Raw genomic sequence first — 72,089 nt, forward strand, 5'->3', positions numbered from 1 at the left:
AGAGAGCCCAGATTTTAGGCTAACTTCGTATGTGGATTTCTAAATTCTGTATTTGTGGCAGCGTTACACTGTTTATCATTCTTCTGAACTGTAGTCCTAAGCACCCAGTCTCAAAAAATGTTTCTTAGCACTAGTACGAAATGCTGAGCCCCTGTTGGAAAAAGAACGAGCAGAAATTCATCAGGAAGTAAGTGGACGCCATGGTAAGAGGAATGTCATCATAACAGAGAAAAATTGGAATAGACAAGTGACACTGCAGATTAATTCATAACATCATAGAATCAATCACTGAGATGTGAAAAGTACCTTGGATGGGGCAGACATCAACACCAGTAGATTAACACTTCTCTTGGTTGTTGATGATTTTCTTTCATAAAATAACATGGCGGCTAGTGCTAAAAAAAGCTTACCTTACTCAGTATCTTATCTCTTATGTATTCAGATTCTGCTTCCATTTTATAAGCATGTGTGTATGTCTTTATTTAAATTCTGTATTCTAATATATTTTTCCATTTCCTTTCATATTGATGTGTGCTTTATTAAAGATTTCTAGGAAATGTGTACATTTTTGGTACCTTATTTTCTTCCAATACACCTGTGTTTCTGCTGGAAAAATAAACAGCAAGTTTCTGGTCCAGCACAGTTTCATACCTCAGCAAATAATCTGCAATTAAATCATCTGGACAAATGAAATGAGCTCATACTCCCCATGAAAAAGGTGGCTGAACCTCTTGCTAACTTGCAGATCACTTATCATTTGCCTTTTTATTTTCAGGTTTTTTACAAGTAAAGTATTTTCTGCTTTCTGCTTCACAAATATTGTATAATTGTATTAGATATGCTCAAGATCACATACTCTTGGAGAATTAATATGAGAGCAACTACGGACACTAATTATTTTCCTTTTAAAAATTAGCTTTTCCCCCTTTTCTCTCTTCTTGTAGACAGGCAAAAATGTTGGGGATTTCAAAAAGAAAATCCCAAACTAATTTTATGATTCTGTTCTTTTTAAAAAATGTGTAGGAACCATGAACAACAGAAATCAAAACACTCCTGATATTCAAAGACAATCTGAAGATTTTGTGTGTGAGAGAGACATTTCTCAGTGAAATATAAATTTCAGCATCTCAAAATTTTTCAGTCCAACTTCTTTTTGCTATTTAGTCAAGAATGTTCTACAACCTCATGTCTTACTGTATCGATTTTTGTTATTTTCTACAAGGACGCTCTCCTTCTTTTGTTTCCGTAGTCCACAATTTCTGTAATGATGGTATTTAGGTAAGAATGTTTTTTCACACCAGTCTTCTGGTTTTATGAATTCACCATATCAAAGACAGAAAGAAAGAAGTTAAAATGTTTTTGTGCAAGGTTGAGAGAACAAACAGATTTCCAGGTATTGCTTGAATAATTTGAGGAGGACAGAAGTAAGTAATGAAAATTCAAGGAAAGTGTTGGGGATTTTAAAGAAGATTAGCATTTCTCGATTAAGACTGCTGCTGTCATAAAAGCATGTTGTATAGGTTGTATGTTTATTTTTTCCTCATATGATCTTTTTACTTGTTTTAAAATCGTAAGAGCGATTGGAACAGATATCTTTTTAAGGCATATCTCCTTGTTATAATCAGTGAGTTACAAAACTATGAGATGACTCTCTGGATGAGGACTAACCACAATTACATAACACTCTATTCAGAATAGTCTAATTTCTCTTGCTTATACTATATCGACAACAAATTATATTGCACTGGTCAAATTTGTCCTTATTGCTTGTGCAGTGCGCAGTATGAATGGGGCTTGACATAATGGCATTCTGTTGGGACAGCCTATTTCTTAAATTATTAATATGTACTACTGAGATAACAAAGGGAGTGAAGAAGGAAGACAGAATTTGTTTGGTTTTCTTTGGATACGAAAAAGAGATTTTTCTCAATACCTGTATTTGCTTATTGTCATGTTGAAAACTTTAAGGAAATCCCAACTGTCTAGAAATAACTCCTGGTTGTAGTATATCCACTTGAGGCAGGACTGGAGTGGCTAATGTTTTGTTCATCATTGTTGTGCAGTCCTTCAAATCTGAAAGAGTCAGTTCTGTAATTTCAGTATTTACTTTTGAGTCATATCTCCATGTTATCATCAGTACAGATGCTTTGCATAACAATATTGCTCCTACTGTTCTCACTACTTCTGTTTTGATTTGTTTTCCTTTGTTTCTGGTATTTTGTTCTTCAATTTTTTATTTTTTTTTAGGTAATATTTCAACAGTTCTTGTGCAATGTGTGAAATCTCTCACCTGCTTGACATCTGTGTCATTTAGTGCATTTATATAGTCCAGAAAAGTAACTGTCTGAGACTACATTCCTCTTGCTCTTGTACATACTTTGGGAAATGATGCAATGGTGATTTTAGTAGCAATTTATGAACGTTATTCTAAGTTTGCTAAAGTGGACCCAAACCTTATACACTGAATATGAAAGATACAACATTTGACCATATATTTCTTCGTAATATATACAGCCTTGAGTGCTATGTTTAGGATGTCAATGATTTTCACTTTTTAACTGGTTTTCTCGTTAACCCAATGCAAATGCAATGGGACCTTTCTGCAAATTACGCAGTATTGTCTGAGCACTCCAAACTCTGTCTTCCCCTTCTGCATTTTTACCACTTTTTCCTGCATTCAGTATACAGCTATTATGTCCAGCTCTGTCACTTTACAGGAGTAGCAGTCTTGAAAGACTCTCATGGATCCTGTGAGTTTTCCTGTGCCTTCATGGGATTAGTTTTATCCATGCTTCTATTCAAACTGTGGCTACATCTGAAATTTTAAAGCCTTTGATTTTGTTTGAAGAGATGTGAACACTGCTTTCTTTTAAATTCATACCTATGCTTTCCACCAAAGGACTAACAATGGCACATATGTCTTATGCATTTAATTGACAGTGGCAGGTCTGAGGTTTCTTCTTGCCTGCTATAAAATAATAATGCAGAAAAGCCACCCAGCCATCCATCAGGATAACATTTTTCTTAATATATTCAAGGGTCCAGAGCTATAATTTCAGAAGCCCACTGGTCATTGTAACCAAAGGTACTGTCCAAACTACTCCAAGATGGCTTTACATTTCACAGGATAACTCACCTGTAAAGTCTTGATCCTGAAATCTGAAGTAAACTCTGGTTTCATTTCCATAAAGCTAATCTCTTGAACGGCACACTGAGGCATTTTGAGCTATTACATTAAAATACTGTAATTATATTCTAACATTCAGTGTTAAAACTGAAAAAAACCCCACTTGCATAAAGTTTCCATAGAAGTTAATGTGCTAAACACATTGCTTGTAATTTCAAGGCATAACATGATAATAATAGGAGTGAAGATTAAAAATAATGGAATTTTTTTTGATTGCTGATTGCAAATTTTTTTGCTTTAATGTCTTACTTGTGAGTTCAAATGATTTTACTTTTCTGTAATTTTATCCATTTAACTAACTGCCTTACTGTGCAGGTCACCTACAGAAGAAATTGAAGATTTCTACTTGTTTTAAATAAATTCTCAGGTACCAATAGCCCTTTACTTTATCTCACTGAGTGACCCTGGAATTTTCCAGGGTTACTAAATCAATATGTATAAATCTTCAGTAGATTCTCACCGAGTTAGGAAAATATGGGAGAAATTTTAGTTGTTAAAAAATCAGAAAAGAGGAAATATTTCTCACTCAAGAAAAAAATGTAAACATTATTTACCTTAATAATACCAGGCATTTTACTAAATTATAAAAAAGGTAGGCAGTTCTTCAGATCTGCCATATTTATGTTGCATTTTACTTTCTCCATTTTTAACAGCAGCCTTTCAAGACTGAGTAGATTATTACATGCTTTAACATAGCCTCTAAGCCCACTGTTGGCTCAGCCAGTCCCTCTTGAATTCTCATAATCGTGTTCACAAAAACTTTGTCCTGACAGAGGGCAAATGTTTCAAAGAGCAGCTCAGTGAAGTACTGTGTAGTTTTTATGATAGCGCAGTTTCCTCCAGCTCTACATGTTCAGCCTGGTTAACTGGTGCAGGAGAAAAGCAAAATAATTCAGGTTTTTTCCTTTTTTATTTTATTCCATCCCATTCAACTGTAGAGACAGTTCCACACAAAGGATTCATTGTCAGACAAAGAGTGACTTTATACCTGCCTGGTTTTTTAGTGTTTGCTTTTCATCTCAAAGCCAAGCTCTTCAGAGTATGCATGAAATTCTGTCTCCCTGCAGGTCAGTGAGAAAGCTCCTACTGACTTTACTGAAGTTATAATTTCACTGAAGGTTTCAGGCTAGCACTTATCAGAAGACCTATAGTAGGCTGTAGCCCGAAATGCCTCCCTTGCTTGTGTTAGTACCCCAGAAGATCAGTCTGGCTGCCACAGGTGGAGAAAGAAAGGTGTGTATAGTCTTTTCAGTAGTAGTAGTAGTCGATGATCCCATCCCTTATCCACAACAGGAACAGCACAGCTGTCTCTTTGGAGGTCACCCCTTCTACTTCCTACATGCTCCTTTTCTGTAGCAGAAGAAAGTGACCTCTGCCCCAGTTCGCAGCTTTCCAGTGAAAAAATCCCTATGTTTGGCCTAAACGAATATTCAGGGGCACAGATCTTTCCGGAGACTAAACAAAACAAATCAACCCAGCCAAAGAACAAAAAATACCTGTTTTCACTGCAGATCTTTGCTGGAATTCAATCTGATTTTTTTTCCACCAAGGTGGGTGAAGGCAAGTGTTCTACCACTATCAGGCTTTTCCATGTATGTTTTATGGAGCGTGATGTCTTGCTGAAGGGTATTTGCAATTTGTTATCAAAATTAGACTTCGACTCTCCTCTTATTTTATTTCTTTGGATTTTAAAACATTTTAAAATAAAACAGTTATTTTATGTTTGTACAATACTGTCCTGGTTTCAGCTGGGATAGAGTTAACTGTCTTCCTAGTAGCTGGTACAGTGCTATGTTTTGAGTTCAGTATGCAAAGAATGTTGATAACACAGTGATGTTTTCAGTTGTTGCTCAGTAGTGTTTAGACTATAGTCAAGGATTTTTCAGCTTCCCATGCCCAGCCAGGGCACAAGGAGTTGGCAGAGGACACAACCAGGGCATCTGACCCAAACTGGCCAATGGTGTATTCCATACCATGGGACGTCCCATCTAGTTTAGGAACTGGGAAGTGGGGGGGGGGGGGGGCAGGGAATCGCCGCTCGGGGACTGGCGGGGTGTCGGTCGGCGGGTGGTGAGCAATTGCCCTGCGCATCATTTGTACCTTCCAATCCTTTTATTACTACTGTTGTCATTTTATTAGTGTTATCATTATCATTATTAGTTTCTTCTCTTCTGTTCTATTAAACCATTCTTATCTCAACCCAGGAGTTTTACTTCTTTTTTTCCCTGATTTTCTCCCCTATCCCACTGGATGGGGGGGAGTAAGTGAGCGGCTGCGTGGTGCTTAGTTGCTGGCTGGGGTTAAACCACAACAAATGCCTATGCATCAGGCATTGTAAATGCTAGTCCCGCTGTCAGTAAAAAGAAAGTTTTCTTGCTTAACAGATGTGTTGGTTTTTTCCGCAATTGGAATGACACTGAACAGAAACTGTACTTAGAGGAGCTTGTCTCAGTCACAGGACTCGTTTGCCACAGCCTGTATTTTAAATGATTCCTTAACCTCTAAAAATTACTGAGTTGAACCCCACACGTAAGCACATTTAAATGTCATAACCTATTCATTAGGGGGAGGAATAGAAGGAGAAGAAAAATCCAAAGAAAGCCTAAGTGCAGATTGATTTTGTATGCATTTGCTGACATGTATCTTAGTTACAATGCCACAGTTAAGAATAATTACCGAGAAGGAAAGAAAAGGACAGAGAGCTGAGCTGAACTCTGTGAAGTTCAACTGTGCAAACCCTCTCAGCTCCAGAAGTGAAGTGACATTCTCTGACTTGGGCGGGAATTTGCATAATGTGCAAAAGCCTGTTTCTTATCTTCATATAGTTGTGCTTGCTCTGGAATGATCAATTTTCAAGGAGCATTTCAAAATATATGCAAAAAAGGGCTGCCCTTGAACCTCTGTAATCCCATATGCATTCTGAACGCACATTAAGGGACTGTTAAACATCTGATTCGCCTATAACACTGCTTACATGCCAATGATCAACTTCTTTAATAGCTATCACAGACAAATAATTAAACATAAGTTTAGAAGAAACAGAAATCATTTGAGAAATCATCTCAATGTTTGAGGGCAAGTTGTGTTTTGATGCAAGGTCGTACTGTACAATTATGCATTGCCAACGTCATGTTTGTTGGAAGAACTCTTTCAGAAAGCACAGGAGTGCATCAGTCAAAGCTATTTTAACAGTGTCTATGTTTGTTTTTCTAGTACAACATATTGCTTTTTATGTGTCCATGTGGATTCTGCAAAGAACCAAGAAGATTAAGCTGAAGTTATGATCAGTAGCTGTAGGTATCTCAGAGACCTGAAAGAGTCCTATTATTTATATCCATTGTCTCACATTCTATGATAGCAATGTACATTGTGGGTTTGGAGAATGCCTGCTAATGATGAAGTTGTTTTTGTTAACATCAAAGATGAGTAGATTTTACTGAATCCCTGAAAGTTGTGGAAGTTAATACAGATGCAAAATAGCATTAAGAAAAGCGTGGTTTGGTTTTTGTGATTTGTTTTGTTTTGTTTTCTTTTTCTTTTTCTCCTTCCCCCCTTTCAAATGAAAAACTGAATATTCAAAGGGTCTAATTTTCCAAAAGGTAAGTAATCCAATTTCACTTATTCTCTGTAAGTACCACATTAAGAAAAACTTAATCTTGGGCCAAGGAGGCTCTTATGCATTAAGAGACTTTCCAATATTCTGTTCTACAATGTCTAAGTCATTGTAGGCTTAAGGCTTTGATATTTCTCTAATGCAATTTCCTAGTTGTAAACTTGGGATAATATTTTACATCTTTCAGTACAGCAACATTATGAGAACAAATACATAAGAAAGGAAAGTTATTCTAATGCTTCAGTAATCAGAAGAATTTAATGCTGTCATAGGTAAGCCTGAGCCATGAATAATTTTACTAGCGGTAAGCTAAAGGATTCAAAGTTATGTACCAAGTATTGCAAGTTGTCTGTATAATGATGCTTGAAAAAAATAGCCTCATGCAGATTCATTTATTTATGCTACGATTCAAAAGACTATAAAATAACATGCAACCATTTAACATCTACCTGAATTACTGTACACTGTGACTAATGTTATTAAATAAAACCAAAACCTTTTAATGATATTTCCTCACACTTTTCCAATTCTTACTATTTCTATAGTTAAAAAATTAACTATTATTAAGTTTTATTTTGTTCCCTGTGCATTTTTAGCTGCAGAATTTCGTGAAGAAGATTTAACTTTGAAGCCACCTGTGAAATGTAATAGACAAGAAAAGGCACAGACTGCTTTTTTTTCCCCCTGTCTTTGTACAATTGTCCTTGGCAAGATGAAATAAGTGAAATGAATCATGTGCTGTCACCATTATTGAGCAAGTCCTGATGGCTTTAGCTTGAGGTTAAGGTTAGAAAATATCTCTGAATATTACAGCTTTCTTTCTGTCTCCATATCTCAGGCTGAAATATAATTCTTTTAAAATCTGTTTCTCCCTCCCTCCAAATCGATTCAATCAGATTTTGCTGAAAAAGTGAAAAATTATTTTCTTCAGCTTTTGTGTGTTTCTCTGAAAACGGACAAAAGCTCTTGACATTTTCTTGAACTCTTGAGGTAAAATTCCATATTGTTTATCTAGGGGTTCTGTCTTCACATCTGAAAGCAGACTGTGCCTGATCTTTTCCCTGATGGTAGACTTCTTTACTGATTAATATTATTGTACTACCACCATACTAATACTACTTTTTATTTCTGCACCCAGTTTTGGTTTTTCATATACAGAAAACTGTTCTGTTAATTTTTCTTTTTTTCCAAAGTATGACTGCAGCAGCTCTACACATTTCACAAAAATGATGCTACAGAAATTCAAAGTATTCATAGTGTAACAATATTGGGATCAGATATGGTTGCCATAGGCAGTTCTCACTCCATTCGTTATAAAATGAAGCTGAAAATAAACTCACATGCTGGCAAGTGCTGTGGTAAAATCTCAGGGCAGTCCCTATTCATCAAGGTCAGGAATCTATGTGTACATGTCACACCTCTTATTCAGTTTGCTTTGACAGGCTTGCTTTATGTAGAAACCTAACTACAGGGTAGGAAGAGTGATGTGGTTTGGGAACATGATGAGAGACACATCTGGACCCGAGAACCCGTAAGCATCTCTGTGCTCAGTAATACAATAATATGCAGCCAGAAGAGATTAAAAAGTAAATCAACTGAGGATAGTTGCATAAACTTTCTTCATGAAGTTAATTGAAACGAGGCTGAAAATATCCATAATTCTGAAGGCAGGAAAGGAAAATAATCAAAGAAAGAAAGAAATTGTGAGAAAAGTGATCTGTGGAAGTCAAGTTCTCTAGCAAAGATAAGAACAGAAACATTCCTACCTTTAATTTTAAATAAGGTTCTTAGTGACCTGCATTTTGAGGAAGTGAATGATAGAAGCATGTCGATGAATTGTTTGTTTATACGTCTGTGAATAATTTAGAAGAGTATGTTAGATGAGATTAAAGATTAGGCCATTTAACTGTAATAGAAATCAGTACATGTGCATTCAGATCAGTTGCCTAAACATAGGTGTCCAGTGCCACCTTCTTTACCTTGTATATTCATCTGCCTTTCCAGAGGGGGCAGGTGTCCTGCAGTCTTGTGCCATATCTGCCAGTCTTGTGCAGATTTCAGATGTCACTAAACATACATATATGGACAAGTTAATAAAGCCCCTAATCAGTATAGGTAATGGAGCTTAAGAGCTATTCAGATGGACCAAACAATTGTGCCTAATTTAGGGTGACATGAGCAGCTTTCAAGGTAACATTGATCGTACTGACTAAAGGCTTGCTTCAGGTGCACACATATAGGTGCTTTTGTACCATCTGAGATACACAGAATCTGAGACAGATGCTTATAGCTGGCAGATGAGACCTGCAGAGAATCCATATCTTTCACGCAAGACCTAAAGACAACTCAAAATGTATTAGTTTTCTGTCTATGGGCAAGTTAGCACTGAATGCAGTGATCCTTATGGGTCCCTTCCAACTTGAGATATTCTATGAGTCTATGATTTTATGAAATGTAAGTGGCTTGTATACATATCTACATAGAGAAATGTAGGTTGTGTGTTGTTATTTGACAAACCAAATTCCAATTATTGTGACTAAAGCAAACAGTCAGTAGGAGTGTGGCAAATAGTTTTCATCTTCCATTATACAAATTTTCCATTTAGGTTTCTTTCCCCTTAAATTCTCTTGATGTACATTAGAGTTCATCTTGTTTCCTGATAGTTTTAGTTAGGGCTTGATTCAGTTGCCTACACCTAACTGTTTACAGCATGAAGATATTTGTGGATAAACTCTAGATGCTCCTCCAAAAGTCAAAGGTTCCTGTGTAGTCCTGCCTCACTGTGTGGACATTTCAGGTACCTTAAAAGATCTCAAATGGCAATGGACCCTTATTAAGGCAAGGAAATCGAACGCTTAATGTTTAACTATGGAAAAACACTTAAGGGTCTTGATGATGACCTCACCACACCAAAAATAGTGCTAATTATATGTAACACACCCACTCAAATAGAATTCCTTGCACATGTTGGATATTGCAACCTTTACAGCATCTGTTTTGTTGTCATTGCTGCTGTCTATTAAGCCACAGCAGGGATAACAAGCTTTAGCACAGTCAATAAGTTTCTTTTTCCACAAACTTTATACATTACAAATGCAAGCAATATTCTTAACTGATATTCCTGAAGTAAGAAGATACAGTGGGTTAACAAGCCAGTGACCTGATTCTCACTTACATTCAGCTGATACAGAATGCCATTGTACTTGTGTCGGATTCACCTAAAATGAAATGAAACATTTTTAGGGCTACTTCACACTGAAATAATGCAAATGAAAATAAAGCCTTGGATTTTCACCACAGTATGTTCTTGCTGAGTCCTGACTACAGTTAGATTCACAGAAATTTAGAAATTACTGAAATTCTACCCAGTGAACCTAAGGGAAGATTTCTACTCACTATTTCAAAACCTATTTTAAGATTTCTGTTTATTTCATGCTGTGTAGGCTAAAACATAGGGCACGATGCAGATTGGGTTTTCAACATACATAGTTGAATATTTGAAGTTAGTAGTATGCTTAAGAATAATTTTTTTCTTTTCTTTTACTGTTTCACACTGGAAGGGTTTCATTTCTACCTCCTGAGAAGAAAGGCAAATGGAGCTTTGTGGACACTTCAAAACAATACCCTCATAAATGGTGCAAACTGGGTATCTACAAATCCAGAAAAGAAATTAAGGATCAAGCACCATATCAGTGATGTAAGTGGTGTTTGAAAAGCATCATTCCATCTAAGCTTTTATAAAGTTGGAAGAATTATTTTGAACTGTAAGATTTTTTTTCTAGAGTTCTGCCAGTTTTTATAGCAGATTACCTTGAAATGGAAGGGAAAAATGTTCTTCTATGTAAAAAAGTTATAAAAAGAAATTGTGGAATTCTTCATTCATAGAGAATGCATTTTATCAAAACAAAACAAAACAAAACAAAACAAAACAAAACCAAAAAACCCCCACAAAACCAACCAGCAACACAAAACCAAAGACAGTCTATTGTACAGGACCAATCTGCAGTAAATTTCTGTCATGCTTCAAGTATGTTACTTGTGGACCTGTTTTTTGTATTGGTTTGAGTCCTTTCTTGTCCATAGAAATTGTACTGGGTTAAAATGCAGTTTTCCTGAAATAAAAAGAAATTATGTAAGAAATGTTTAGTGATTGTTCTGCACCAGGAAAAGGGGTGGGGAGCTGAGAGAGGTTGCAGGTTTCTTTCTGGCTTTTAGTAAGAAAGGCCCGACAACAAATGGCAAGATAAAAATGTGAGTCTAATAAGACATAATAAGAAAAGGAATATAGGTAACGAGGAAATCTCACACACCTTCCAATGCTGGGAACCCATTCGTGCAGCGTTTGTGCAGCATCAGATGGGCACTGGATGAATTTTCCCACTTCATGCTGCGCAGATCCGCAGACCCCTCAATGGAGAGAAGTTCCTCCTTTTTGGTCATTTGAGCTACTACGTGATTTTCTTGCAAGAAATCAACTCTATTAATGGAGGATGTTTTCATGAGAACTTCTTGCTGCACTTTTAGATAAAGGCAAGGCCGTGGAGGTGGCGTAATTACTAGTACCAAGTGGGAGCTGCCTGGAGGCTCCTTGTTCTAAGTTTATCCTGTGACCAAGAGATCTGTGCAGCCCAACCCAGCCTGAAGGCCATGCTGGACATGCAGCACAGCGCAGCAGAGGCTTGCACCTACTTGGGTTAACTTTATTGTGGATCGCTAATTCCTCAACGTACAGCAGCCTCCTGGTCAGGATCATTACAGTGACTTAAAGTATTTTGGAAAGTAAGATCACCTAAAAATCTCCAAGATAATTAAGTATTTATCCTCCAGGTATTTTTAACCTTTAGAGAAAAATGTGAAAAAGGTATAAACAGCAGCATGTTTTAGTCAGTGTAACCAAGCCTGAGTATCCCCCAAGGACGACTTAAGCATAAGCAAATAAAAGGACTTAGAACCTTTCTGAAATGTCCCCTGCATAAAAGCAGTTTAATTCACATGAGCTGTGAAAGGAGAACACTTTGATAAGGAAAAATATTATTATAGTCTTATAAAGTTAAATATAAAAAACTCTGTTCTCTCCACTGCCATTCACCATAATTGTATTGCTGTCTGAACAGTTTGACTGAATGCTGCAACATCAGTAAAGATGGCAGGATCTCATCCTAAATTTCAGTAAATCTCCCATAAGACAGGAGACATACATGCAAGATTTAGTTTTATAGTAAAAAAATCCAATAAATAACTTAGGCCTTCATCTACAGGATAAAAGCAATATGAAAAAGGACAGATTTTTAGCCTGGATAAAAGTATCAGTGTAACAGTCTGAATGTGTACATAACTGTCTCTATGCTCCTTGTTATTTTGCAAAAAGCCTCAGTCATACACTAGCCACACAATAGGGGTTACTGAGAAACTAGGAACCAACTCTTTGACAGTAATGGAAGCTTACTTGTAACCACCAGAAAAGAATGCTTAAGTTTTAGTAAAGAATAAGGGAAAGTAAGGAAAACTTATGGTCTATTTTTTCCTTTTTCATTAGAAAAATACGCTTATTTTACATCTCATACTTAGACCTTGCCTTTTAAGTTAATCCTTGTTTTATTTTTTTCCATTGCTAAAATGAGATTTTTTTTATTAAGTGCTGACAAACATGGTGTTGTTGCCATATACTTTTCTCTATTAAAGGCTATTTATTTAAAAGGAGTATTTCTATCCTGTACATACAGATAGCCACCAAAGAATCTATTTAAGAAGTGAAGGCTTATTTTGCATTACATGTCTCTGGATCAAACCTTTTTAGTGTTAGGCTTTTCAGAGACAGAGAAAATCACTGATCAAGCAGGTGTTTTATTACTTTGTGAGGTACACATATGCTTCACAGAAAGTAACTACTTGAACTAACTCCTCTAATCAGAATGATGAAGAGTTGTGTTTAAATTATCAGTTTTCTGATAGGAAGGGGATTTTGGTTATAGAGTTGATGTTCATTGCTACAATTACACCAGTCTAATGTGTAATGTTAAGATTCAGATATGACTTACTAAGCCACAGTTAAGCTGGAATAACAGATCTCAGACAATATGTACTAGTTCTTAAAGGAGTACATAGTCTAAAGAGGTAGAAAAATTAAATATAAATCAGTTGATGTCATGCATTCTCCTTCACTGAAACTTTTTAATGGAATTTAATAGGCATAAAATCATTAGGGAACAGTTGAATATAGGGTTTTAATGAGATTACTTTGCAACACAGAGAACTATATTAAGAATTATGTGCTTTAAACCCTTTTCTGTATTTTATGATATGGAATTTTTATCTCTTTTATCTGTTTGTTATAGTATTCATTTAACTTTGGGTCTAAAAATTTTATAGAAGTATGGAGATAAAAATAGGTTTTGATTAAGGTATCCCAGCACATCTATACACATCTCTGCATCCAACAAAAATAATAATAATAATTTTTTTTTAACTTTGGTTCTAATGGAACTAAAATATGACAATTATACGTGACTAGCAATGCATTGTGGTTTTATTCCTTAAAGAAAGCATAAGCAATTTTTTTTAAAAAGAAAAAATCTTAAGTTTATATATTTGCTTATATGCAGTTCTTTGTTTTTGTCTACAGGGTTGGATAACATTTCTGTTGTACATACACACAAGTATGGCAGCTATGTTGTGATGTATTGATAGACATGTCATCCACATACTTCATTGCAGGATGGAGCCCTAAGGAGCTATTAAAGCACTGTGCTGTTTGCTCAGTGGGCTGAAAAAATATACTTGACTCATTTCCCCTTATTTTGATATCTTTGTAAACTTCTGGTTACTAGGCTGAGAAGCTCTACAAAGGAAAAGAAAAAAGAATACAAAATAAAAAAAGGAAATTAATGAAGAGTTTTCTATTAGGAGATGTAGAACCCTGAATTTCAACATATATAATGGAACAGTTACAGAATCTTAACATCAGAATGATAAATGTTTCTTTTTCTTTTTTCTTTTCTTAATTTTTCTACCAGCTACAAGAGCTCTATACTCACAGGCTGGTATAACATCATCCATTCATAGAGAGATTTTGGGTTTATGGATTTGAGGGGGGCAGGACGCCAGAAACACCTGTGTTCTTATCTGCCTTTGCCAATGACTTGTTGTGTGGCCCTCAGCCAGTTTACTACTTCATATCTCAATTTCAGCATCTGAAAAATGTGATTAATAATAGCTACCTACTTGACAAGGCTACAGTGGCCTTCATTAGCCTATCTTTAAACATTTCTTTGAACATTAGGTTTAGGAGATGGAGCTGTGTAGTTTCATTTCATGCAAATTCCAGAAGGGCCTTTGTAGAAGGCTGATGTATTTGTAAGCAGAATACCATCCCTGAAAGGCTGTGAATGCTGACTCTGTTGGCAGGGTAACCTACTCACTCTGATGTCATGGGGGAATTTTGGTGGGAGATGCAAAAAAAGAACTGTAACACTCGATGACATATAATTTTAAATTTATTTATTAAGCAGGATGGGTAAAGATTTCTATTCCATGGCACACATATTTCACATTCCCACACATCAAGGTCCAGCCCCTCCAGTCTACCCTAGGTCCACAGAGTACTTGCACCAACTGCTTGACCTGTCGAAGTATTGCCTGATGGCCTGGCCCCTGCACAGAAGGAGTCAGTCTTTGACATGAATCAGATGTCAGTGGATGGGTTCCCTCCAGGAGGCTTTCTCTATTAGATTGCAGAATACACTGCCAATGGCCACACTAATGTAGCACTGAAAAGAATTAGAATAGAATAGAATAGAATAGAATAGAATAGAACACAATACAATACAGTATTTTCAGTTGAAAGTGACATACAATGATCACCTAGTCCAACTGCCTGACCAGTTGAGGGCTGACCAAAAGATAAAGCGTATTATTAAGGGCTTTCACCCAGCTTTGTTGCCCTCCTCTGGATGCATTCAAGTACCTTAACCTCCTTCTTAAATTGTGGGGCCAATTTTTTTTTTTTTTTCCCCAATGTTCTTTTACTTTCTTCATCACTGATGCCACTTTAATGGTTGTCACTGTGATTTCAACAGAGGTTGTCACCCTCTGTGTTCTGTCTCAAATTTGTTATAAGAAGTTTGATGTTAGCAACAGTTGCATAACAAAGTTAAATCTTCTGCTGCTTTGTTTTTCAGCTCATATCAGCTTAATCCAGTCAGTTAGAGCTGGGCAGATGTACTCAAGGTCTCATTTATTTGAGCAGTGCTTTTAGGTAGGCTTTACCCTTGGTGAGTTGCTTGTAAGTGTAAATACATGTCCAATGCTTCTTTATTCAAATTACAGAGATGTTTACCTAATTATCTTTTGAGGACTTAAGTAGATACCTGTCTCATATCATACTTGTGCCTGAGTGCTCTTCAGCTGCAGACCACGGTCACCTAAATTTACCATTTTATAGGGAAGAAGGCAACCTGCGAGATACATGCTTAAACTCCTATTATAGGCAATGGAAATCCAGAATGGGATGCAGTTGCCTAAATATAGGCATCTCTTTCATTTTAAATCCCTAGATGTCGTCTTCTACCTGCCATCTAAACAAGTGCTTCCTTAAGGGAGTTTCCTAATGTCTTCCTTAGGTCTGTTATGGCATCTCAAATGTTAGCCTTTTTGTGAGAAAGTGATTACAGTCATAGAATCATAGAATGGTTTGGGTTAGAAGGGACCTTAAAGATCATCTGTTTCCAACCCCCTTGCTATATGGGCAGGGACACCTTCCACTAGACCAGGTTGCTCAAAGCCCCATCCAACCTGGCCTTGAACACTGCCAGGGTGGGGGCATCCACAGCCTCTCTGGGCAACTTGTTCCAGTGCCTCACCACCCTCACAGTGAAGAACTTCCTTATATCTAATCTAAATCTGCCCTTTTTCAGTTTAAAGCCATTACCCCTTGTCCTATCACTACATGCCCTTGTAAAAAGTCCCTCTCTGGCTTGCTTGCAGGCCCCTTTTAGGTACTGGAAGGCTGCTATAGGGTCTCCCCAGAGCCTTCTCTTCTCCAGGCTGAACAACCCCAACTCTCTCAGCCTCTCTTCACAGGAGGGGTGCTCCAGCCCCCTCTGACCATCTTTGTGGCCCTCCTCTGGACCAAATTCAACAGGTCCATGTCCTTCTTACCTTCTGTTGGGGTCCCCAGAGCTGAACACAGTACTCCAGGTGGGGTCTCATGAGAGCGTAGTAGAGGGGCAGATTCAACTCCATTCAGTCAGTAGACACTGAAAAGCATTTCTGCTTTGCTTAAATTTGGAATCCAGATCTGGCCAGCAGAACAGTTCTCCATACTCCACTGACTGTATTAACTCAAATAAATGAAGCAGGATAGCTTAGGGTCATCTCAAACTGTATGGCTTCTATCCTTAGAAAATTGAAATATAGCTTCCTATTTTCAGCTCAGTAAGAAAGTAAAGCCTGTATGTTGATTATTTTTCTAGTGATTATTTTTTTGTAACACGTTAAGTCGATAGTAGAGCCAAATCTCTGTACTTCCAATAAATAGTTTTCTGCTTCCAAACTGATCATGTTACACAATTAGCAATTTGGGGGGAGGGGAAGGTTCGTTTTGGGTTTGGATTTTTTTAGCAATTTGGCAATGTTGCTACCATCACTGGCCTCTCAATATTCATTTTTTTCTGTCTACTTGTTTGAGGAAATTAACAACTTTTATTTCAGAAGCAGATACACAAAATTTATACCAATCTCCTGCCATACTCCAAAAGTACTTAAATATCTGCTTTGCTGTCATGATGTGAAGGTTCTTGCTGTAGCATCTGGGATAACTCACATGCATAGTATTAGGGGTTTTTTAAGTATACTGTCTATCCAGAAACTATGTCTATTCAAGCTGATTCCAATAAAGATGATTGAGTTTATAAAAGTCAGTTTCAACTTAGCTTAGAACAGATGTTTTAGTTTTGGTAAACTGATCAAACTTTTCTCAGTTATCTTCCCACTTTCGCAGAACTCGGTTTATTTTAGCTCACCCAAAGTCATTGGCAGGACTTTTTATTGCTTAAAATAGTAGAGGGTCATCACTGTTTTCTAATAATGCAATTCACATGCAGAAAGCCAGGAGTGTCCATCCTGGATGTGAGACTTTAAATTGAACTGAGAGGGGGTTAATGTGGTACAAACACTGCTTCACAAAGAAAGAACATTGAATGGTGGAGTTTTAACTGCTGTTGAAAGCTGAAGTGAGATAAACTGTAAAGCCACAATTTACATTGCATTTGCAAGTGATTATATCGCTGGGGGGCCAGCCACTTGAGCTGTTCTTGCAAAGCTCATACAAGAATAACTTCTACTGGAATTGTAAACAATCTGTTATTTTGCTTGAGGAGAGGTAGTAACCAGCGTAAAGCCTATATCACAGTTCTAAATAATCTTGTCTAATACGGAGTTCTGATGCAGAAGCGTTTCCATCCATCTGTGCTATAGTCTTGACTTCATTTAAGATCTTTATTGCTTGGGCTAAAATTTTAATCTCAAACCCAAGAAGCTATGTACAAGAATCAGTTTATTAGTTGAAGCAAAGCATGCACTGACAAAACTATTTGGCTTTCTGCAGATAGCTTGCATGCTTTTGCACAGTATTATGCTATTTTCTCACTGCACTGAACTAAAGAAACTGAAGTTATTGTATTGAGTATTCTGTTCAGCAAACAAAGGCCTTGCCATTTCAGTAGTTAGACTACTGCAGATTATCCGAATAAGAGAACTACAGAATCATCCAGGTTGGAATGGATGTCAGGAGGTTTCTAATCCAACTTCCACTCAAAGAAAGGTCAACACTGAACTGAGACCAGGTTGCTTAGGGCTTTATCCAGCTGTGTCTTGAAAACCTCCAAGGCCAGCATTGTTACAGTTCTTCATCCACACATGGAACTTCAGATCTTCCTGTTAATTTCCCAGACTGTGTGCATTTGTGCACCTGCACTACAGGTGGGCCACCTTCTAACCTGCTTTATCCTTCACAAGACCTCACTTACACCCATCACCCTGCCGCATGTACCCTTCCCTCACTTAACTGCAAGCTCTTATCACCATCTGCTGATATGAGTAGTTTAAACCCTTCATCACCAATCTGGCAAGTCCAGTTGGCAAGAATGCTCATACCACACACTTTGACAAGTAGATCTCATGTCTCACTAGCAGTTCTTATTCCTCAGAAATCCCTGTCGCAAAAATCAAAGCACTGCTTGTGACAACAGCCACACATCTTCTTGTTATCTCTCAGGATGAATCCACTCCTACCTGAGCCTTTCCCATCATCCATAGGAAGAAGGAGAAAACCACCTTTGCCTTCACTGCTCTGCACTCTTGATTGCTCCAGGTCTCCCTTGGGAGTATTACTGATGCACACATGGATGAGCAAAAGTCTGAAGGCCACATGAGCCTTGTCAGCCTCTATGCAACATTCTGAATCCAAACTCCAGCCAAGAACAAACCTGTGGCAGCAGTTCTGGTTAGCAGGTGGGTGCTTTCATCTCCTGCAGAAGAACAGTCTCAGAACACTGTTGCCTGCTGCTTCCTCTTGGCACTAATGCTTGGTTCAGGTCCAGCTGGCTCTGAAATCTACTTAGTCTGTTCCCTTTCCTTGGCTATTAGTGCAATGTACCAATTCTGTAAATTCAGCTCTGAAGGCCGAGGAACATTTCTCTTGCTGCCAGAGAACAGAAGTTCCTGTCCATCTTGATCTTGGGAGTGTCCATCCACATTCATTCAAGTGTAGTCTTTCATTATTCCTTCTCCTTTGCATTCTGTAGCTCAGGCTCTTGTCTCTGCAGTCTCCAGGAAGATCACACAAACCTCCTACTACCTATCCTCACTGATTCTACAGTCTGATTGCCTCCCCTCACAGGTGAGGCCACGATCACTCTCACTCTGCCCTGCCCCAGGTAAAGCCACAGACATGAGCCCTGGGAGGCAGCATCCTCCCTCTGACACTCTGTCCGACCCATGGCCTCCGGTGTGCCAGGGTGCTTCCTCCAGCCAAGGCTGGGCACTGACCCTGGTGAGGACACCACCATTGCTGTGCAGTCCCACCCTGCCCGCAGCAGAGTTTGGGGATCCCCTTTGCACCCACTGCCAAGCAAAGTGCCCTGCAGATGGCCAGATCCCAAATAGCTCGCCCTGCTTGCTGGGCACTGTGGTCCCGCTCACTAGCTAGGTAAGTGTCCCCACTGCAGGGGAACAGTAGATCACTCGCTCATCAGCAGGCGGTTGTTTAGCAAACAACCACGGAGAATATGAACACCAAGGGATCAGTCTCCTGGGTTTTATGTGTTTTGTAATACAACTAATACTTGAGAAGTTTCTTGATTGCCTCTTTTTACCAGTGCCTTCTCTAACTTCGGAAATAGTTAAGTGTATTGTTATTTATAACTAAAATACTATGATCACAAAAATGTTAATAATTACTAATTAGGCAAAAAACATCATGGGTCAGATGTACACTTCCTAAAATCAGAAGTACTGAATATTTTAAAGGACATAGAAAAGAGATTTGAGGGCTTCAAGGGAGCTTTTTTCCTCCATCAGTTTTATAGGATTATTTTGGCACAGTTTCAAATGATGACTAAAATAAATCTTCCTGCCAGCAAACAATTTCCTGGCAAATTAATTATTGTTCTTGTTAATCATTGGTGAGGTAAGTAGGAAAGTATATTTTTAATTTTCCTGGAATCTCAAATTTTATGATCCTGTTTTCCACTGCTTAGAATTTTGCCAAGTCTCAAATATTTGGGATAAAATAGTCCATGTATGCTATCTCCTGCTGAATAGTTGAGACAGTTTCAATTAAACTCCTCAAACTCTTCTTCAGAATCTAGTGTGTGTGGAGGGGAAATAGTAGGTTGCCAACACAAAAGACGTGAATGTGTTCCTTTTTAATTTCCCAAGGTGGTTGTCTTGATATCCTTAACGTGTTTTTTATTGCTCAGTTAATACCATCAAAGTATAAGAACTAGGAAAATCTCTATATATATTCAGGCATTTTTTAGAATTCTACAGCTAAATTCTGAAATTGTCAACTGCATTGGACACCTGCTGTTTTTTGATAGAACTGTGTATATACCTTTCTCTGAGAGTGGCTTAGCACTTGCTGTCCCAATAATTCAAGCAGCGATGAAAATTTTCCTTAAATCATCCATTCTGACTGGACCATTTAAGTCAGGAAGTTTGGGGGTTTTTTAGTGGTCTTTCTGCTTCCCCTACTAACGACCAGCGACAAAAAAGGAGAATGGAAAAAATTCTTAAATAAATCTAAATAGTATGGAGGAAGTGAGATAGCTCTTATTTGACCGGAGGACTGAATTTTACATTCATTGAATTTTGTTTTCTACTGCATAGTTGGATTATTCTGTTTTTTAACCTTGATACAGAACAATGCTGAAACATGTTTTAAATCATAAATTTCCAGAAAAGTTGCTGAGAATACTTTATTGCTTTAAACAAAAGCAAATAAAAAAGCAAACAAAAAGTCCCTATTCGGTGTGGTTTTGGATGGGGTCTCCTATTTCCCTGGGAAGACCCTATATAACATGAAATGCCGACCTTATTTATTTATTTATTTATTAATTATTTAATTTAAAAGAATACATGCTGTATATGTTTGATTTGTCATAAACATAGGGTTTATACACTGTACACACACAAACACTTGTAACTTCTTCACAGAAGGATGTGTAAAGCACAAAATATAAGTTGTCCTTTATTTAGTGTTTCCAGCAGTGTTAAGGTTTTTTTAGATATGTCAAGTAAAGTGATGTGTAGCTTCTACAACCTTCAGCATAATCTGATCAATGTAATATTAGGAACATTAATCAAGAAGAAATCTTAAAAGAAAAATAAATTTTTTCCTCTTCTATAGTAAATAATGTATGGACTCCTCTCCACATGGTATCAAGCAAAGCACTTTTGGCAATCTTCTAAATTACATAATTCAAAACTCCTATTTTGTGCAGAGCAGGAATTCTGTCCTTGACAGACTATAACTCATGAATTCTTTGCTGTGAAGGAAAACAGAATACTGATAAGGAAACCAATATTCAGTTTGCCTAGGTTATCTCAAAGGGAACCTACAGTTTAATGAAGTTTGAAATGATTGGGCCTTGATAATGGTCATTATGAGACTCGAAGATTTGTAAGATTAAAAAATATTCTCAGCATTACAGTTTAAAACTGTTAAGACTGTATGAAAGTTCCTTTCTGAGATTATTAAAGATGGTACAATTAAAGCACTATGTAATGTTAGATGCTCGTGTAATGCCTCAAACTTATGCGTCAGTTGAACCAGAATGATTTTTTCCCTTCTTTATCACACATATCATGAAAATACACTGTCAACTGCATGTTCTTAAGTGTAGAAATGTACAAAGGATCAACAGCTGCTGAAAAGAACAAGAAGTCTGAATATGAGCATGTATAACTGCCTTTTTTCAGAGCCCTGAGCGTACTCTTGATTCATATTGTGGAAATTTAACAAGGGACAATAAATATTAAATTTTTGCTCAACAGACTGAAATTAGTTTTGTGCTTAACCTGCTGTGTTCTGTCTTTGAACAGTAAAAGCTCCTATCTTCCAGGTGAGATGTGACAGCAAAGTTCACCACGTTCAATAGAGATCAAATTGGTACACTTTCAAGAGGCAAAGTTCCAGACTGAAGGGGGTCAAAGTTTGCTGTAAGCCAGTAATATAGATTACGGTTAATATTCTTTTGTCATCTTTGAGACCCTGCTTGGCTTCAACTGAAATCAATGGAAAAATCCCGATTGACATGATGCAGCCTTAAGCTCTAAGATTCTTGCTGCATTTTTGAAATAAGCAATAGCATTATAGAAAAGGTCAATCATATACATTTTACTCATGCAGCCAGTGACTTTACAAGTGAATGTAATTATTTGCATAGCAAGGATTTCTCAGATGAGTAATGCTTTGATCCTACACTGTAAAAAGTTTCATGATTTCTAAGGATAGAAAGATAAAAAAATCCATATCAGTGTTTCCTTTTAAAAACGAATGCATTTATAATTCCTAAGTGTAAAAGAAGCCTTTGCAACAGCAACAACTGAGAGTTTGGTGTTATAATTAGTAACAAGTGCCACTCCTTATTCACAATTTTGATACGGAAAAGATGACAGATTTACCATCTTTGATTTTTAGTTCTAAAAGCCATCATTTAATTAATTATTACTCATTTCTTACAAGTTGACTAGTGAAAAAGAGACTTAAATACCACAATTCTGTATATTATACTGTAGATAAACTTATATTGGGAGAAGGTACTGTACATCTTTTTTTGCAACTTTTTAAATTTTCCTAGTGCTGAGAAAATAGGCATTTTATAGAGATAGGGCTCAAATTCCTAAATCTGAACACTCCTGTGCTTCTGGTTTGTAATATATGTTATTAAAATATTACTGTGATAACCATGACACTGGAACATAAATATAAAGAATAAGGATTTCATATTTATCCTACCTTTGCCAGATACTGAAAACTCAGAACACAAATTTAGAACTGTAATAAAGTATATGGGAAAATAAGCAGTGGTTAGTGCTTATTTCTGAAGTGCAAAAGAATTAAGAATGTACAAATAATTATGAAGAGAAACAGATATTAAAAAAGCTCTGGTTCAAATTCAATTTCTTAAACATCTTAAACGTTCCTAATAATTTTTAAACAATATAATAATCATTAATAGGAAACGTCACAGTGAAGACAGGGATGATGCCATCTTCTTGGAGAAATTATGGAGCCATTCTAGATGTTCAATGTCAATGGCATTCTTTGGATTTCTCCTCTGTAACCTAAGAAGAGAACTTCCTGTAAAATCCATATCCTGGGCTGCATCAAAAAAGTCAAGGGAGGTGATTCTCCTCTTCTACTCTCCTCTCGTGAGACCCTGCCTGGAGTACTGCGGTCAGCTCTGGGGCCCCCAACGGAAGGTAAGAAGGACATGGACCTGTTGGAGTGAGTCTAGAGGGGGGCCACAAAGATGATCAGGGCGTTGGACCACCCCTCCTGTGAAGACAGACTGAGAGAGCTGGGGTTGAGAAGAGAAGGCTCCAGGGACACCTTATAGAAGCCTTTCGGTACCTAAAGGGGGCCTATGAGAAAGCTGGAGAGGGACTTTTTACAAGGGCATGTAGTGATAGGACAAGGGGTAATGGCTTTAAACTGAGAGGGTAGGTTTAGATTAGATGTAAGGCAGAAGTTCTTTGTGAGGGTGAGGCACTGGAACAGGTTGCCCAGAGAAGTTATGGATGTCCCATCCCTGACAGTGTTCAAGGCCAGGTTGGACGGGGCTTTGAGCAACCTGGTCTAGTGGCAGGGGAGTTGGAACTAGATGATCTTTAAGGTCCCTTCCAACCCATACCATTCTATGATTCTATGATTCCATGATTGCTTTATGCTGGATGACTATATTCTATTTATTCTCCTGTCTTTCTAATATAACTTGGGGATAGCATATGGTAAAGAATGAAAACAAATAGCATACAAAGCATCCTTTAGGATACTTATAAAGATAACCTCAAACACTTTCTTTCTACCTTCACCTTTTTTTGTAGTGACAAATAAATGACAGCAGATTCTAAAAAAACCAAAAAGCCTGTTTCAGATCCTTTCAAAAGCTGAAGACAGCCAGAAATATCAGAATGATTCCTGTGACACAAAGAAAAGGGCAAAGTGCAGCTGTGCAAACAAATAATACTTTTTCCTTCAAAAGTTATTTAAATGCATCAGCTATTTGAATCACTCTAAAGACATGATCTTCAAACAATGAAAAAAGGAAGGATTTTATTTTGATGGTCATAGTTTATTTGTTGGGGTTTTTTTTCAGTATTTCCATCATTAAGCTTTTGGGTTATTTTGCACTATGGGATTTGTCAATTAATTTTTAAAATTAATTATGGACTAATCCACTTTACAGTAAATAAAGTACATACCAGAGCAATTTTTTTTTTTTTTTTTTTTCCCCAGGAAACATGACTCATTGTCTCTAGAAATGGTTGACCTTTTTAAATAAGAAAATTTCAAGATAACTAAATTAACCCTTTCAAAGGGCCTAATCATTAAAATTTAAACATATTCTGAACATCATTGTCTACTTCAGTCCAAAAGTGAAAAATATAAAATAGGTATAGTATACTGTTGACTTAACCAAAATTTTGAATTTAAGTAAGAAATTCAATAAGCACCCACAAATACTTTAAATAATTTTATTTCTAAAAAAAATTGTGAAATTATCATTCATCTCAGTTTTCAGTCCAAAATACGTGTTAACAGCACAAAGGTTGTTGTTTGTTGTTTGGGGTTTTTTTATACCTAGGTATAGAATTTGAAAGAATAAAAAGCAGGGGAAAATTATAAATTATTATATGCAAATCTGTATTTTTATTGTAATTTGGAGATCATTTATATATAATGTCTTAGTTTTACCTTTTCCTTGTTATTACACATAAATTTTTATAACGCAAGATAACAAGAACAAAGCAGACATGACATTGATCATAAAAACCTGCACATTAATGTTCAGCATTTTCAGTTACGGCTTTCAAGTCAATGAAATGTGATGGTGAATATTCTATTAAGGCCATATATCCACATATATTAAAAAACCACAACAAAGCAGTATGATTATTTACCTACTGAAAGAACAAATCACATAAAACCAGTGTAAAAAAAAAAAATTTATGCACATTTTGTAGGAAGGAAGGCCTTTAAAACTTACACATGGATATGTTACTAGGGAAAAACAATGGTCTTTAAAAATCAGAGTGGAAAATAAATTCATGATGGAGTTCCATGATAATATATGTTGGATATGTATAGTGTCAGACCACCTATCAGTATAAAATTAACACAAACCATATTTAAACATAGGATGATATTTTTTCTGAAGAAACCAAAGAAAATTATATCAGTGTTGTGTGGAAACACCACTCCTGATCTGGCATAAAATTATGGTGGTGTGGAGTGATAGTAACTGATCTGGCATCTACCAGCCCATGATGATCCCTTTGAACATGTGGTAACAAATTTGAATGATAAAGGTGAACGGGTACTTCTGTGTGTAACACAGACACAGAATTTTTGGTCATGTCCTAAGAAGGGTGTTATTGTCTCATGGAAATTTGACTTAAAAATTTAAAAGGACAGTTAAATATGAGATGGTTAGAATGGCTTAATGAGGTATAGCCTATGAGACACATATTAATGACAATATTGATGTTCCTTGCCACTCCAAAGAAAAATACATTTGCTTAAATCTCTTTTGTTTAAGTAAACTGAACTGTACACAAATTCAGATATGGAAGATTTCTGCATTTCATTAAGTAACTATATCTCTTTTTTATGACCTGACATGTCCTTATTTTTAGCTAAATCATTGGAACAGGGGGAAAAAAAAAATAATAAAAAAAAATCATGTCAAACCCTCATCTTCAGAAGAATCTTCCTCACTCCTTTTTGTGTCAAAGTGCAAAAGAGAGTTTCAGACCTGAAGCATATAGTCCCTGTTGAACTTAGTTCTTTTTATAACCGAGGGAATATTAGTCAGGATATTCTATGGTTTGTAGGTAAAGCAGAAGCCTCCTGCACTCCTAAATTAGAAGTGTACCAAGCAAAATCTAATAGAAGCTTCTTGTGATCCTCAAGATAAGCCCGCCAATATAGTATAACTCAAGTAGCATTTTTGTACCCAGTGACCCCATAAAAAATAGGATTGCCATTGCTAATAAAGGAACACAGGCCTTATACTGATTGTGCCTTAGGCTGACTGTGCAAGACCCCAGTCCTGGCCAGCTCTTTTCAATTTAATATGGGAACTGGCCGTGTGAGCTTGGTACTGGGTGTCTCTTGCTATAATGGGCAGTTTAAGAGGCAGACAATGGCAAAGACCTTGAAAATATGACTGTCCTGGTTTTGGCTGGGATAGAGTTAACTTTCTTCCTAGTAGCTAGTACAGTGCTATGTTTTGGATTCAGTATGAGAAGAATGTTGATAACACACTGATGTTTTCAGTTGTTGCCAAGTAGTGTTCAGACTAAGTCAAGGACTTTTCAGCTTCTCACACCCAGCCAGCAAGAAGGCTGGAGGGGCACAAGAAGTTGGGAGGGGACACAGCCAGGACAGCTGACCCCAACTGGCCAACAGGGTATTCCATACCATGTGATGTCATGCCCAGTATATAAACTGGGGAGAGTTGGCTGGGGGTAGGCAGATTACTTCTCGGGAACTAACTGGGCATCAGTTGGTGACTAATGAGCAATTCATTGTGCAACACTTATTTTATATATTGCAATTCTTTTATTGTTATTATTGTAATATTATTATTATTATTATTATCATGATCATTATTATTTTCTTCCTTTATGTCCTGTTAAACTGTTCTTATCTCAACCCACGAGTTTTACTTTTTTTTTCCCAATTGTCTCCCTCATCCCACTGGGTTGGGGGGATGTGAGTGAGTGGCTGCATGGTGCTTAGTTGCTGGCTGGGGTTAAACCACGACAATGACACAGGTCAAAAGCAGAGGCTCCAGAACCATAAACAGATCAGTTATGGTCAAGTGCTGGTCATTGAGGAAGCTTAATTTAAAGAGATGGGAAAAAAACAGCTTTTGCTTTAAGGAAAGGAGCAGCAGCTAGGTAAGGGAAAAAAGAAAAGAAATAAAAAAAACACAACAATTGAAGGAACAGGATAGGGCACCAGCTGGGACTGGCAAAGCAACCTCCATCTCACCCCACCAAGCATCAATGAATTACAGCAATCTCTAATTCTCTGACATACATATACACACACTCAATTGCAACAGTTATATCTATAATTGATCATGTTTCTAATTAATTTCTCTTTGATACATTTTGGGTCAACATCTAAGTCATAGTTTTGCATATTATTTTGCATTTGGGATCTTGTTACTTGTAAAAAGAGGACAGTTGTGAATTGTCTTTGCACTCTGCGATTTGTATTATCACTCTGTGTCTTACCCTACCACACCACATCTCAATCTGAGACCACAGACAGTTCATGCCACATTTGGTATTGCCATAAACTAGTGATAAGCCAAAAGAAATTTAGGATATATTCCCTTCACTGTTAGGCAATTGCTATTATTTCTAAACCAAGCCATAATTATCTCAGGCCAAGACAAGACCAGACAAGTCCTAATGCCTTTTTCAGTAAGTTAATGAAAAATGTATGGCCTTTCATTAGTAATGGCAAAATTCAAATTTATTTACCAAAATCATACTGTTCAGTTTCACCTACAGTTCCTACGCTGCATTTGACAAAACAGTTCTAGATTTAAGAATGTGCACAAAGATACATTAGTGCCAGAGGAGGGAGATATCTACCTTATGCTTAAATCCACATGGGTACCTAACCCCACTAAATCATTTTAGAATATGATTTTCCCACCATTTTCTGTAATTTGAAAGAGATGAAAAGAGTATTTATTTTTACACTTGGAAATCACTATGCATACAGGAACTTAAAATAAACTTATCAATCATCTTATTGTGGTAGAGCATATGGCAGGATCCAATGAAAAGCTGCTTGAAGTGAGTATACCCCTAGGTTGATTTTTTCCCATATTGAATTGTTTTCTGAGATTTTTTCCTCATCCTCATTCTCAAGAGTCCTTTTCTTAATTTTCTGCTCTGTATTAACATGATGTGAATTTTTCTTTATAGATAACTTCAGTTGGTTCCATAATTTCTACTTATATATATAAATATATGTGCTGAAGTAATTTTCTCTAGCATTTGCTTAAATCCTCTAAATATGTTGTCATTTTGCTTTTGTGTCATCCTCTCAATCACTAACTTGTTAAATTATGCCATGTGGGTGCTTTAACCTTAGCTCATCAATCCTTCCTTCTAGTATCTTAATAATTTTTGTTGGTTGGCAGTCTGAATTTTACTTTTCTGTAACATGGGGTGGGATTCCAGATTGCACTAATCTATATTTAATGATGGGATACAGCTCCAGATTGTAGACAACTAAATTTAGGTATTTACAATCTGGAGCTGAATCCTGTTTCAGCTTTGGGTGAGTATGCTGAAGATCAAAAAATGATCGTGTATGATTTCTGAGGCTTTGTTTAGCTTCTAAGACCTGCTTTCTTATTAGGGAAGGGAGCAGAAAGGACTACATCTAGTTTCTTGAACTATACCCTTCTCACATCAAAATCAGTAGATCCTTAAGGTATGATTACAGTTCATTTATGCCAAGTATCAATGTATCAAAGAGCTAGAGCTAATAGCAGAAACCAATTAGTTGAGTTCTGCATGGATTAATTTACTTGGTTTACCTTGTTATTTTGACTAAGATGCAATGACAGCACGTATAAATTCACACAGTATTTCTGTATTCTTCCTTGTGGTACCTATGGTACCTACGATAGGAGTGTGCTCACAGATACAGAAGACAAAATCTGGGGAGGAATTTCCTGTGTAAAATCAGTTCTCTTCCACAGACCTGCCTGTCTATCCTTCTTTTGGGGGATTTAGCCAGTGGGCTTAATGGAACAGACCTTCAGCACACATTCAGGTAGCCTTGTGCAAAGCATGAAGTGGTACAATCACAGCCATTTTCATAAAAAAGCCCAGATGCGGGAAATGAATTATCCTATTGATTGGACCTTTTACCTTCAAAGTAGAGGGCCAGGTTCAGTGATTTTTCAGCCAAAACAATCTTTTCACTTCTAGTACTATATCTGGCCTTAAAAGATTCTGGGTGGAGTCCTTTTTCTCCACTTTTACTGCTGAGTAGTCAGATGACTGGCTGCAGCTAAGAATCCTGGAGTGGCAGGAGCTGAAGTAAAACAAGTGAAAACAGCATGACTCTGCTGTCTAGTAGCTCCATCAGCTGGGAGAAGACAGAGTAAGGATCTTTTCCCTGGTTTATCCCAATTTTGCTTTTGTTTTTAAAGTAACATGCATAAACATGGCTATGAGCAGGACTCAGACCCTTTCATCTTCTTGCTAAGTGACATAAGCACCTAGAATATGTCCTACAGTTATTTGCCTTCCCTAAATATCTTTTACTAGATACTTTTACCAGAGGCAATGTTTTTGGACAAATGAACTCTTGAAAACCTCTATGAGAGTCCTATGAATAAGTATATTATTATTATTAATACATTCTTATTAAATATAATAATAATTATTGTTGTTATTATTATTATGGCTCAAATTTCCCCCCTACTTTTTCCACTACGTAATACACTAAATCTATTGTCTCCCCCTGTTATCCACTAAATCTATTAAATGGCTACCATCATGAAAAATACAAAGGCCAGAGAAGGGGAAAAGTCTACTACTGTACTGACCATTTTAAGAGGGTCTCTGAAAAGAAAATACATGAGCTCAGGCAAATGGAATAATCTTTGAGTCAATGACTATATGGACAGTTTGTAGAAGTAAGAAAAATCCTTAACTTTTTGCAGATTCAGGGTCTCTGCTTCAGGAAATCTGACTGACACCTGTTGGAACTCTAAGTAGTATCTTTTTCTTTACTGCATACGGGGGAGACAAAATCTGCTGCATTCTGGTTCAGCCAGCTGTGTTGACAGGGATTTTCTTCAAACCAATCTTTTTATGAGCCTTAATGAAATTATAACAACACAAAATTGAAGTCCCACAGAAGGAAAAATATTCACTCAGTAATAAGCATAAATTAATAATAAAGTGAAACTCTTTCTCAGGAAGGTATAGATATGGTGATTTTTTTTTTTTTTTTTTTTTTTTTTTTTTTTTTTTTTTAGAACATCTTTCCTTCAGAAAATGGTGTTTCTTCTGTTCTTGAATGTTCGGTGGAAACATATCACTATCATCATTTTCATGACTCCTTTTATGACTAAAATACTATGAATGCAATGGTGTTATTTCTATAAAAACATTTAAAAGTATATTTTAACTGTTGATGGTGCCAAAATGAAATAGTTTGTGGATATTTCACTTTAAATTAAGATTTAACTTCTTGCCATACTATAAGACTGAATCAAATTTTGACATCTCAAATTTTGCCATAGGAAGATATTTCTGAATTGCAGATCAACTCTAATGCAATACCTCTTATTTTCTTTTCAGACAGCTAAATGTAGCCAGAAGCTTTTCGTGACATTTCATACTGATTGTATAAATTAGCAAAGCAAATTTCCAATAGTAAATAAATTTTTGATAAAATGATCTTATATCTTGTTCTGACCAATTATATTTCTCATTGTCAGTGAATTCTATACAAGATTAACTTCCAGATTTTTAAGTTTCTAAGGTTCTAAGGTTTTAAACATGAGAATAATAAAATATAACAATATGATATTCATTCTAAGATCAAATGCTATACCTTGTACTTAATGGGACTGATTTTATTATTGGTATTACAAGATTTTCAGTGGTCTATTAGATCTAGTCTTTCACAGACTCTGGCTTTCAACAGACTAATACAATGATAACTTCAAAATTTGTTTCAGATCTGCTCCTAAATATGAGTCCCATAGATGCAAAGCTTCTTACATTTTGCGTGATGAAAAAAGCAAAAATAAACTTGGGTATGTACTGGAGTTGTATGTCTATTCAACTCCAAGCAATGGAATTTCAAGTAGAACATGTCTTAAAAATATACCTCTAAAAAGGTGACACAGTCCATAGCCCAGCTGAAGTGCCTCTGTACCACTGCACACAGCGTGGGTCACAAACAGGAGGAGCTGGAAGCCACTGTGCTGCTAGAAAGCTACGATCTAATCGCTATTGCTGAAAGGTGGTGGGATGAATCACACAGTTGGAGCACTGCATCGATGGTTGTAAACTCTTCAGAAGGGACAGGCAAGGAGGGGCATGTGGTGAGGTTGCCCTCTACGTAAAAAAATGGATTGACTGCACAGAACTGTCTTTGAAAAACAGTGATGAACAAGTTGAGACCTATGGGTAAAAATTAGGAGCCAAGTCAAGAAAGGAAACCTAATGGCTGGCGTTTACTACAGGCCATCCAACCAAGGGGAGCCTGTAGATGAAGCGTTCTTACTTCAGCTGCAGGAAGCATCGTGCTTACAGGCTGTGATCTTTCTGGGGGACTTCAATCACCCTGTCGCCTGCTGGAAGAGCAGCACAGCAAGCTGTAAGCGATCCAGGGGGCTCTTGGAGTGCATTAAGGATAAATTCTTAATCCAGGTGATAGGCAGCCTGACCAGAAGAGAAGCATTACTGGACCTGTTGCTCGCCAATATGGAACAGCTAACTAAAGAGGTCAAGGCTGGTGGCAGCCTGGGCTGCAGTGATCATGGCCTGGTGGAATTCACAGTCTTCAGGGATATAGTCCAGGTAAAGTCAGCAGCCTGAATTTTAGGAAAGCAAACTTTTGGTTGTTTAAGGAATTAGCGGATGGGACTCCCTGGGAAACCACCCTCAGCAGCAAAGGAGCTGAACAGAGCTGGCAGCTCTTTAAGGACATTTTTCTTAGAGGACAAGAGTTCTCAATTGCCATGTATAAGAAATTGGGCAAGGAAGGCAGGAGACCAGCATGACTGAGCGAGGACCTCTTGGTCACACTAAGGTGTAAGAAGGAAATGCCTAGGCAGTGGAATCAGGGGCAAGTATCCTGGAAAGAATGTGTAGGGATGGCATGCCCAGATATGTAGGTATGGGATGAGGAAAGCTAAGGCACAACTGGAGATGAATTTGGGAAGGGATGCAAAGAATAATAAGGGCTTCTAGTTACATTGGCCAGAAAAGGAAGAGTATAGAAAATGCATCCCTCCCTCCAATAAATAAGGCAGGAGAACTGGTGACAACCGACATGCAGAAGACTGAGGTACTCAATAATTGTTTTGCTTTAGTTTCCAATGACAATCTCTCTTCCCGCATCTCTCAAGCCTCTTTTTTAAAAAGGCTAAAAAGGAGGACCTTGAGAACTAGCAACCAGTCATCCTCACCTCTGTGCCCAGTAAGATCATGGAACAGATCCTCCTGGAAGCTATGTCAAAGCATATGGAAGACAGGGAGGTTATTGGAGATGGCCAACATGGCTTCACGAAGGGCAAATCATGCCTGAATAATCTGGTGGCCTTCTATGATGGTGTGACTTTGTTGGTGGATAAAGGAAGAGTTACTGATGTCATCCTCGTTGATGTCTGTAAGGCCTTTGACACCATCCCACACAACATCTCTCTAAATTGGAGATATGCTTTTCATAGGTGGACTGTTAGATGGCTAAGGAATTGGCTGGATGACTGTATCTAAAGAATTTCAGTCAACATCTTAATGTCCAATTGGAAACCAGTAACGAGTGATGTCTCTCAAGGGTCCATACGGGGACCAGTACTGTTTGATATCTTTATTAATGACATACACAGTAAGAATGAGTGCACCCTCATCAAGTTTGTGGATGGCACCAAGATGAATGGTGCAGCTGATTTGTTAGAGGAATGAGATGCCATCCAGAGGGACCTTGATAGCCCTGAGGAGTGGACGCATGCGAACATCGTGAACTTCAATAAGGCCAAGTGCAAGGTCCTGCACCTGGGTCACAGCAGTCCCCATTATCAGTACAGACTGGGGGATGAATGGGTTGAGAGTAGCCCTGTGGAGAAGGACGTGGGGATACTGGTGCATGAAAAATTGGACTTCAGCTGGCAATGTGTGCCTGCAACCCAGAAAGCCAACTGTATCCTGGGATGCATCAAAAGAAGCGCAACCAGCAGGTTGAAGGAGGTGATTCTCCCCCTCTACTCTACTGTATTCTCATGAGACCCCACCTGGAGTACTGTATCCAGTTCAGGGCCCCCATTACAAGAAGGACATGAACCCGTTAGTGCAGGTCCAGAGGACAGGCACAAAAATGGTCAGAGGGCTGGAAAATCTCTCCTATTAAGAAAGGTTGAGAGAGTTGAGGCTCTGGGGAGGCTGTATTGTAGCCTTTCAATACTTAAAGGGGACTATAAGAAATATGGAGAAAGACTTTTTACAAGGACCTATAATGACAAGGAAAGGGCAATGTTTTTTCCAGTGAAAGAGGCCAGATTTAGATTGGATATAAGGAAGAAATTTTTTATGTTGACGATGGTGAGGCACTGGAACAGGATGCCCAGAGAAGCTGTGGATGCCCCATCCCTGGCAGTGTTCAAGGCCAGGCTATATGGGGCTTTGAGCAACCTGGTCTAGTGGAAGGTGTCCCTGACCACGGCTGGGGGGTTGGAACTAAATGATCTTTGAAGGTCCTTTCCAACCCAAACCATTTCATGACTGTATGATTTTCCAGTTCACTTCTATTTTGCTAAGTTCCCTAAATATAATGGGTTTGGGTGTGTCTGTTTTGAACTCTTTAATGTAAATCATTGCAAAATGTAAAGGCAATGGTCATAATATATTGAAGGGAAATTATTATGCATGCAAAATTTTCATTGCATTGTGAAACTAGTTGTGCCCTAGATAAAATGTGTTAAATCCTGTTTGAAATATTGATGACGAGTAATAGGTAGAGTGCAAAGATCAGGGCTACTATGAATTTTTGCTTTCTCTGCAACATTTTCATTAAACCCATGAAAATAAGCTGATGAGCTCCATTACTGTTTGGATTTTTTTCATGCTTATATTCAACACTCTTTTTTGGAATTTCATGCAACAGCTGTTTCTTATTTTGGTTTCTTTTAATTATTATTTTTATTATTGTTGTTATTATCATTAAATATTTAAGTATGAATATCATTCTCATTACTAATGATTAAAATCTTGTGCTAGCTTACATCTCAGTCAATTTCAGTCAGATGAATCAGATTAGAAGAGGCTAAATCCTTCAATTTGTCCTGCTAAAATAGTGCAATAAGGCAGATATTGGTTGTTATCACTGTTCACTTTTTTTTTTTGCAGTTCTTTGAGATATATTATTTTTTAAACAACAGTTGATTGAATTAAAGAAATAACCTTAAAAGCAGTGTTTCCTCCCAAGTAAAATCCTTAATGAGGAAGAACCAGCATCACAGCTTCTGCATGTTTTCTGCGTACGTAAATGAACAATACACTTTCTCCAACATACACAAAAGCCACAACATGAAGTAGCGGTTATTCCAAGAAAGTGTACAGGCCAAATCCCACCCACCTACCTTAAAAGATTAACTTTTAGGGACTCCATATTTTTGCAAATGCTTTAGATGCAATGGTTTCTTTCATAATTTGCCTTTTGAAAACAAGACAATCTATAAAGGGCTTACTCATCTCTTTCTAAAGTTTGCTGTGAGGATGCTTATTGGATTACCCCCATCAATAAGTTTAGGTAGAAGGGTCCTGGTCTAGGCAAGGTATGAGCAAAGAACAACTTAGTTCTATCCATTTAAGGAGTCTCTCAAACATTCTCAGCTGTAACAGGTTGATTTCATTCCCTAAATATAAATGTCTAGGCAAGGTATGAGCAAAGAACAACTTAGTTCTATCCATTTAAGGAGTCTCTCAAACATTCTCAGCTGTAACAGGTTGATTTCATTCCCTAAATATAAATGTCTAGCCTTTTAAAAGTCTTATGGTATCCACCTGGTTTCCAGCTGCCAGGCTGGAAAGGCACAGTTCTCTTGGTTGTCTTCAGACATATCTGCTTCCCTTGTGCAGATGTCCAGATTCTACATGTCTCAAATGGCAGTGGAAACTGAAGTTAAAGCAACTGAATAAACCCCAAATGTCTGAGAGACACTAAACCTCATTTAAAGCTCTCCAGAGCCGAGTAGCAGCTGGTGGTAGACTTGTAGAATTGCATATTTTTATTTAGTCATTTGTATGTTCTAAGTTAGCATTGTCCTTCTCTGATGGAATTACTGAACGCACACAAAAGACAAGCCTTTGATTTCTCTCCTGATTTCTGTTGCCTGGTTTCAGATTCACCCGTAATGGCCACTAGAGAAAAAGTAATGGATTTGCACCTGTAATGCTTGGCCAGATGTCAAGTGGCACCTTAGACATTTCTAATAGCTGTAGGAGGCCTTAGAGTACTTACTGAAACTTACGGAGGTTTTAACACTTAACCTCTAGCAAGTGTCTACTAAGAATATGCAAACTACGGTGTTTCTTTATCTTATAACTAGGTCAACCAAGGACAGATTTTTCACAAGGATGGCAAAAGAAAAATCCATTATGCAAAAGTCAGTCCTCTGCCAAATTTTAAGTCCCTATCCTGTGGCTTGTTGCTATAACAGCATTCCAAAGAACAGATTGCCAGAATTCCTATTAGCATCAAAAAAACTTAAAAAAATTTCCTTAGGTTCATGCAGTAGCTGAAGTATTTTTTGCTAGAAGTTAAAAATAGCCCCATCATCATCAAAATTTCAGCTTGAAGTAACTCTTAATTTAATTGATTAAAGTCTGAATAAATCATAAGCATCTAAAATCTGGTCATAAAATCAAGTTTCAGGGAACCTTGAAAACAATGGTTAATTGACCTGCTTGTAACAGAACAGAAAACAAAAGACAAGCCAGAGCAGCATGTTTCCTTCAAGGCAAGCACTTTTGAACTGATAAACTCTGTGTATAAATTCTGCATTAAACTCAGCATGGAGTTAGAAGCAGAGTTGTATTTATGTCAGTCAAGTTAATGTGATAACTACTAGACTAAAATTATTAGGATTTGACCTGAAAGCTAAAATAGCAGGTAAACCTTTACGTGAACAAAATTCAATCTATTAGCAAAATTTTTAATACAAAAAAGAAATTTGCAGCTGTCTTATCAGTGAACTCTACATATTTTGTTCATTCCCACTAGTTTGTTTTTCCCCAAATTCAAGTTAATTTTCAGATTTATACACTACTTTTTGATAATACAATGACAATTTACAGATGAAAGAAATCAGAGGAAGGCTTTCTGTTGGCTTGAGGGAGAACTAGAACCTGGTCATGTACCAGATCATGACATGTTTCATCACTCATTCGGAGTGACGGTTCCTGAAGCATAGGTCTGTAATATTTTTACAGGTAAATATTTCCTACATATGATGATTCATAAAAATAGGTCGCAAGCTCACAAGCATTGTCCAAACTGCACAAATGTTTTCATCTCTTTAATTGGAACTGTAGCTGCTATTATTATTATCATCATCATCATCATTATCATTATTATTATTAATTTTTTTGAGGAAAAGTTCCCTCCTCCTTCTTTTCTATATATGTTTTATGTTTTCAGTGTAGGATGAATATTAAAACTTTATGAGATAAAAATGTCATGGCTTGTTCCAATTCAGATCTGAGCCTTAAAACTCTGGCAGAAATGGTACTAACTTAAAGCCAACAGGTTGACAGAAGAATATATTAAAAGATGAAATTATCTTGGCAAACTAGGATTGTAAATCACTTCCATATCCACTTATTATAACAATAAATGGCTACTGTTTTCTCAGAGACACTGAAATGAATAGGAATTATTTCATGTCATCGAAAAAAATTTAAAATAGCTCTATTTATTTTTGAATTGTCTGATTGCACAACTCATTACCTGATGTTCATTTTTCTGAAACATGTAGATAGGGATGAAAAAACAGCTAATCTGGACAAGATTTGGAGCTAGAATTGAAGAAGTTTAGGTTGTGTCCTGGTTTTGTCTGGGACAGAGTTTATTTTCTTCCTAGTAGCTGGTATAATGTTGTGGTTTGGATTTAATATGAGAGGAATGTTGATAACACACTGATGGTTTCAGTTGTTGCTAAGTAGTGTTTAGACTAAGTCAAGGATTTTTCAGCTTCTCCTGCCCAGACAGCAAGAAGGCTGGAGGGGCACAAGAAGTTGGCACAGGACACAGCCAGGGCAGCTGACCCAAACTGGCCAACGGGGTATTCCATACCATGTGATGTCATGCCCAGTATATGAAATGGGGTGAGTTCGCTGGGAGAGGCAGATTGCTGTTTGGGAACTGGCTGAGCACTGGTCAGCAGGTGGTGAACAATTGCATTGTGCATCACTTGTCTTTATGCGGTTATATTTCACTCTCTGTTATCTTCCTATTCATTTTTTAATTTCAATTATTAAACTGTTCTTATCTCAACCCACGAGTTTTACTTGTTTTCAGTTCTCCTTCCCATCCCACCAGGGTGGCGGAGGAGTAAGTGAGTGGTGCTTAGTTGCTGGCTGGGGACAAACCATGATGGGTTGTTAAAATATATCAAGTGTAACAGTGCTCAATGGAAGAATGAGGGAAAGGAAATTGAATGTATAGCTATGGCTACTTTTTTTTGCTGGTACAACTGGGTTAAAGATATTCCCACTTCACTGCATTATATAGCATATTTTGTGCGCTGGCAGTGATCCCAGATCTTTAATTGCTGATCAAAAATAATTATATTTGCTGCCTGCAATCATCCTGGTTTTAGGTACTATGTCTTAGGGTGGTTGTTTTGGTTTTGGGGGTCTGTGTGTGTGTGTGTTTTGTACCATAGTAGCTGTAGCTTTATTTTGTTTCTTTTCATAAATGTTTGTATTTGGCTATAGCTGAGCCATAATCAATCACAGGTGTGACAGACTGATGTATATATTAGTTGACATCAGGATTACTGTGGAGTTGATCAATAATATTTGATGTAAAGTCAGCCACCTGGTTTGCACATTCTGTTCTTGGGAGTCTTCTGGCAGTCAGTCTTTGTGAGCAGGATCCAAACAATACATTTCATTGAAATGAGGTAAAAGGTGTGGGGGTGTGTTTGTTTGTTTGTGTGTTGTTGGGTTTGGGTTTTTTTTGGTTGTTTTTTTTTGTTTTTGGTTGTTTTTTTTTTTTTTCCCAGAAAACAGCAATGTGTACAGGGGACAGAATATGAAAAAGAACATCCAACTCTTGAGAAGCTGTTGAAGTGGAAAATTCTGCAAGAAATTTAACTCACAGTACTCTAGTATTCATGCAAAAAAGTTGAGACAGCCACTCACACCAAAAATACCAAAATATCCAGAAGAAAGCTATGTATTTATTTATTCAGTCAGTGAGTGAATTTTGTCTACACTATTTATAAACTTTAAAAGAGTCCTGTCAAAGTGAATGTCAGTTTGTCATTGTGGGAAAAAATCCCACAAAACCAAAAAAACTGTCAAAAAACCAAAACACCTATTCACTTCATTCCCAGCTAGCCTCAAAATGTTTTGGGGTTTTTTTGTTGGTTTTGTTTTGTTTTTTGGGGTTTTTTTTCTGCCATACTGATCCTATTTCTTGAGAAGAAACTAGATCTGAGTCCAATGAACCAATATTCCTGAGTCCTGGATATGCATCTGTGCACAATGGTATCAAGTTGTGATAAACAGCCATTTCTATTCAGTACTTCAATCCAAATGGATTGATGTCAGTGACGTCCAGTAAAGTTAATGGAATTTGCCAATCTGACTGAGAAGAGGCAAATGCTGATAATAGTTATGGATTTTTTTTAATCACAGCATTGAAGAAAAAGACATTGAAAGCTAGTTTACAGCTTTCTCTTTCAATAAGATCAATGTGAAGGAGGGATCACTTGAAGGTCTCACTTAATTTGGAAGGGTAACATCAGTGGCAAGGTGAAAACTGTCACAAGAGTATTATGCTTAACAAGTACCCAAGAGTTTAGATCGATCATATGGCACACAATTGTCGGTAAACTACAAATTTTTGGCACCTGGTGTTAAACCTGCAGTCATGACAATGTGCAACTGCTATTAAAGTGCATATCCAAGAGCAAGAACAGGATTTCCATGAGTTTTCCCTATTTTGCTGTAATGTTCTGGAACATAATTTGATATAAAACATTAGTTGGTGGATACAGGTTTTAAAACTCCCAGTTTTACAGCAGTCTGCAACGATTTTTCATGTCTTTAATATTCTTCAGTTCTCAGGGAAAGTATCCTACAACTCTTCAGAAAATTTTGCGGTGGTTTCCTCATAGTCAGCCTATAGTCAGTAATCACAGTCTAGAATAAGAAAATTGTAACAGGGACTTCCAATGTTTTAGTAATGAATTTACAGAACCAAGATAAGAGAGACTCATCAGGCTTTCAGGGACCAGAAAGATGAGAAGAATTTAACTATCAATATGTAGGCACTGGAAATTTTATTGATGACATGGATGTCATGGATAATTCAGCTGATGGGATTGAAAGCACCCTCACCATGTTTGCAGACGAAGTTAAACTGGGTGGTATGGTGGAGATGTCAGAAGGGAGAGTCATCTTACTGAGACACCTGGACAGGCTGGAAGAGTGGGCAAGCAAGAACAGTGTGAAGTTTAACAAAGACAAGTGTAAGGTTCAACACCTGGGATGACGTAACCAAAGAGCCCAGTACAGACTAGGATCTGTGCAGCTGAGGAGCAGCCTTGCGGAAAGGGACCAGGTGGTCCTGGTGGACAATAAGTTGAATATGAGCCAGCAGTGCACTGCTGGGGCAACAAAGGCAAATTATGTGCTGGGCTGCATCCACGGGGCCATTACTAGCAGAGAGAGAGACATGATCATCCCACTCAGAGCTTGTTGGGCCACACCCAGAATACTGCGTCCAGTTCTGGTCCCCACAATTCAACCAAGATGCAGACAAACTGGAGATGGTCCAGAGTAGGGCCACAAAGATGATCAAAAGGCTGGAGAACTTGCGCTGTGAGGAAAGACTGAAGGAGTTAGGTCTTTTGACCCTGTAAATGAGAAGGGTCGGAAGGACATCATCACAGTTTTCCAGTACTTAGAGGTGGCTACAGAGAGAAGGGAGGTTCTTTCTTCCCAAGGAACCATATGACAAGCATAAGAGGCATTGGGTGCAAGTTGCATAAGGAGAGGTTTCATCCTGACATAAGAAAGGAATTTTTCACAGTGAGAACAATCAGTCACTGGAACAACCTTTCCAGGGATATGGTGGAGTCCCCATCACTGGAGGTTTTAAAAAGGCAACTGGACAGGGTGCTAGATAATCTCATCTAGGTTCCCTTTCCCAGAAAATGTTGAATCAGATGGTCTTTCAATGTCCCTTCCAACCTGGGCTGTTCTATGATTCTATGTTGTTTATACTACTGTTTTGGAGAAACAAACGTACTGAAAGTGTATGAAATACCCTATTGTGTCCTCCTAAAGCAAATTTCAGAATAGTAGTGTTTGGAGAACTTTTTCTCCATTTTCAGTTTTTGAACCCTTATTGGCACTACTCTACTGTGCAAATTTTCATGTGATATGACCTATGCTAATCCTTCCAAAGCTGAACTGCAATAAGACTCAGTGACTGATGAAGGCTAACTTTTGAAGGCCCTCTTTCTACTGCTTTTAAATGACAAAAATTCCTATAAGAATATTTTACCTGTAGTATCTCTACATTATAAGTGTTATTAAAGTCTTTACTATTTTTTTTTTTAGTTCTTTTTCTTTCTATGTTATTACAATCCCCAAGTTTTAGCTTCCAAAAGTTGACAGCTTTACCAAAAAGAATTTGACAGTCATGTAAGACAGCATATTCGTGTTTCACGTTGCTTACCACTGGCTGAGAAACCTCATCAGCTTTTAACTGATAGTAAGTTATGGACATCTTTTAAAACCAAGAAGATGGTGGAGATACCTGGACATAAACCTTTTAATGGGAATTCATTATATCAATGAAGGGGAAAAAATGTGTCTAAAAACATTAGTCAGGAGACAGATTTATAGAAGACATAAGTACAGGACCTTACAAGGGTATACAGTTGTGAAGGGCTGGTAGGGAGCAAATACTGAGGTAGAGAAAGATGAGGAAAGCAGGGAAAAAATAATACATCAATGTGTATTGATTTATATCAGACCAGACTTCAGGAAGGAGTTCTCCTGATTACTTTGACTTTATATGAATTCCTAGGGAGATGAATTAAGAAAACTGAGAAGCTGACATTCCTCACTGTTGCTTTGTGGAGCAGAGATAATATGATAGAAAGTATCTTCCCACCACAGGTATAGTCCTATGAGATTCCTGATGACTCCAACTTGCAATGTTTTTCATATACATTTTAACTTCTGCATTGTGTTAATATAAAGTACTGCTTACCACCTTTTATGCTAGCTTTTGGCTTAACAGTTAAAACTGTTAAATAAGATGGGCAAAAATCAGGCTGCAAATTAAAGGAATGATATATTAAAAATAAATTCCCATGATCTGTACTTTGATATCAATGGAAAATGCAGGTATTCTGCACCTTTAGAGTTCATCCCTGAGGTCTGGTTGTCAGTGAGACATGAAAGAAAGAAAAAATTAGAAAAAAGCCTATGTTAATCAAAGTTTCAAGGCAGGTCAGAATGACTTAGGTATTTTTAATGTGGAGGTTAAAAACATGGAAAGTCGATATGTTTCTAGGTAATCTGTTCTTTTTACAATGTTGACAGAAGCATGCACCATAGCAGATGATGGTGTTTTCTTACAATATGATTGTGTCTCTTTGTATTCCCTAAATATTTGATAGTTAGAGAAAATAATGACAGTGCCTGCGAGGCACTGTGTCGAAACTTCAAAAAAAGAAGCCATTAGGAAAGGAACAACAAAAATGTAGTGAGTTTGTGTATTGACACATTTTGCTGGAATCTGGGAGCAAATCATATCTGTAACTTTATGAATACAAGTGATCTGTGATCCGTGAGGCAGAAAAATAAACTAAGGCACATGAAGGCATATCATAAGAGTTTGCAAATGTCAGGTAACAGATCATTTAGGAATGCAAAACAATAGCAGGACATACAATACATTTGTACTGTATGCTTTTAATTTCTTTTCCAGGTAAAATTCACAAGTGAAAAAATTTTACTTTATTTTATTTTATTATTGTATTTTATCTCTAAGTGGAGTTATCTGTTGAAAACAAAACAAGCAGACCAATGAGTCCTAAACTCAGAAAGGTAACATGTGGCCTGCAACATGCAAAGTCACCACAGTACTTTTCAATAGTCAAATTCCACCAGTTGTAACACTTTTTAAAAAATAAAGGAACAGTGAATTGGATATTTTGGTGCATGTGTTACAAAAATTATTTGGAACCAAGAGAAAGAAAATTTCAGGTATGTTTTAGTGTAGATCACTTACTGAGAAAAAGAATATTTCTGGATGCAAAGTAAAGTTAATCATAAATTTTCTGTTAGAGTAATTTGCCAATGGAAAACATTTCTTTTAAAAAAATCAATTTTTTTTATTTTCTGTGGGGGGAAATAAAAAATAAAAATATATTTTTAATTCTGAAATATTTCACATGCCAGAAAACCTATTTTTCTAATCAGACTAGGCTGAACACTACCAAAAGGTTGTTCCTTGTTATCCAAAATAAAAGCAAGCAAATCTATTTAAACATTACAGTTGGAAGATGCAGAAATTCCAAGAACTTAAAAACAAAAATATTTTTCAAGCACTTACAAACTACCTACAAAATATAGTACTATGTGTATATAGTACTGCACTTTGTAGTGCATTAAAAGTGTGCTGTCTAATGGCAGACTCAATTTTTTGGTATGCATATTTTGTTCTTAGCAAGAAGCTGAATATTATATTCTGGGAAAAGAAAACAAAGCATGACGTTCTTACCAAGAAATACTTTTCAACTTACCTGGAAATATTTAACCAGATAATGTTCACTTAGAAACTGGAATATGTTTGGCAAATCAAGAAATCAGGATGAAGAAAGTGTGACACTTAAATCCAAAGTAATAAATTACACTTAAGAGATAAACACCCAGGGAGTGAACACGGAATGTATAAACCCATAAGAATAATATTACAGAAGAAAAACTGAACTTATGCCGAGCATCACTGGATATTAAAAATTAAAGGTGGTAAGAAACCTTATAGAAATTCAAGAAGGATAGATTTACTTAATAACATCTCCATAGGGAGAAAGTTTATTCCTGAGCATCTTCAGTCTGTAAAGCCCAGTGAAATGTATTTCAGGCAGGCATATCTGACAAAACACCATGCTCTGCCTTGGAATATGTAAACACTGCAAGAAGCATCATACGTTTGTCACACTTACTAGAAGTCACCAAATAATTAAAACCTATTAGGAAAAGAAATGTGTGTTCTAATCTGAATAAAAGTATCTATTAAAGGAAATTACACTAGAGATTTTTGTCACAAAGAAGCTAAAACATATTACTTGCTTTGTGAGACAAAAATTCTGTTTGAGCATTACATCTAAACTGGTCTACTGTTTTCTATGCCTAGAATATAATGGCTTCATCAAAATGTGGTATAAATTTTTCCTGAACCACCACAGAGCTCTATGGATGGAAGGTCTAGCACACTATTTTCCTAAAAACAAAGATCAATTGAGCTTAGCCATCCTTTCATAAATTTTAGTAGTTGCAGTATATACATTGGGATATATAGAGTGAGCTTTGCAAAGGTACCTCTGAATTGTGGCAAAGAAGTTGTGCTTGAATCTTAATATAGGGTAAGATGTTCTATGAAATTTCTGCTTGAAGTTAGATGTTTAGTTTCATATTCTTACTGTATCATGTGAGCTGCTTATCTTGGTGGCAGGGTGAAAGTGAAAATAAGCCAACAACTGTCGGATTGTGAAAAACTGTGACTATTTCAAAAAAAGTTTTGCAATCCTGCATTTTGACATTTGAGTTGTCTCTTTAAAATGTACAAGAACTGTTAGAGTAATTCGATTAAATTTACATGATTCTTTTTTAAGAGTAGTTGTGGTTAATTTAAAAAGTTATGGCAGAAACTGAATGAATAGCTATTAAGGCACAAAGTAGCTGTGCATTGAATTGGAAATCAAGAGACCTATGTGTTATTCCTGTTCTGTCTCTTCTTCCCAAGGTGCTTCATATGTCTATACCTTGTTTTCTGTAGAATGGGGATAATGATATTGTAGTCTTTTTGTAAACTGCTTTGCAGTCTGTTTTGCACATGAAAAGTGTTATATAACTCCTATTATTAATGTTACCTACACTGCAGCTGTTGTAGTTATCATATTTATACTTGTACTACTGACTAATTAAATGCTTTTCCTCTTCAGTTGTATTTTGAAAAGGCAACTTTACTGATTCTTTTGTCATTACCATAATTGTTTATACCATGTATACCATAATTGTTTATACCATGCAGACCAACTCATCTGATCCCTGTTTTGTAGTGTATATACATATATACATGCATATGCATGTATATAAGTTTCTCTGTATGCATGTACACATATATATACACACACACACAAATATATTATGTATACTTGCATGAAAGCCATGTACCATCTTTTGAGGATAATGTGTAGGAGACTACTTTTTCTTCACTTATTTTCCATTATAAGGCCATATTACTATACTCTTATTCATATTTAGTACTACTTCACCATTAGTCTTATCAGACACCCACATACATTTAGCAAATGTTCTACACTTTTATCAAGGGTAAAGCCATCTAAGTGACACTTTCAGCTATTAGCAAAATGCTGTGTTAACACATTATTTCTACCGCTTTCTGGAAATGAAACTTAAGAATAAGCAAATGGGATCATCACTTAAAAATAGTTGAGCAATCGTGTAGTTCTGGTTTTTTTCTAACTTGTTGTGATTGTGTAGTTCAACTAAAATTAACCAAACAAAGTGGTAAGCAAGAATCTGTCAGTTGCTTTATATGCCCCCAGATTTTTCTTCAAAGCAAGAACAAAGTGCTTCATCGCTTCTTTCCAAACTGCATAATAAGAAACAAACTTATAATGGTTCATTGCACTTAACTTCAGAAAAATGTCAGATCTTCAGAAGTGAACCTCAGATTAGTTCCATTACAGAGTGTTTAGGCAGACAGAGAACACCACAGCTATGTTTTGAGGTTTTTTTGCTGTTCTTATTTTCATTTCTCAATTCTAAATTGTTTTAGCTAGTGAGAAGTGACATATATTTTGAGTAATCGGTTGACTTAGTCAAATGATTGTGGTGAATTTTACTTTTGTCCCAATTTTAACAAATGGCTGAGTTAATGAAGCAGCCACTTTTTTCTCATAAATGGTGAAATGCCGCTAAAGTTTCTCTTTAATCTGTTTACCAAAAGATAGGTGATCTAAGGTCACAATGCCTCCAATTCTATGGTGACTTTCTATCACAAAATTGATTATGTTGCTAAGTGTCCTCCAACATTCATCATCACATTTGCACACAGATGCTTCAGAAGCCACATGATCATCTGTTTACTTGCTGGGAAATTGATGTAGTACTAATAAAATTCCTGTTGATTTCAGAAAGAAATATGTCTAGAGCTTTGTACAAAAGCTCTCCACTGAATTTTGATATTTTCCCTCTATACCCAGACAAGGCTTCTCTACAGACTTTGGAGAGACACTTCAAAGAGAGGATTATTCCACTCAAAAATTTCATACCACCGGTACTGAAAAAAAGTATCACAATACTATCAAGTTTCACAACTTCAAAAATATCATATTTCTGTTATTATGTTTTTCATTCCCTCTCAATTGCCTTAAACCTTCTACTTCGTCTAATTTCTATGAGGGGTTAAAACTTTTGCTTCCTCAGCAAACTACTGCTTTCCAGAGATACAGGGTGCCCACCGCTATAAAGTTCCTTCTTGGGACTCACAGACTCTCACTGCCACTTCCCACATAGGAATGCTCTTTTTTTACAATGCTTCACAAAGAAGATTCTTACCCCTGAATCGGAGAGATATGGGTTTGCTTGGTGGACTGTTAGATGAGTAAGGAGATTGGCTGGAAGGCTGCATCCAAAGAACCATTATGGTCAATGGCTCAATGGGAGATCAGTAATGAGTGGTGTCCCTCAAGTGTCTGTACTGGGACCAATACTTTTTAATATTTCATCAACAATATAGACAGTGAGATTGAGTGCACTCTCAGCAAGTTTGAAGATGACAGCAAGCTGAGTGATGCAGTTGATTTGCTTGAGAGAGAGGCACGCCATCCAGAGGGAGCTTGACAGGTTTGAGGAGTGGGCGCAAGTGAACCTCATGAAGTTCAACAAGGCCAAGTGCAAGGTCTGGTGGATGAAAATTGGACATGAGCTGGCAATGTGTGTTTGCAACCCAGAAAGCCAGTCATATCCTGGGTTGCATAAAAAGCAGTGTGGCCAGTAGGTTGAGGGAGGTCATTCTCCCCACTCTGCTCTTGTGAGACCTCACCTGGATCATCCAACTTTGGGGTCCCCAGTACAAGACAGACATGGGTCTTTTAAAGCAAGTCCAGAGATGGTCCACAAAAACTGCTGGAGGACTGGAACAGCTCTCCTACAAAGAAAGGCTGAGAGCTGGGGTTGTTCAGCCTGGAGAACAGAAGGCTCTGGGGATACCTTTTTGCAGCATTTCAGTACTTAAAAGGGGCTTATAAGAAAGATGGAGAAAGACTTTTTACCAGGGTCTGAAGTGACAGAACAAGGGACAATGTTTTTAGACTGAAATAAGATTGGTTTAGACTGGATATAAGGAAGAGCTTTTTTACGATGAGGGTGGTGAGACACAGCAACAGGTTATCCAGAGAAGTTGTGGATGCCCCATCACTGGAATTGTTCAAGGCCAGATGGATGGGGCTTTCAGGAATGTGACCTAGTGCAAGATGTCCCTGCCCATGGCCAGGAGTTGCGCTAGATGATCTTTAAAGGTGTTTTCCTATCCAAACCATTCTATGATTCTTTCTAAGATGAAAAAATGCCTTTACCAATTTGCACTCTTGCCTTCAGCCTGTCTCTTTGCGCTGTCAGACGGTTTGTATTTCCTGGTTTCCCCAAAAGGTACAGTCAAAGTGATAAGGCAAACAGAGCCAGAATCTCAAGAATCCGAATGAAGCAGTGGTGTGTCAGGCCAAAAGATTTATATTAGAACAAAAAAGGACAAAAATTTGGATAGTTTTATATGTGTATATATGTATATAGTTTGTACACACAGTATATAAGGTATATGTAGTTAGACAGTTTCTACACAGAGATTATAGCATATAGTGTGAATAGTATGAATATGTAGTTAGCATATGTAGTCATATAGTACTTAATGTTGATTTTTTTGTGTAGTAATGCATGTGCTGTTGTGCAAGACAGCCCTAAAAACTGAGTAGTTTGATAAATTCTCCCAACACCATTATATCCGTTATAACCATCTTAGACCTCATTATTGCTAACCTGAATATGGCTCTTAGGTATGTGATACTCAGACCTGAAGTATCCACCTTTTAGAAGCTTGACTCCATGGTGAAATTTCTGAGCTAAAATCATGCAGACAGTTTTAAAAATAATTAGAAACCACAATGGTTAGCTTTGCATGTATAAGTTAAAAGGTTTTTGTGGTTTAAAAGGAAGAGTCCTGCATTTGGCTCTGCATGGGGTGTGTGATGACTATTTACTTCCTCAAAATATGAGGCACATTAATGTGACTATGATTAAAATCAATATTCTTATGGGGAGTTGCAGCATATTATTTTTGAAATGAAACAAAATACAGAAAACTAAATGGGTAGGGTTTCAGTTTTGGAGGCCAAGAACAAACTCAGCCTATATAATATTAGGCACATAAATAAAGTGGCTAAGACAAATTAAATAGACAATAAATAATGTAAAGCAATCTCAATTTTCAATTGAGATATTGAAATGGCGATTTTAAAGGAAAGATTGAGACCTTCACAGGGTAGTTCAGTTCTTAGAGGTATCAAGCGTAAAAGAAACCAAGGAAAGTAATGTAAGTCTGACCCTATAAGACTAAACAACTAACTGAAGGACTTAGATTCCCCTGAGGGAAAGTTTCTGATGATGTCATTTTTGTGTTACCAAAGGACAAATTGTTAGTACACATTCATGATGCGCCTATTACTGAATTGCCAAACCCACCATTACTGTAGCAAATTGTTGCATAATTTGCAGATTTTTTCTCAAAGCAAAATTTATTGTATTTACTGCACACGAGAACGTCAGATTCTTATAAAAAAAAAAAAAAAGGAGGTGATCCGTCCTAAAAATGTGCAACCAGGACCCAAATTATTTTAGTTAATTGTTATTATTTATTATATAATTGTCAGAATTTTTATCAAGTAGTTTTATAGGCTATTTTATTGGGGTTATGTAGCAAGGTTTGGGTAGCAGGGAGGCTGCAGGGGTGGCTTCCGCAAGAAGGCACTAGAAGCTGCCCCCATGTAGGACAGAGCCAGTTCCAGCTGGCTCCAAGATGAATCCACTGCTGACCAAAGCTGACCCAATCAGTGATGTTGGTAGTGCCTCTGGAATAACGTATTTAAGAAAGGGTAAAAAATGCTGTGCAGCAGCTGTGGGAGAGACGATTGAGAAAATTTGAGAGAAAAACCTCTGCAGAGGAGGTGCTCAAGGCACTGGAGCAGAGATTCACCTGAAGCTCATGGTGAAGACCATGGTGACACAGGTTGTTCCCCTACAGCGCATGGACAACCATGGCGGAGCGGATATCTACACTGCAGCCTGTGGAGGACCCCACACCAGAGCAGGTGGGTATGCCCTGAAGGAAACTACAGCCCGTGGAGAGCTCATGCGGGAGCCGGCTCCTGTCAGGAGCTACAGCCTTTGGAGAAGAATCCACGCAGGAGCAGGTTATCTGAGAGGAACTGTGGACCCTGTGGAGATTCATGCTGGAGCAGTTCATTCCTGAAGGACTGCACCCCATGGAAAGGACCCATGTTATCCCAGTTCTTGAAGAACTGCAGCCTGTGGGAAGGACCCAGGTTAGAGGAGTTCAGGAAGGACTGTATCCCATGGGCGGCACCCCACGCTGGAACAGGGGAGGAGCGTGAGTAGGAAGGAGCGGCAGAGACAAAGTGTTCTGGACTGTCCACAACCCCCATCCCTCATTCCCCTGTGGTGCTTGGGGGAAGAAGACAGAAGAGTTAGGCATGAAGTTGAGCCTGGGAAAAGGGAGAGGTGGAGGGAAGGTGTTTTTAGCTTTGTGTTATTTCTTGCTATCCTACTCTGTTACAATTAATTGGCAATAAATTAAATTAATTTCCCCAAGTAGAGTCTGTTTTGCCTGTGGCAGTAACTGGTAAGTGATCTCCCTGTTATTTTCTCAACCCACGAGCTTTTCATCATATTTTCTTCCACTGTCCTGCTGAGAAGAGGGAGAGAGAGAGCAGCCTGCTGAGCACCTGGTGGTCAGCCAAGGTCAATGCACCACAGCTACAGTGGATTAAGTGCTTTAGGACTACAAAGCAAACCATAAATCCAATAAACAACAGCATTATCCGTTGCCTAGACATTGCATTGTATTTTCATGATGTACCTATCTTCTGAGCCCCAAACTGGATTTTAAATAGTTAGCTTCCCTTCCATTGAAAACATGGGAAATCTTATGCTTCTGTTTTCGTTGGAGAAGGTTTTACTTGCCTACACATAGATGTCAGTGCCATTTGAGACAACTTGGTATCTGAGTCCAACTGCATGAGGCTAAATTGTGATTTTTGTCATTCCAGCTGTTGTTCTCAATAATCACAGAAAAGAGAATTTCTCTCTTCAGGTACTGCAATAAATCTAGGAAACTTCAGAAGTCACCATATAGTTTGTTGCTTGAAATGTAATCAAAGGAGAAGCAAGAGGGAATGAGACGGGAAAGGACTTTTTTCAGTGCAATTCAACTTTAAACATGAATTTAAACAGTGCTTACAATTACAAAAAATGTTAAGGTACAGGAAAGGCTAATAATAAATCCCAGTTGGATCACATTACCAGTTATAGATTGCAGTGTGTCATGACTGAATTAATTAAAAAGATGAAGTCACCTCTTTAATGAACTTTAAAAACCTGCAATCACCTTTCATCTCCAGGCTAATTGAAACCAGATGTATTTATGGTACTGTGTTGTAAGTTGTTAATTAAAAAATGTAAAGCAGAGTTGTAAATATCTTATTTTAACACAGTACTACCACCAGTGTAACCAGCAATAATCGTTTGTGGCCAATTGTTATGTCTTCTAGGTCTTCTACTGCTTGGAAAACAATTTAATCCACATGTATTTTTTTTTTAGATATATATATATTTTGCAATAAAGACTCTGTAGAGTCTTATATGTTAAGGAATTTAAATTGAGGACATTTTTCAGTAAGAAACCAGACTGGAGATTACCCAGGAACAGAAAATGTCTAGATGATGAATAATGAGTAAGTTATGCCTACATTAATCTGATCCTTTCTATCCTTACATACATTATAGAAAAGCACTGTGTAAGAAAACACAGAAATAAACCCAGTGCAAAACATGATTCTTGGAAAGGTCAGTGATGTTTAAAAATGGATCAGCATTTTCTTAATAACTTTGTCCTCATTTTACCTAAGTGCAAAACTGAGTTTAACATTGTGCTAGTTAAGGTATTTCTTAATTCATACAAATTCTCTATAGCAAGCTCTATTCCACAATTTTTATTACATGGTCCTCTTAGCTACCTTTCTAATACATACATGTTTCTCATTACTTCCCGAGGTCTTAGGGGAAAAAAAAAAAGGGAAAAAAATTAATATTCAAATAATCTCCTAGAGGAAGCATTGCTTACTTATACTCCCTTCACAACCCTCTCATCTTAAACAGATTGGGTATGTTAAATCATAATTCCAGTGGCAGAGTGAAAGAAATCGTATAGCAGACCCAAACACTCAAGGGAAATTAATACATGGCAGGAGTGTTTCAGAAAAGACCTAGAGAACTTAATACAGAAAAAACTAGGGTTAAAAGATCCAGAGCAGTGTAAATGCTAGCCCATAAACCCAAAATATTCTTAGAAATGAGTCTGAGCATCTAGAATAGCTGGACATTGAAGCAATGATAATCTTAGGACCCAGAGAGAATCAGTTGCCCAGAACAGTCAGAAGAAAAAAATTCTGTAAAAGTTTGGGGATTCATGCAGACAAAGTAGCTGAGGAGAGAACATCAAACAGATAGGGTTGCTGAAAGAAGATCAGAGATTCCTTGTACTAGTGCAAATGCAGTGGGAGACAACTGTGCTGGTGAGAGTTGTCATGGATATATATTCTTAGAATGTATTAATAAAATGTTTTTTAAGGTACATTTCCAGATACAGACTAATAATCCATTTGCAAACCAGCCAGTGGGTCTATTCCTACTTTCCTGGGGCATGGTGATGCACAAATAGTAACTCTGGCCTAAACAGATTGTTGGGGATTTGTCCAGCAACAGCTGGTCAGAAGTTTTTTATCACTTTTTTCTTTCCTCTCTCTCATGTGCTTGACTGGGAGGGCACTCTATTTTAATCAACCAAAATAATGCTTCCTAGATGTTGTTGTAACCCAGCCTTATTAACAGCACCACTATAGCTACTTTAAATTATGTCATGAATCAAGGCAGCTTTTAGAACCCAAGAGTCAGGAAGTACAGTGATAGCTTTACATTTATTACTGTTAAAATTTGCAATTTTACAGGATTTGCAGAAATTAAGAAAGGAAGATTATGGCAGGTATGGCAGAAGCGGTTTGAAACAGACTGCTCTAAGGATAAAAAAATCATGAAGTAAAATACTGACCTGAATGCATAGGTGGCACAGACTTAGTTGAAGAGGAGACAGAGGGTAAGATAACAAAACAGAAAATTGATAGTGATTGTAGAGTAAATATTGACTTGATGTTGCCAGTTACGACAATGCTAATACCACTCTTTCAAACATTTCTGTGGCTGACTATAGACCTCAGATTTGAACGAGAAAAATCTGTGTTTTCTACATAATCCTTCCACTAATATTTCATTGCCTTTAAAAGATGAAACAAAAGAAGTATTTTTTTAAATACTGCCTGACACTTTTTTTCATATTTCTGTGGGTACTCTTAGCTAAGTAACTATATTCATTATGTGACAATGTCTTTGATATATTGAATGGAATTCTGAGATTAAAAAAAATAGATGCAGGCCCCGAAACTGCTTGAACAATTTCATGAAACTTTAAACAGTTCTAAGCCAAGTTATCTGTAGAAAGTAGTTTAAAGAGGAACATTGATTAGGGACAGGTTTTATTATTCTGCGTGGGATTGGACTTTACTTACAAACACTTATATACTGATGTATAACATAGGTGTCCCCAGCTAACCTCAGTGTCTAAGCTGCAAGACAATGGAAATCTGGGGGATTTGATTGCCTAAACATAGGCATGTAGTGTTACCTGAGATGCTCTGGGTTTTACCAAGGTGTCTGTACAGGGCTGGACATTGTATGTCCAAGAGATACACCTCCTTCTGAAGTAACATGGAAGGCAATACTCCAGAGGGCCCAAAATGGTGTTAGATGCCTATGTCTAGGCAACTGAATCCTACACATTGTCAACACAGTCAGTCAAGAGTCTAGAGAGATATTTAGCAGAACAAATATAGGAGTTCATACCACTTGAGAGTGAGTTGAACAGCTCTTCTGACCTCACGGAGTATAATTCAATCATCTAAAAATGGACAGTTAGTGCTGTTCTGAGTTGCTTATACGGAAAATTTCCTGGGTGCCGATCCAGAAAGATATGTATTTCTGTGTTTTATGTACCAGTCCTGATAGGTTGTCTCAGATAACCAAGGATTTCCCATGCAATGATGTCAAGACTTAAATATCTATAGTCAAGAAAGAAGGCTTTATTAGTTAAAACAAATTAAAAAATCAAGTTATTTTAAAGAATGATGGAAACGGAACTGAAGGACTTGTTTTTGGAAGGCAATGGTATAACAAATTCCCTGCCTGGAATCAGAAATTAGGCAAAGTTAAGCTAAAGTTATTTACCCATTTTCCGGCATGAGTGACCACAAGTAACAGTGGAATAATATGCCAATACTTAATCTTGATTCGCTAGTGCTAGAACGAGTTTCTCTGACATTTGCTATACTTTGATATATAGAAAAATATGCTATAATTCAAGTCCACTTAATGGACTTCAAGAACAAATTAATTCATTAGCTTTCATTAGATAATGAAATTATTATACAAGCAATCAGATTAGGTCATAGGATACATATTTGGATGGTGACCCTGGGGTCTATAGTGCATTTCAGAGTTCAAGGCTTTTTCGGGTGGTGTTAAAAGAGCTAGAGGATGGCTGAGAGCAAAGGCACAAGAGGGAATACAATGTCAGCTTCGAAGTGAGATCAAGAATTGCATGTTCCCAGAGAATAAAACAGTACTTGTTGTTGGATTATCAATTTAAGAAGAGAAAGAGAGGAATCTGTATGTACTCACTTTCATTGACATCTAATTAGATGCTGCCACTTTCACTACTTTGTGTATCACAGTTCCTATTTTTACTATGAATGTCCCTAGAGTAAAGGTGATAATTCAGCAATAACAGGGTATTTCTTTTGCAAAATATACCACATGAACTACTCACTAAGTATCATTTCTGAAATACTTCAGAAAAAGGCTGTTTCCCTTTTATACAGGGTGGCACTGACAGGAAACAACCAAAAGATTTCGTGAAACTTTGAAAACTCTTTCTCTCCAGTGGAGGTGTGGAAATGACAGGATTGGAGGCCACGTTGACCATTTGTGTCTGCCCCAGGTACTTATTATTTCTGATAAGAAAAATTGGGTATATGCCTTACAGGACAGTTTGTGCAAATGCCATCTTTTGTTTACTCTTTGACTTCGACAGTCTGTGATTTCCTAGGCAGACAATAGGAATGTAAGAGGAAAGTTAGCTATTACTCACAGTCTGCTGTCAGTTTAAGCATTCACAACCTGTCACATCTTGTGAGAAGTGAAGATGCAAATCAGTCTGTCTCCGCAGCAGCTCAAAGAAATGTGCCAGGTAGAATGCATTCCTTTATATGCTTGAATTGCTTGAAAAGCAACATAAATCTATTAATAAATGTACATTACTGACACTAATGAGCTCCTCTGTACCATTGGGAAAATATAGAATACACAATCTGCATTCACCTTAAAGGAGACCTTTAAAACTGCTGAACTAGTCAACAAAACCTAATTAAATCATAGGACTTTCTTACAAATTTACATTTTTCTAAGTCAAGATTACACGGAATTTACCTTTTTCATTTCATTTTCTCATCCACTGATTTTGCTCATTTCTACTTCAGCATTGTTACAAAGATGACTTAAATGATTTACATTTGGCTTTATATTTTAAGGACCTTTCCAAGCCAGACTTTTATAAATAAATTGTCATTAAAAGGTGTAAAAAGATATCTGTATCTTTATCTATCTGTTGATCTATCCACACTTATTCATACAAATGTTTATGTTTCTTTAGACAAGACCTTTTCGAACTTTCCTTTGTGTACAAAGCACCTAACAGAAAGTGCTCCCATTGATATGAGAATAGTCTTTTAGCAAAATATAATCTCTAAGTAAACTTTCTATTGTAAAGCACTAAATAAATAGAGTACATACAGTTTTATGTTATTGTCTTTAACACAAAAGACATTGGTTTATGTGTATTAAAGTTTTATGGGTTTTTTTTGTTGTGTAGCTTTGCAAGGTACTGTTCGATTTTATGGGGTGTTAATCCACTTACAGTGGCCACAACAGTGCCCCAGACTTTAAGTCTGAAGAATGTTTTTTTTTTTTTTTGCCATCTAGCATCTGTATGACCATGTGTCATTCCATTTATAAATTATTAATGCTGCAGGAAATAAGAGATGTTTTAAAAGGTCTATGACAATAGAGCAACATTTTGTTTTCTCTGAAGGATGTCTGCCATACCACTTATTCAATCCAGACTAATGACTCTTTCCTTTTATATTTCACTCTCTCTGTCTTCCAAATGCATTTTTTGTAACTTGAGTTTAGCTGGTTCCATTTGCTCCTCTGATCACCAGCCTTCCTCACTGGTTTTGTGAAGCTTAACTTTGAACTTTATCAATGCACTTACATTCTTTAGTGTGATTTGTACTTTTTTGCTAACAAGGTCATTACACATTCATTTTATAGCAAAAAAGAATGATTTAGACATTAGGATGATTAGAATTTAACATAAGACCAGAAAAATGTTTCAGCCCCATCTGTTTTTAAAGAATTTAAATTGTCACTTAAAAAAAAAAGTTGTAATCCTTATACTTGCCATGATGCTCTGAAATACCATAGTGAAGTGCATAGGATATGGACAAGAAAACACTAAATGTAAGCAGAACTAGCTCTAAATGTAAGCAGAATTAGCACAGAAAAATGACAGCTAAACAAAATTATGAGATTTTTGCCAGTATTAATAGGAGTTCATTTTCTTCATGAGTTTTCCACACAGAAGTTTAGATTTTCAATAGAAACTAAGGAAATGAGAATATGCCTTTTTGAGTATAAAAAAGACATCTAACCTTTTAAACATCTTTTGATAATGTAATTCTCATCACACCAAATGTGAGTAGGACTACATTTCAATTGATTAATTAAAATATTTTTAGTTAAATGAGATCCAAATTACATATTATTTTTACTATCTAATTTTGTTTTATAATGTTGAGAACTGCCAAGTACTTTTTGAAAGCATTTTGCAGACATATGGTGCAGTGTGCTTGTACCATTGAATGCCATCTGCTGTCTAGGCTTAAATTCACACTGATTTTACTTTTAATTCATAATGAACATGAAGAATGAATGTGACCCATGTACTGCAATTTGGCTCAGTCATCGGCAGGTGCACATTTAAGGCATAAAACATATTTGTAATTATAAAATGGCTATTTACAAGTTCCCAGGTGGGTAAGTAGCCATTAGTAACAAATAATTGCATGCCAGCCCATTATGCTCCCAACCACTGTACTGGGAAAAAAACCTAGAAAGATGAAAGGACAAAGCATTCCGTTACTAATAACCATATAACAGTTATATAATTTATACTGACAAATTTAAATCTAATAAAGACTTTAAAACTTTGTTTAACCTGTAAATAAAGACCTGCAAACACAGAGTCAGGAACATTAAGGATGTCTGAGTAAAGTTACAAAATACCCTATGATACTTTTTTATATTTGCCATGTGGTTTTCTACTGACATTAAAGTTCCTCTGTTGAAACGCAGTTTCCTCAGCCTTCAGATATCTGCTCAACAGAAAAAGAAATGCCTGCACATGCTCTGATTTATCACCCTCTACACCAAAAGATGACAAATTTTCCAGAACAAGCCAGTATGAGTGCTGATAACTTTGACCCTCATCCAGAAATAAGAATTAATGTTGTAATAAATGCATGAGCTCTGAATTATTCCTCAAAAATTTCATGTAGAATCTCAATGCTGAATTGTGTTCAGATCTACAGTCTTGTCTTTGCTGAAGACAGTGACAGAACAAGTGTTATGAGGAGCAACTGAGAGAACTGGGGTTGTTTAGTCTGGAGAAAAGGAGGCTGAGGGGAGACCTTATCGCTCTCTACAACTACCTGAAAGGAGGCTGTAGCGAGTTGGGGGTCGATCTCTTTTCCCAAGTAACAAGCAATAGGATGAGAGGAAATAGTTGCACCAGGGGAGGTTTAGACTGGGTATTAGGAAAAAATTCTTCACTGAAAGAGTTATCAAGCATTGGAATTGGCTGTCCAGGGAAGTGCTTGAGTCACCATCCCTGGAGGTATTTAAAAGACATGTAGATGTGGCACTTAGGGACATGGTTTAATTAATGGTTGGACTCAATCTTAAAGGTCTTTTCCAACCTAAATTAGTCTTAAAAAAAAAAAAGGGAAATTTCCCAAATTCAGTTGGAAAAATTCTTCTTATAATGTTTAACATCACAGCCATGATTTGCTAGATTGTAATGGATTTAACAAGAAAGAATTACTGCTTTACTGCTGTTCAGGTAACTAACAGAACTATGCATAGAATAGAAGTTTTCTTTCTTTAATGCCTTGCCTGAACATTGTTTTTATTCCTCTTTCCCTTGAAAATTAGACTAACTTAGTCATACTGTCTGTGTTGTGTGTCTGTCTGGCTTTGTGTTTTTCCCTAGCAAATTATTCAGTCATTGGTTGCTGTGAAATTTGAAAATCTGTCTCTTGGAAATGATCCATTTTAGGGCCGTTTCTGCATTGTGGGCTCATGACTTGTTAGATACTTCACTTGTGGTATCCCCTTGTGTCAGAAGCAGAGTAGAGAGAAGAGAGAAAAGACTGGGCAGTGTACTGGCATCCTGATTTTTAACTGCTTTTGAGCAGCATTTTTTACCCTTTCTTAAATATGTTATCACAGAGGCACTATCAACATCACAAATGGGCTCTGCTTTGGCCAGCAGTGGGTCTGTCTTGGAGCTGGCTGGAACTGTCTCTCTCGGACACGGGGGAAGCTTCTGGCATCTTCTCACAGAAGCCACCCCTGCAGCCCTGCTGCTACCAAAACCTTGCCATGTAAACCCAATCCATCTATATTGTTACCCTACATGCTAATGCACTGCAGATTTATACATCTGGTCCAGGCAAGGGTGTCCTTAGTCTGTGTCTGCTCTACAGAGCTATGCTCTTGACAGAGGGGCTGCATCTGTCCTGCTCTTAAAATAAAATATTGCCATTATATGCACAAACTTCATTTTCAGTAATGCAAATATATGAGCCATTTTATCATCTGGATCTCTTCTCTACCCCAACTTCTTGCAACAAGTATGTATTATACTTCTCATACATGATTCACAGTGAATAGACCTCACATTTACAATACCTTACTACGGAGCAATTATCATCCATTTCTGATGGAAAACAATAATAATAATAAAAAAGACTGATTAAGCTGTATTCCTGTATAAACAGTAACACCATTCCTCAGATGAACATATGCCTGAGTTTCACCAGACCTGGATATCTTTTATTTCAGTGTTCTGTGAGAATAAAGCTGTGGACTAGACCAATGTATGAGCCAGCCCTTTGGGACATCTGTAGGTGAGGTTTTTGTTTGTTTGTTTTTTCTCTTATGACTGGAAAGTAAAAAGGATCTTGAAGATGTAATCATAGAAAAAAAAAGTAGAATATTTTGAATGATATATGAAAATGTTTGTCCAAGTGTGTTGGATGGGTGTGAGGGCAGTGCAGGGCTGTCCGTCCTCACTCTGGCTCAGGGGCGCATGGGTAAATCCACCAGCCAGAGCAGCAGGGCACCTGCAACGAGAGAGTCAGAAAGTGCTGATTAAACCATAGAGGCAGGAACAGGCATGACTTTGTCCCCCTTTCTTTGGGAAGTACAATGTAAAAGGAGTTGTTCCGGCACAGAAGAGTGAACCCGTACTGGCAGTGACTACTGTATTGCTTTGGCGCCTTTTCTCAACAGAATGATATGTGGGCAAATTCAGAAGACTTAAAAAGTGCACTTCTGATTCGAACTAAAACAATCCTACAGATTTCTACAGAGTCCTACAGCAGTTTGTCTTACTTTTTCCACTGTAAGGGTAGTTGTTTAGTGTAAATACTTGTGTAGTTTCCTGGTACAGTAAACAACTGGGGGTATGAGTAGAGAGTTGATCACTGATTCCATTCTGCTCATAGGTAAATTGGGTGACATGAATCTCCACCTAGGTTAAATAACCATCAAAAAGCATACATGACTTCTATGATCAAGGCAGTTACATTCCTTAAATAAAGTTGATATATTTTCTCAGCAAATGTGTACTGAAGTCTTAATCCTGAGCTGAATTCTGCCTTTGCCAGAATAAAAGTGCACCAGAAGCACAAATGTGAGCTGGTTTTAACTAAAAATTATAACAAAAATATTACTGAAGTGTTTATTAAAAATAGATATAACTCTTTTTTCAAGAAATGAAGTAGCTAAATTTGTATGTATTCAAATCTTCTAATTTATTATTTCTGTACATTGTAGGATTCTAAGCAACATCTATATAAACATGATTTTTTTGCACTTAAAGTTATGTCTTTAAATTGAGAAGCCTGTTAGATGAATAGTACTCCATACTCACTTTACAGTCAGTAGAAAGAAATAAAAAATCTCATGAGGGACACTCCATTTAAGACCCATATTGCTTTCTGAAGATACTTTTCCCTCTTTATTGATTACATAAAGAGCCTTGACACTTATCTAATGCTGGGAAGGATGAATCTGATTCACAATAACTAGTGGTGTGCTATTAACGGAATTAGCTATGCTTCCTGTTTTTTCTAAATTTTCTGTCTTGCCTTTTTTGATTACTATTTTTTCCTTTCTCCCTGTACAGTTACTATGCATGTATGTTACCAATGGCTACTATCTTTTATTGACTAGGAAGATTCACTAGAAATCTCTTTATATAAATCAAGCAAATAAGTAAATACAGAAAAGTAAGTTCTGTGATTATCTGAAATACCTTTCTCTATTCTTTGACTACCAATAATATACTTGTCCTTTCTGTAGTCTTTTCATTATAAAATCTCTCTTGGAGCACACTGTCAAAGAAGTAGATTTTTCCCTGTTTGCTTAGTCTGTGGAAAGATATGGAACATCTTTTCCCAAAGATTTTCTTTTGCATTTTATTATTTTATAGTTCTGCTAAGGGTTAATGATCTCTTAACACCTTTTTTTAGAGAAATTCACCCTTTATAATAGTATGGGTAAAATTTTATAATGGGCTAGGCCATCTACTTATTTAGAACACATTCAGTCTTTGAAAGCATTAAGAGATTCAATCCTCGTGGGCTTTGAAATTTGACTTTGTTGATCATAGACTTCTGCTACTATGTTAGCACTTTGTCTTAATCTTTACTGCCAGCCTTTCTAGTCAGCATCAAATATTGCAAGAGATACCTACACAATTTAGTGGTTTAGGCACTTTTAAGTGCTTCATTTACATAGTATCTGAGCAATTCATTATCTTTAATGTTTTTATTCTTAAATGTCCTATGGGGAATAAAGTACTCATCTCCATTTTCAAACAGGCTAGTGAGAGACATATATTCATTGACAATTTAAAAGCTAAATTCATCTACCTTAACACAGTGAGAGTTAAGGTCCTCTAAAACATTCAACTCCATTTTCCTCTGCCATTCCAGAAAGTTCAAGTCCCTTGTAAGTCCTGTGTCATATCTGACAGTTCTGTGAAAATGTCTTAGATATCCTAGAGCATCTTAAATTGCACTAAACACCTACATTTAGGCCAATGAGTCAAACCCTAAAAGCTTGAAGGATGTTTTAAGATCGGGGAGAGATCCAGGAAAACCTACCTGATCTGATGACAAGTTTGAAACATGCCAGAGATCTAATATCTATTGAATTTTCCAGGCAGACATCTTTGCTTTCTTAACTGAATAGTTAAATTACATATTTTAGAGTCAAGGTACAGTCTCGAGATTAGGTTATTCTGATCCAGTTTAAGAAAAAGCATATCATGACAGTTTGTGTCTGAATAATTAGCTATGGTTAAAGTACTTGGATAGTAGGCATCCCTAAATCTGCAATGGTTTGGACTCACATCTCGAAAGAGTGGATGAACCCCTGGGCTAAAAGGTATTCTAATATAGTTCTCCTGTTGAATTTAAATCACTATGCAGTGCAAAAGCAAAAATCTTGGCTTCAGGAAGCCTGTGTCCCTGTCTTACTGATTTTACTTAATCTTACTGAAGACCTCCAGTGCCTACTCCATTATCTGTTGAACTGCCTTATATTAATTTATTTTGTTAGTTTATATTATAAAACCAATTACATTACTGTTTTTATTATGCTATGGTATAGTATCATAAGTATATACCATATATATGATATACATATCATATATATGACCTACAGGATAGTATTTAAGTAGCACAGACCCAGCAACAGTTGCAGGTGACATGGAATATCCAAGGTATAAAGTTTTGGAGAGCAGAGAAAAATAAGAAAGCCCAAAAGAGAGGACTGTTGGATAGGATTCAGACAAAATTTTGCAGCAGTGCAAATGTGGAAGAGAATTAAATATGAGAATCAGAAAGTAGTTTGGAGAGCAGAATAAGAGGAAATTAAAGAGAATATGGAGCATGACGACTGTGAAGTAAGGAAAGAAGGGGAAAGGAAGTGAATGAAAAAGCAGTGATGCTTCTAGAATGGAGTTAATTGATGAGGAAGAAATTCCACTGTTAAAAATTAAGAAGTTCTTTACACCATATACATTTTCTTTCCCTCTGATATCTGACAATGGCACCACATATTTGGCAAGAAATCATTTAAAGATAGGGGTGGTCACAGAATCACAGTCATTGAGGTTGGAAGGGGCCTCTGGAGGTCATCTCTGACTCCATGCTCAAGCAGGTTCACCTAGAGCAAGCGGGTTGTCCATCATCAATTATGTATCATATGCAAACTTTCTGAGGGTATACTCTGCCTCATCATCCAGATCATTAATGAAGCTGTTAAACAGGACTGGGGCCAGCATTCACTCCTGGGGTACACGGCTAGTTACTGACCTCCAACTAGACTTTTTTCTACTAATCACCACCCTCTTGTCCCAGCCTTTCAGCCAGTTTACAACCCACCTCCCTGTCCGCTCATCCAGCCCATACATGAACATTTTGTCTCTGAGAATCTTATGAGAGACAATTGACACTGAGGCCTTACTGAAGTCCAAGTAGACATATCAACTACTCTATCTTCATCTACCAAGCCAGTCATTTCATCATAGAAGATTATCAAGTTGGTCAAGCATGTTTTCCCCTTTGTGAAGCCATGCTGACTATTCTTGATGATTTTCTTTTCCTTAATATTTCTTTCCTATGATTCAGTGTCCATCTTGCTTTCATTACCTTTGGGGCATTGTACAAGATGACATTTCTTTTAGTGTTTGACTTGTTGTTACCTTCATGACATTTAAATCTTTGCTATATGCTATATTATCAGTAGTCATGAGATATTATGAAGTGATTATGAAGATTAATCAATAATAAGTACTTAATTTTGAAAAGTTTAGCATGTCCAGTACTTCTTCTGTTTATCACTTCCATTTCCTTTCTCAGAAGCCTAAAGTATCTTGTGGGGACATCCCTGCTTATGTGTGAAACTGTACAGATTTTATGGCATACTATTTTTTACAGTGCATGGAAGCAGATGTCTAACTCTTTCAGTCATAGTTTTTCTAAACTTAACAACGGCAAGCATTCTGCAAGGTGACTTCATAGTTTTGTTTGTGATTGCAGAAAAATATTGATTCCACTCATCTCCTTGGCTCCTATACCTGTATCTTGGTTTGATTAAGTGTAGGAATACCACTTGAAACAATCACTTTAACAAATATTAACTGGAATAATTGGATCATGGAATGTCCTGAGTTGGAAGAGACCTACGAGGATCATTGAGTCCAACTCCTGACTCCACACAGAACAACCTAAAAGTTAAATCGTGTATCCAGAGGAGGGCCGTGAAGATGATCAGAGGGCTGGAGCAATAACTCCCAGAATAATCTTCTCCATAATTTCACAAGGCACCAAAATGAGTCTGACAGGCTTATCATTACCAGGGTCTTCCTTCTTGTCCTTCTTGAAAATTGGAATAATATTTGTTAGCTTCCAGTGGACTGGGACCTCTCCAGATTCCCAAGACAATTCTTCCAATTCCAGAGCCTCGTATCTGTTGTGTAAGGACACCTGGGAAGGCAAGATAGATGTCCAGTGGCAGCAAAGTGTGGTTCCACCAGTCAATCACCTTCTCGGACTCCCAGATGCTCCTCAACCTGTCCACTTCCCTCCAAAGCTCTGCCACCAAGCCGAGCAGTCCTACCTGGGCACACCTCTCACAGGCGTTCTCGCTGCTGCCCTCAGATACCAGTGGAAACCTCAGGCACACTCTTCATCCGGAGACCTGGATGGCTGCATGTTCCCTTGGGATCTTTGTCTGGGTAGCTGCATCGGTCTCAGTGGCTGCCAATACCACTGGGGATGCAGAGGACATAGCTCTCTGTTGGGTGGTCACCATTGCTTGAGCTGCCTGCAGGAAGATTATGAGTGGGGGAAGGCGGTCTGGTTGATGAGGCCGCAGTCCCCCAGAGTCTTGGTGTACTTCAGCAGATGATCATCCTTGCTGCTGCCTGGTCCCTCCCCATACAGAGCCCAAGGATGTCAGGGGCTCAGAAAGCCCCTCAGACACTCCCCATTGGATATCTCATAAGACTCACATGCCTCTGAGTACATGGCAACTGCTGCTGCTAGCCTTGGCTTCTCATGGTTTGAACACGCACAACACATGCACGATGCTTGATTTCTTAAAGAGCCTATCATCAGGGTTTGATTATCTGTTAATGTAGAGGATGCACCAGAGAACAGTGTTAGTATACAATGGGAGAAATTAAAAAAAAACCACAAACCAACAAAAAAACCCAAACCAAAATCTATTTCAGTCTTTTCAAATATATTGTAAACATTCTGATGACATAAATATGGATATGTGCATAAACCAAATCTTCAAATTATTATAAATTATAAGAACCAAGTCCTAGCCTTTGTCAACTATTCAAAAGGTCCCTTTATTTTGATAAAATTCCTTAATAATGCAATAAGACTATCGGACATAATGGGGGCTTGGACCATTCTTCTAACTTTGTGGTTTACCTTTTTGGTAAGTTTAATTCAAGGACTATTGAAGACCAAGGTTTTTCAGTGATTTAATACTTGAAGCTTCCACTGCAACTTTGGGATATGTTGTCATTATGGACAGGAGGAAAGGAGTAGGAAAACATCAAAGCACTGTTGGTCCTTCATCAAGACATTATCAGTCTACATTTTATTATGCTTATTGATTTTCCTTTTAAATTTGAAAAATTGTAAGCCTTTCTTTTCTCCTCTCCTCTCCTCTCCTCTCCTCTCCTCTCCTCTCCTCTCCTCTCCTCTCCTCTCCTCTCCTCTCCTCTCCTCTCCTCTCCTCTCCTCTCCTCTCCTCTCCTCTCCTCTCCTCTCCTCTCCTCTCCCTCTCCTTCGCCCTCGCCCTCGCCCTCGCCCTTATGCCTGCTTGCTCTTCTTCAGGTTCTTGGCTTTGTAATGGTCCAGCTTCAAGCAGCTGAGGCAGACAGATTGTTTTTCATGGTCTGGTAGCTAAGACACCTTTTTAACATGTAGAAGCTGTAGGTTCAACCTTCCTCAAGATAAGAAAAGTCTAGGATTCAATTCTTTCACTTCCATGAATCTACTATCTGAAAAGTAGTCACAAGCTTGGCTGTAGCCCTAACCACATCAAATCTTTTGGTCAGCTCCAACTGAAATATTGGCATCTGTCTCTCCAGAACAGTCATGTGTGACTACAGTTATATGTTCAGTGAGCTTTCAGGCTAAATAAGAAAATGTCCAATGAAATTAGAGGCCTGTAGATCTAGGAAGTCTTGAAAAGAAGACAGATTAGATGATTGTTATTTTGGACTCAGTCATCTAAAACCACCCTAAAATGGATTTGGTTTAAGCAGACTGCAACCTCAAATTATTAAATGATTGAATTACTTTATGTCAAAAACACTGGCAGCTAGCCAAGTTGAAAAAACTGGTGATAACTAGCTTTGTTCCACCTTTAACAGCTCATTACAGCATGAGAAATGAAACTGCTGTATTATTCCCTGCCACAGATGGTATTCACAGGTTGCAATTAGTATTTATTAAAGTAATATCATCCCTTTTATCCATACTTTCCTTTTACTATAAGGAAAGAGGCAGATGATTGATACGTTTTAAAGAATATAGACTAAGCCTCCTCCCCCTCCCCAAATGGCTATATTGTTAAAAGAAAATTCATACCTTTAAGATACATTTAAAAAAAAATTCTTAGAACAAAGCAGTGAAAAAAGTTTTTCATTTTTAGGTAATTCCAGTTTGAAAATAATTGAAAGTGGCTCTCATATTACACAAAGCATAGGAATGCTGCTGAATACGTAGAGAGCAACCATGTAATTTCCAGAAAATAGTCCTTAAAGGATGTGCTGTCAATAAATGTCTGATTTCTTTATTTTACATGAACTCAGAATATGAGTCATACTTTTTCTCCTAATTTGCTATATTTTCTGTTCCAAGGAGGAGCAAGTTTGTACCAGATTCCTCATTCCTTCTACCCTCGAAAGGATATGGAGTATATTTTGTAAAAAGAGAGTACGGGATGTTTGTTAATCAGGGCAATTTATATATCCTTATCAACTCCTTTCCTCAGTCAGTCCCTCTCTTTCTCTTATTTTCTCTCAGCTGTTATTGCATAATCTCACTCTAATTTAATAGGAGTTTAGCCCAACTGTAGATTGAAAATTTGTCTTATAGAGACCAGCATCATAGGCAAGTGCAGTGAAAGTAATTTTCCAATTCCTTTGCTTAGGCAATAGTACTTCATTCCACAAATTGCTCTCTTGGGTTGGATTCTTGTCACCTGGCTTTGGCTATAGGCTGACTAGTTTAACATCTATTCTATCCTTTTTACCTAAACTTAGGGGAGAAAGAACAATTGGTGGAATGAAGGACTTCTAGAGACTGAATTGCTCTATCTTAAGATAGACCAAATCCTAGAGGGGAGGATTCATCGGCACCAATTCTGAACCTCTGAAAGCTGGATGTGTAATCTGACTTAGCATGTCAGACCTTCTTCATTGTTGCTATTGGTGAGAAAAAGTGGAACTGAAGTGCATAAATATAGGTGCCTATTTTTAGGCACCTCACTTGTGGTACTTCAGTACCTCACTTGAGGTACTGTAGCATATATTGACCTTCAAGTTTCTGCTTCACAAGGGTGCAGATTTCATTTAAGTGCTATGCCATACAGCTTGGTCCCATTGAGGCATATTGTATAGCCTAGAGTACCACAAACTACATGAGGCACTTATGTGTTAGAAGCTGAATCCCATCTGAGCAGGCCAGTATGGTGGCTGGTTTACACTCAGGGTCTAATTTTCATCCAGTATCAAAGGTTCCTACCTGTAGATGCATTTCGAGATATAACATATATATATATATATTTATATATAAAAATAAATAAAATCTTATACCTATAGTCTGTGGATAGTATTACACATTATAGCTTTTATGTAGAACATTACGTTACACTTAAAACATATTGTAGACAGAAAAAATAAATATATAATACTATAGACAAAGTAGGTAGTTTTTAAAAATACATCCATTGAACGTTGTGATTAAGATATTATATTGGCTTTATGTGGCAATATTGTGGTAGCAGGGGTCTGCAGGGGTTGGTTTGTGAGAAGAGGTCAGGACCTGTCCCGATGTTGGACACAGTCACTTCCTTTCTGGCCAAAGCTGAGCCAATCAGTGACACCGGTGGTGCCTCGTAATAACATATTTAGGAAAGGGTAAAAACCACTGTGCAGCAGCTGGGGGAAAGATGAGTGAGTACAATGTGAGAGAAACAGCCCTGCAGACCCCCAGGTCAGTGCAGAAGGAGGGCAGGAGATGCTTCAGGTGCCGGAGCAGAGATTCCCCTGCAGCCTGTGGGGAAGACCCTGGTGAGGCAGGCTGTCCCCCTGCAGCCCAAGGAGGACCCCATGCTGGGGCAGGTGGATGTGCCCTGAAGGAGACTGCAGTGTGTGGAAAGCCCATGCAGGAGCAGGCTCCTGGCAGGAGCTGTGGCCCTTGGAGAGGAGCCCATGTAGGAACAGGTTTTCCAGCAGGACCTGTGACCCTGTGGGGTACCAATGCTGGATAAGTCCATTACCAAAGAATTGTACCCCATGGAACGGACCCATGCTTGAGCAGTTTTTGAAGAACCCCGTTGGAAGGACCCACATTGGAGAAGTCTATGAAGGACTGTCTCTGATGGGTGGGGTCCCATGCTGCAACAGGGGAAGAGCATGAGGAGGGAGGAGCAGCAGAGACAAAGTGTTCTGGACTGACCACAACACCCATTCCTCACCCCCCTCTGCTGCTCAGGGAAGAAGATAGAAGAGTTAGGTGTGAAGTTGAGCCTGGGAAGAAGGGAGGGGTGGGAAGGGAATGTGTTTTTAGCTTTGTTTTATTTCTCACTACCCTACTCTGTTACAATCAATGGCAATAAATTAAGTTAATTTGCCCAAGTGGAGTCTGTTATGCCCATGGCAATAATTGATAAGTGATCTCCCTGTTATTATTGGGACCCACAAGCTTTTATCATATTTTTTTCACCCTCTCTTGTTGAGGAGAGGGAGTGATAAATAGGCTTGGTGGGTACCTGGCAGCCAGCAAAGGTCAATCCCCCCATTTTTTTTTTCAAATAACAAATTTGTTTTACCTGAGATGAAGCTCAAATCTGACTTACTATTATATGGACTAATATGTGAAATCAAATCTAAGTTCCTCCATCTTTCTTAACATGTTATATAACAAACATTCTGTAATAACTTCTTTGTTATTGGGGAAAAACCCAAAATAAAGGAAAACAAATGTTCCTTCTTTAATAATTCAGCTTTTTTTTCAGGGTTGGAAGAAAGCAGTGAACATTTTCCTCCAAGTTTTAGAAATTATATGTATGCAACATGAGATTAATATCTGAGCTACACTTAAAGCCATGAGTTAGATAGTATCCTTCCTCATGAATTAATGCAAACTCCTCTTGTTATAAACAGGATGGAAAAAAAAAGCATTGCTGAAGCATTAAGCTGGTGGTTTTGAAGGTAATAATAGTTTACAGTTGTATAGTTCTTTTATTCATGAAGATTGGTCCTATTTATATAGTATTGTTATCTTAAATTGCAGGGGAGCTTTTAGTCTACTGTATTTTCAGATTGTTTTGTTTTTGAGACTTTGATGTTTTTTCTGCTCAAAGAAAGGTGTCAGGATCAGTCGATCTCCAGACTGGCCCCAGCGATGCTGCAGGGGTGCCCATGCCCAGTCCCATCTCTGGCCCTGCCTCTGGCCAGACCTGCACCCAGTGCCATGAGGAGTTCGTCTCCTGAACGAGCCCCTTGGGCCTGCACCACACCTTGTTTCTGGACCCATCTCTATGCCACTCCTGACAGGCCACTCCCAGCCTGACTTGGTGTGAGAGACTGAATAGTAATCTCCAGCTATCTGTCTCAAAGATTGGTTGCTGTGGGAGACTGAACTGTGCACCGTTTATCTCCAGCCACTTGTCTCTGAGATGGCCTGTTTAAGCAGGACATTCCTCTGTCCCTAAGGACAATTTCCAGGCCACTGAGGCATCCAGGGGAGCAGACAGGCCAGAGCCAGCGAAGCATGCAGGAACATGGAGACTACCGTTGTCATGGAAACTGTAGTCTTTGAGATAAGATACTGGTTTCTGGTGTTGATCACACAAAGGTGGTGTAATAGACAAAACCTGCAGTGTGCGAATGAACAATGCATGAACAATACGTAACTGCATACCTCATTGAAATATGCCCTATAAAAGACCATGGAGACAAGCCGTGGTGTGCACCCATGACTGAAGAATCGAAGACTGAGGACCAATCGGATGCTGCTGGATCTATGGTGGTGACTATTCTTGCAACTCTAATCCCGACTGCTTGCTTGATTTCTGCCTTTTCTTCCATTCTATCCTATCACTACTATTTTCTACTTTTGATTCTTTTGATAATAAAAGCCCTTTCGGGTATACAGCATTTGACCTCGTTTGTGTCTTAATCTTACTCTTGGGATCATATCGAAACCTTCTCCGACATTGGATCGGGACACTTGGACCCTGGTTCATCCCTTGCTGTGGGACTTCACCCTGGTCAGTGAAGGCATTGCCTGTGCTGGGGTCACCATCAACTCCCATCTTACTCCCCCTCTTGGTGCAGCCCTGCTTTGCACCCCCTGACAAAAGATTAAAAATTTAATTATATAATGTTCCTACATAGTAGTTAAAAAAATTGTCTTCAGTCTTGCTGTGTATAAAATACAATAAAAAGCATATTCTTACCCTAAGAATTATAAACAAGGTAAAAGAAGAACACATATTTCTTCTGTAACTGTTATTCTGAAAACTTGGAAAGAAAAGTCACAAGAAAGAAATATGACTATTTGTGATGACAACTTCCTCAGAAAGGACCCAGTCAAAGAGGGCAATAGGGTGACACTTCATGTCAAAGAGTTTTTGCTTTTTACAGAGCTATATACATGTTCTTTGCTGAAGAATGACACAAGTAAGTAAAAAGGAGGTTAAACTAATAAATGTGGTTAATATTCCAAGTAGGTGTTAAATCTTAGGTGAAATACTTCCAACTTACTGTATGAGTGTTATTCTCTCTGCAGGAAAATAAGGTGAACCCAGGTAACTAGCTTATGTCTTCTGAAACAAGGAACTAACTCTTGAGACCAGGGTGGCTGATCAAGAGGAGCTCAAGAAGTTATAGAGGTAGATCAGCAATGCCTCAAAAGATGCATTTGAGCAGACCAACGTCTAGAACAATATCAATGCTCCTGAGCAAGGGAGATGCAGAAACTCATCAAGGAAATGTTCAATGAATGGAACAGTCTTGTCTCCAAGCTAACATAACCAACTTCATGTGAAAAGAACTTCAAGGAGACTTGAAGTGTCAGTATCAATGTTCTCTGTTGGAAAGTTGCAACAAATCCCTTTGCACTGGCAGTATCTGCCAAAAGGCAGGAACGTTTTTTGTTTGGTTATCAAGCTTATACATATTTAGGTTTGAAACACCAGTAGGTTACGTCAGCCACATCCAAAAGTGAATGGCTTTTCGAAACACCTGAACACACTGCCAGTAAATAACAGAAGTACATTTTGTGATGCCTAGTTTTAAGATGACGACTTCATAATATAACAGAAACTTTGTTGAAGAATGATACATAGAACACTATCTGTAGGACACTAGGTGCAAAGTATATGCTGGAAAGAGCTTCCTTTGGATGGTGAAAGAATATTTCTATTTGTAAAAATAAGCTCAAGGGTATTCCATGTCAACAGCATTTAAATTCCTGTCCTAATTAGGAAAAAAGTAATACTAGTACCATTTTGTGAGATAGTCAATGAGAATTGTAACAGAAACTGTGACACACTGAATCTGATTGAGATCATCCATGCTGTGGAGGAAGGAAACACAGTGTCAGATATTGATGACCATCATGTGAACATGGTGAAACTAAGAAAGGACAATTTGACTGAATTTTTAGACAGTCCATCAATGGAGCAGATAGATTCCTGAAAATGCAAATGTTTGCATGTGTCTGTGTGTATTTGTTCCTGCTCCTGGGCAATGTCATAGATTTATAATATTACTGTCCAAATCTCATCTGTAACAGTGACTACAATGCGGTCAGAGTCAATGACTTTCCAGAATTACCAAAAGCCAGAAACCACTATGTCTGTTGTGTTTAATTTCAAGGAAAAAATTGTGCACTACATGAAAATTAGGAAGCTCATAAAGAAGACAATAAAGTAAATGTAGGAAAGAGTAAAACATTTTCAAATGTCAGGAGCTTTGAGAAGATACTGTACTGGAGGTTCAAAAGCAATTTATACTACTTCAGGATAAGGTCTGAAAAATGTGTCAAGGAAAGTGTCACAGCTAAATAGCAGGGAAAGAAAGTTATTAAATTCAAGTTTAAGAAAATCATAAAAGATTTTAAAAGCTGACAGGTTAAATTTAAAAACACAATAAGTCAGGACAAAAAAGCATTGAGGAAATGCTAGAAGAGTGCATAAAAAATAACAGTAAGTCATTCTTCAAGCAGATCAGGTGAGCAAAGCTTGATGGGAACTTTATAAGGTCAGTAGATGATCAAAACCTGAGAGGAGTGTTCAGAGAAGATAATGTCAGAGCAAAAGAGTATAAGTATTTCTTTTCCATCCTTACTCACAATGAACAAGACTTAGAAAGTTTTACCACTTCAGCAACTTTCTCTTCTTTTTCTTTTTTTGGGGGCGGGGATATTTTTCTAGTCAGTAAATTATCAAGAAAAAAAAAAAAAAAGAATCATCTTTCTGTAGCCATATGGTATTTACTGCAAATCCTATAGGAAGTAAAGGATTAAATCCCTCAATAATTAATTGCATTTTACATTAGATTATGTGATAAAAACTCATCTGCACACCCATAAAAGAAGCACAGAGAAACAATGGCAGATGGAAGAGCCCAAATAATATCCCACTCTGGCTACTCCTAAACTAATTATGGGAGCCATCAGTCTATTGAAGGCCAATCTCCAGAAGCCCAGAGAAGTACAGGGGAAAAAAAGCAGGTGGGAACCCAAATTGCCCAGACTGGGGGAGGAAAGGATTGAGAGCAGCCCTGCAGAGAAGGATTTGGGGATACTGGTGGATGAAAAATTGGACATGAGCTGGCAGTGTGCACTTGCAGCCCAGAAAAACAATCATATCCTGGGGTGCATCAAAAGCAGTATGACCAACAGGGTGAGGGAGGTGATTATTTTCTGCTCTGCTCTCATGAGGCCCTTCCTGGAGTACTGTATCCAGCTTTGGCCCCCAGTACAAAAAAGTCATGGATCTGTTAGAGTGGGTCCAGAGGAGGGACATGAAAATGGTCAGAGGGCTGGAACACCTCTCTTATGAAGACAAGCTGAGAGAGTTGGGGTTGTTCAGCCTGGAGAAGAGAAGGCTCTGGGGTGATCTGATTGTGGTCTTTCAATACTTAAAGGAAGCTTATAACAAAGAAGGAGAAAGACTTCTTACCAGGGCCTGTAGCGACAGAACAAGGGGCAGTGGTTTTAAACTGAAAGTGGTTAGGTTTAAAGTGGACGTAAGGAAGAATTTTTTTACAGTGAGGGTGGTGAGGCACTGGAACAGGCTGCCCAGAGAAGTTGTGGATGCCCCATCATTGGAAGCATTCAAGGTCAGGTTGGATGGGGCTTTGAGCAACCTGACCCAGTGCAAGATGTTGCTGCCTATGGCTGGGGGTTGGAACTAGGTGATCTTTAAAGGTCCCTTCCAACCCAAACAATGACTCTATGATTCTATTCTTGTGTCTAGCTGTTCAGTGTAACTGCAAAAGTTACAAAAAGTGGTGACTACTGAAGTGACAAAATCTGCTGCTGTTAAAGAGGGAGAGATGAAGCCAACTATGAAGAACTGCAGAATATCTTCAGAATACCAACTGGGTACTTAAAAAAATGGCAAATGAAAGTAAATGAAGGTAAGTGTAAAGTGATGTGGAAAATCCCATCTTTTTACACACAGTAACCGGTTCTGAGTCAATGATTACCATATTAAATTATGTCTTGAAGTTATAATTTTTAGTTGTTATACACACACACACACACTTATATATATATAATTGAGGTTATATATTGTATACAAAAATATCAGTGTGGTAGTGCTTAAAAGATTCAGATGTTAGGAATTGCTAGGGAAGTAATTCAGAACAGAAAAAGTATTTTTATGCTATTTTAAAGTCTATAGCAGGACTGAAGAAGACACTTGTATGCAGAAGTATGAAAAGGGTGATGATGCAAAACAGCTTCCATATGAAAAACGAATAAGTTCATTTTAAAATATAAAAGTATACTTGGAAAAGAGCTGAAGGAAGTGCATAGAGGGGGGAGGCATTGCAGTAATGTCAGAAAACGGGTGGCAGGGATA

This window comes from Accipiter gentilis, chromosome 13 (genome assembly GCF_929443795.1).
Source record: "Accipiter gentilis chromosome 13, bAccGen1.1, whole genome shotgun sequence".
NCBI classification, from domain to species: Eukaryota; Metazoa; Chordata; class Aves; order Accipitriformes; family Accipitridae; genus Astur; species Astur gentilis.